This window comes from Crinia signifera, chromosome 11 (genome assembly GCF_055691185.1).
Source record: "Crinia signifera chromosome 11, ASM5569118v1, whole genome shotgun sequence".
Taxonomy (NCBI): Eukaryota; Metazoa; Chordata; class Amphibia; order Anura; family Myobatrachidae; genus Crinia; species Crinia signifera.
Genome location: NC_139227.1, coordinates 69,484,828 through 69,544,043, shown reverse-complemented (window position 1 = coordinate 69,544,043; position 59,216 = coordinate 69,484,828). Strand labels below are relative to the sequence as shown.

The window sequence follows — 59,216 nt, the reverse complement described above, 5'->3', positions numbered from 1 at the left end:
TGTTACCCAACCCTGACTTATTCTGTGCTGGTTACAATAGGAAAGCAAGGCTAACACAGGTAAATATTTTACAAAATAATGAACACTATAGTGCTGGTCTTCTTTTTACAAGTGTCATAAAATTCCTATACACACACACATTGTTTTAGGACCACCTCTCTGAATTTCATGCATCCATAATCCACACCCACCATTCATGCGCCCACTATTCATATGCATCCTGACCCAACCAACAGTCATACGCGTCATGACCCGCCATTCATACGCATCATGACCCTCCCACCCGCCATTCAAACGCATCATGACCCTCCCACCCACCATTCATAGGCATCATGACCCTCCCACCCACCATTTATACGCATCATGACCCTCCCACCCGCCATTCATACGCATCAGGACCCTCCCACCCGCCATTCATACGCATCATGACCCTCCCACCATCCATTCATAGGCATCATGACCCTCCCACCCGCCATTCATACGCATCATGACCCTCCCACCCGCCATTCATACGCATCAGGACCCTCCCACCCGCCATTCATACGCATCATGACCCTCCCACCATCCATTCATAGGCATCATGACCCTCCCACCCGCCATTCATACGCATCATGACCCTCCCACCCGCCATTCATACGTATCAGGCCCCCCCCACCCGCCATTCATACGTATCAGGACCCTCCCACCCACCATTCATACGCATCAGGACCCTCCCACCCACCATTCATACGCATCAGGACCCTCCCACCCACCATTCATACGCATCAGGACCCTCCCACCCACCATTCATACGCATCAGGACCCTCCCACCCGCCATTCATACACAACATAATCCAATGGCAACCCACTAAATTAATATACAGTATATCACTCCTCCCCCAATTCAATATTCTAATCCCCATTCATACACACACACTTACAAAATGTTGATCCAAATGTAATTTATTTGGAAGGCCATGGACAGCATATACGCCCCTTCTATCCACCCAGTACAGATAACCTATTTACCGAACCCTGTCTTATGTCCATGCACACACATACATATAAAGGATAAAGGTAGGACTTCAAACTTTCTAAATCTTTCAATCTTTTCTTAAAGAAACAGAAAACACTAAGAAAAAGAAACTACTTAGGCTAATTAAAACTTGCTCAGGTATAATAATAATAATAATAAAAAAAAAGTTAAAGCAAAACCAGGTCATAAATGCCAACACATTCTTGGATGAACGTTTCATTAAGACCAGGTCCAATGCATTAGAATGTTAATAAATTCATCCAGAGACACATAATTTAAAAGTTTTTTTCTTGCAAATCTATAGACTGAAAGGTTTTATTTTGAAATATGTATATGTAGAATATTTATACAAAATGAAAATATGAAAAACTAGAATCCTTGACAAATGAATCTGGAAAAACAATCATTAAAATAACCCTCTATGTTCTGGAAATTGGCAAGTGTACCGTCAGCACTATTCCTGGTATCACTGCACAAATATACATATATGAACAAATGATATTTCCATGTCCGGTTATGAATACTAGTTAAGCCATAGGTAATCCCTGTTATGGGACGCTGGCTAAATTTGTTTTTAAAACGAATAGCCCAGTGCTTCTTCTGGGGGAAATACACAACTGCTTTATTAGACCAGTGAGAGATGCTGAACGTACAGTATACGAAGAGTTTTATTTCAGCCCATCTCCATTTTCCTATGTTTTGTCAAAACAATTTTGGACAATCCAAGGGAGCGGAATGTCGCTTTTATAACTTGATAATGAAGGAATATGGTCTTACAGAAACAATATTTAGCAAAGCAGAAAGAGTGCTAGCTGGGAAGAGGCCGTGTTTAAGCCTCCACATTGAAGAAATATCCCTGTGTTGCTGATTGTTGCAAACAAAAATCCAATGCTATCCGATCATCATTATCATCGTCATCATCGTGTGACAAATAAATAAGGCAGAGAGAGGGTGCACTATCCATAGGTTTTCCCAAGCTTTGATTGTATACAGTGAGCTGTGATGTAATTATGCAACCGGGGCTGAAATGCCCAGTGCAATGGGAAATAAACAAGCAGGACCCTGCATCTATAGATTTCAGTCTTTAGTGTGTTATTGAGACTATAAAAAGTTAACAAACATGGTGGAAAGTCACTTGATGAAGGCAACACTTGGAATTTTCCCCTCCGCCTGCAAATAAAAAAATAAATAAATTATGGAATTATGTAAATGGCAAAGTGTCAGCAGAACAAATAGACGTAAGTACAGTTCTATACAGAAACACTTACCTTTAGCGTCATAAAGATCTGTGCTGACTGCTCAAAATCCCAACCATTGTCTTGGAGACACCTGCGCAGAAAAATACAGAGGCCAGATTCAGAAAGTGGTTCTATTATTATGCTCTCCTCACCACTCATCACTTCTGCCTTTAAGATCTTATACAGATTGTCAGAATAGTGAGGTCAATGCTGAGGATTAACCTTGGAATGCCCAGGGACTTAAAGTTGGTACATCAATTTTTGAACATGGAAAGCTCTGCTGTCATCACCCGGTCACAACTTCACTAGGGAAGTAGCCTCTTGAGTATAAGAAAAAGCAAACAACTGTGCTAAAATAGAAATCTAATTTACTTTAGATCAAGAAAAGCGTAAAAAATAACTTCATACGCAAATAAAAACACAAAGGGTAAAAACAACTTCAATTGGAAGCAACAATGGCCGGCATTCTAATTCAGTTTCAATCTGTCACCCCAATGACTGTTTAAAAACATACTAACGGACCATCATTCACCTATTCTTCCATAAACTAACCCATTGGGACTCATTTCATGCATGAACCAACTAATCAAGTACGTCTATAAAAAGGACTCTATCATTATAGCGGAGTATGCTTTGATTGGACTATTACTACTACTAATAATATATACTATTGCCGGCCATTGTAGCTTCCAATTGAATTCATTTTTATCCTTTGTGTATGAAGTTATTTTATGCTTTATCTTTATTTACATTAAGTTTGATTTCTATTTTAGTGCAGTCTTTTCTTATATTCATTTTTAATGTGGTTTACTCCAAGTAGCCTCTTGATTTCCCTCTTTTTGCTTTATTTCAGGGTGCAGTTATATCACATCTACAACCTGCTGGTTTAGCCTCTACCCTACTTCACTAATTTATACCCATACTAGATTGAAGTTGGCTCTCACTAAACTACAGGGATGGCCAAATGAGACACACCTTTATGGTGACCAATTTAAAATTGGTTATCAAATGGTGTCAATCTAACACCATTTGATAACAACAACTAGATTGCCCCCTCCACAGAAATGCGTTACAGATTACTACACTGGGTTTACTTTATTCCTAAACTGTATCTTATTACCAGAGCTTGCAATAATTCTGAATCTTTTAAATTCTGTAATATGGATGCACATCTCATATGTGGACATGTCCAGTGGTACAGTCCATCTGGACAAATGTCCCAACCTACATCAATATCGTTCTTGGTGTAACTTTCAGGATCCCCATGTGACCTGGGCCATTTGGATTAAACATGCAGTTTACATATTCTCAAATATAAAAGAAAAAAAAAAAAAGTGTAGAAAAATAAATGTTACCGCAAATAAAAGAGCAGAGGGAAAAAAAATATATAAAAATCAGCAGAAAACAAGGCAAAAAAAAAGGGACTTACTTCTGAGACCACTCAGCATTCATGCCAGAAAACAGAGTGAATGCTTGCACCATTTCCTGGGGTACTTGAGCCAAAACGGGAACAGGGCTGCTGGAAGGAGTAGGAGCTGGTGTGGCAAAGGCTTTACGAATCTCTTCTGTGCTGGCGTTCCTTATGAACTGTTCATCATTTACCAAAAGGAGCCTAGCGGTAAAAAGAAGATTTCCATTACTATAAGGTGATCACTGTTTTAGTTACTTTTGATCAATTATTGAACAGACAAAGCCACAGAGCCCAACATAACCCTATACCAAACCCAGACAGAAAAACACTTCCAAGGATAAAGAATATACTCACAAAAAGTCTCCCTAATGTATAGTTTACTATATACTTATGCATGACTATGGTCAAGGAGTTTACACTACATAGTTTAATTTTAAATCCCATCAACCTCAAGTGGTTATTGTACCCTCAGAGAGCATGCAGACAAGGGTTTTTGCAATACACATGCAAGTCTGTCAACATTATATACATGTATTAGAGAGAAGACTCAGACTTACCCTCCATCAACTCCTGGCACAGCAATAAACACCCGACTGAAAGCACGTACTGGGTCATTTGATTGTCCCTCCACTGAAAAAAATGAGAAAATGTTAACATGATTGATTCCTCTCTCAGAATCAATTACCGTATATACTCGAGTACAAGTCAACCCGAATATAAGCCAAGGCACCTAATTTTACAACAAAAAACTGGGAAAACTTATTGACTAGTGGGACCCTCACTCAAGTATAAGCCGAGGGGGGCTTTTTCAGCATAAAAACTGTTCTGAAAAAGTAGGCTTATACTCGAGTATATATGGTATCTTCATAAACGGAGCCCATTAAGCGCACTTCTTATAAAACACTTGTTTACGGTCTTACCACTTAGGTTAAGGGGGAAAAAGGAGCAAAACAGAAAAGGCACTGCAGGGAATGGTTCTGTAGTGTCACCTCACAGCAAATGAGGTAGTCTTTAAATGGTATCCCCTGATTTAGCTAAAATAAAAAAATAAAAAAGGCACCTGGTTCTATGGGCAAGGAGTCAACAAGATTTAAATGCTCTGAGCAACACAATATACAGAATATGGGGGAAAAAAAGAAGTATTTATAAAGAGGAACCCTAAACCGAGGAAAAATTGTAAATAAAGACAAAAGCAAACCATTCCTCACCTTTAAATACTCCATTGACTACAAAACACAGTAGGGTGTTCTGTAAAAGAAAAACAAAAATATCTTAATGAGTGTCTCTGCATCAATAAATAGGAGGACAAAGAGAACGACAAGTCAGAATAATAGATGGGACTAGATAGAGTAAACGAATAAACAGCTTATAGGAAAAAAGCAAAAACCTGGATACTTACAGACTGAGCATTAATATCCACCACAAAAGAATTAAGATCATGCTGGGTCCTTGGAAGCTCGTTTAAGAAGCTTACGACGTTCAGACGTTTGTGCTTGAGAAGTTTAAAGCGATGTGCTAAGTAAACCGAAGAGAGAGCTAATCAGAAACGGCAGTGCATGATGTAGTCACTACATACTGTTCACAAAGCACACACACATCTCATGCAGGCCTCTAACCCTGACAGAACTTACTTGGATCCCGTAGCCTTTTTATATTTCTGCTGTTGCTGAAATACTCTGCAAGACTGCTCCTGTGAAAAGAGAACCGTTACATTAGAGACAGAAAACCAAACTGTAATAGGAGGAAGGGAGTATAGAGAGTTGTACAAACCTGGCAGGATTCTGCCCAGGAATACTTTGAATGCTCAGGGAACAGGATGCTTCATCATGATATACATTAAGCAGGCCTTGGCGATCTTCATTATCATAGCAGGCATAATACCTGAAGAGGAGAATATTCAGTGTACAGAAAACTAGACAATACAAAAAAATAGATTTAGATTGATAGATATATATATATATATATATATATATATATATATATATATATATATATATATATATATATATATATATATATATATATATATATATATATATATATATATATATATATATCTATCAATCACACACATACATACAAACACAGATGTACCACCGCCCTCGCCATTTACACTTCCCAGGTTGGGGTGCAGTGACCACATACTCGAGTAAATACAAACACAGGGGGCCCAGCACTCACTATAATAAACTAACTCACCTTAACATACAAATAATCAATAATTAAATAATGGGGTTTAGTCCAGGAATCAGGAATCTGGAACCTGGCAACTATTGACACATCATAGCTGAAATGAACATGTGTTTTTTTCTTGGTTTAAAGCTCACCTGCCAAGTACCTTATGGGTTTTAACCACTTAAGTGGTATGCCCGGAAATTTTCTGGGCTCAGCTGCGTTGCCGCATCGGGCTGTCCCAGAAAATTTCCAGGCACACCACTAATATCAAGGTGTGCACCACTGGGGCATCACCTGTCCAGGCACCCCCACCGAGTCTCCCGCTGCTGCCCCTTAACTCTCTGCTCCGGCGATCATACGCTGGAGCTCCCCTGCTGCCATTACTTGCGGGGAGCATGTGGCAGATCGGGGATGTTCAGGAAATCAGACAACCGGGTCCTCCCGACCGCTCCGAACATCCCCAAGCCTGCCGTCCGCGGTCACTGCAGTGATTGACAGCTGGGGTAGCGGCAGAGGAGATCCGGCGTACAAACACCGGAGCGGAGGTGATGGGGGTGCCCGGGCAAGTTGGTGGGAGGGATCCTATGCTCTGCGGTGGGTTTTGCTGGGGCAGGACAAACCTGCCCTGGTAATGCTATGCTAACCATTTTATACACACACACACACACACACACACACACACACACACATACACTGAAATACAATAGTTTTGACTGTTTTAGAGCACAAAATAGGAGATTTAGCACAAAATGAAAAGGGGGCGGGAGGGTGGTACATTGTATTCTTCTACACACCATAACATATCTACTTCTAGCATCCATCTGAATCTTTCCAAAGCAAGCCACAAAGTGAAGAGGGGGGGGGGGGGGGGGGGGGGGGGGGGGGGGAGTGCGGTTACAGCCCCATGAGGGTTACCGGATGCCTGGAACCATCTAAGTCGGTAGTTCTCAACTTCGGTCCTCAGGGATCCCCAACGGTACACGTTTTCCAGGTCACTTCACGAATACACAGGTGCACTCCTTATTCACTGGCACATTTTAAAAGATCACTAATTATTTCACCTGTGATTCTGTGTGGAGACCTGGAAAACGTGCACTGTTGGGGGACCCGAGGACCAAGGTTGAGAACCACCAAAGCACTAGCCAGAGATACCCTTTGCGGTGTAAACACAGATTTGAACACACATTCTTCCTATCCATGTGGGCCCTAAGGCCCCATACACACTGGGTGACTTTCATGTGAAAGCTGCTCAGCATGAAAGTCGCCCAGTGTGTACGGGGCATCTGCTGGTATTACCAGCAGATGAGCGAAAGAGTGGATGGCTTTCCATAGCCTCCTGCCATGGAAACCCGTCCACCCCTGGAGAAAATGGTTACTATGTACTGGGCGTTTTTCAGCCAAGCTATTTTCCCCATCATCGTGCACAATACATGATGGGCATGATCACCCAGTGTGTTAGCTTCAGCTAACCTGGCAATAGGTGCCCTAAGGTCTGTTGTCTTTAGATGCTAAAGAGGAAAGGTATTTAAAACTTCTTTTTGGACCTGAAATTTTGTGTCTGCCATGAGCCTTGGCCTACTTTAATATAGGAAAATTGGGCGGCTAAAACAGGACATGCGTCGGGTTTACAATTAAGGAAGAGCACAGCTGGCGTCAGAAACCGTAACATCTTACAGCTCTAGTGACAAACTATCAATTAAACGGATATCAGGCTAGGCTGGGTCTTCCCCTCCCAGCCAGAAGTATCCTTCAAGTTAGGCTCTACCTCCGATTCTACCTGAGTGGAGGGAACAGAATTCGAAACACGCCCAGGAAAGTTAACAAGGGGTTGGAACTGCTCATTGGTAGTCATGGCTCCAGCAGATATTACTAGTTTATTTATAGATGCACACATCAGAAGTCCCCTGGCACATGGAGCGAACTTCTCCAGCTGGGAATTGGGTCTGCAGAAACGCACAAGAATTTGGTATTTAAAAATAAATCCCTTTCTATGAATCTACGGGGGACACTGGAGTTACACCGGGTTATAGACGGGTGAAGTCTGGCACTTGTTTGCTCATCTATACCTCTCCAGCCTCAGTCAAGATTAACCCAGAGTTCCAGAACATTGCTTGACAGAAGAAATTTCTGGCGAGAACATCAACCCTGAAACGGAGCCTGTGGCAGGATGCTGCCTACCCAGCCCCTAGGATTATATCGAAATTGCAGCCACAATATGAAAGGCCAGCCATGCCACACTGGGCATATTGGAAGCAGTCACCGATGAACTGTGCAAGCAGTCAAGTCTTAGCAGGCTACCGATAAGCTCAAATAACCTTGTCGCAGGCAAGTTGTGTACCAAGTAATATCAGTATAGCAATGCCTGTGGAAGGAGGCCGCAGCAGCAGAGACAAACCTAGTTGAGCTTTAATAGGAGTGCATGCTGAAGCACTGGTGGGCTTACTACGGGCTGGGGTACCCCTAACAAATAGGCGCCACTAGCAGGAGCTCATTGTCATTCCATCTGGATCCCCCTTATGTAAGTTTTAGAAATACCAGCAAATAACTTAATAGAAAAAAAAAAGAAAAAGAAAAAAAAGGTTTGAAAACCAAACAACATGAAAGCGGTAAGCAGAAATGATTTAAGCACAAATAGCAAAAAGAGGAAAGGATTGCACATATAGAAAGAGTGGCGTGTAGGCAGATGTGTGTGTATTGAGTGCAGAACGAACAAGGTCTACTCACTGTTGAAGAAACCGCAGCACCAGTGCTTTGACATCATCTGTAGACAGGTAACTGCCCTAAAATAAGAAATGGACGATAATTTGTGATATAACACCACATGCTGGCTGCACTCGCTCTAGTAGTAGCAGAAATGAACTCGCCTTGCACGGAGGAAGTGTTGTGGGAGTTTCTAAGTCGAATGTGATCGGTGGAGGAAGTTCATTTCCATCCTATGAAGGTATGATAAATATGAATTGCAAAAGGTAGAGCAAGTTGAAGGATAAAAGGAAAAAGGATGTGACAGTGAGCAGAGGAGAAAGTTATTTTGGTAAAAGCAGAGTCATAGCACATGGAATATATGAGACAAATGGACACAAACAAAAAAAACATTGAGGTCTCACCAGCCGCAGTAGTTTAGGAAAACGTTCTCGCATGACACTATCATCCAGGGCGGGTGAAATCCGCAGGTCGACAGACAAACAAAGACACAAAAAACGTCAGTGCCAGTAAGTAGCAACCCCCAACCCACACTCTGTGCACCACGTTCCCATCACCACCATACCATATTCTTGTCCTGAGGACTGGTGAAACATCTCTGCAGGGGAAATGTGCACGTGCAGCCTTGCGGTCTGCCTCTATTTATGCAGGGCAACGGTTTTTAAGCACTAGGGAATGATGTCTGTGTGTATTTCTATTACACCTGTCTGTCCACCTTGTAACTAACAAGCCAGTTATTTCTATTGTTTCCTGACTTCATAGTGCTAGGAGGAAGGCTCTGGTAACAGCAAGTGCTAGGAGGAAGGCTCTGGTAACAGCAAGTGCTAGGAGGAAGGCTCTGGTAACAGCAAGTGCTAGGAGGAAGGCTCTGGTAACAGCAAAAAGGATTTCACACGTATTTCATGTCCGCTGACATCCGGACTCCCATTACCTTTACCCCAAATGTTCCTACCAATGACTTTATATGCTGCAGCCATTACATCTAACAAGGTCAGCAGCTCCGATCTAAACTTATCTTAGTTCGCTGACCTATGACTTCATCCCAGCTGGGTCATACCATAAGTACCATGCAGGGGAGAAACACATGGGCTAGTGGGTTGTACATATTATACTGGTTAGTATGGTGCATTACACCAATGGATAGAAAGTCATTAATGGCCTCAATGCCATGTCTTCATAAGCTTTATTTAAAGGAGCTTTTTACACAATGACAGATATGGCATTATAGATTTGGGATAGTAATACAAGGAGAACATAGTGAAGTTATATTCACCTGAAACTGAATAATGAGATGAGGAGAGGGTAGAGAAGAGAAGAATGTATAGGAGAGAAGTCAAAAGAAAATGATGGATATGATTATAGCATGTCAATGGATGTTGGGAGAGGACAAGTGGAGGAGAAGGAAATACTTGTTGCAGGATGGTGTAAGGAGAAGGATGATGTGGAGGGAAGAGACAACAGGTACAGCCACCGTCAACACTAGAAATGTCTATGCCATAACCAGCACCTTAAACTAATCCAACTTCCAGCTCCTCTACATTCATTTTGGGCCAGCTTTACAAAACGAGGTTCCATGCCGAGCAACCCATATTACACTTAGAGCTCATCTCCATGGGTGCCCCACTGTGTAAGGACAGGAGTGCAATTTTTCCAGCGTTCCTTAGGGCTTGCAGCCCACACTCCTGGCAGGGAGAGAACAGATCACTTGAGTGTTTGAGATAGGGGGGGCAGAGTTTAGACTTTGTATTTTAGCCGCCTCCTGCAATCTTCATCTTCTGGTGGCTGTTCTCAGGTCTGCCTTAGGTTGCTCCCGCTTGGGGAAACTTACCCGTCATAGACCTAACAGCCACACTGCTGTGCAACAGGAGGGGTTGGTAAGTGCGTATGCTGTGTGAAAGGGCATTCAAAGGGATAACAAAAGGATTACATATTTCTTCTGCTCGGCTGGGCCACAGTATGGAGTGCAGGGCACGAGATGAACTCATCGCCACAAGGAGAGGAGCAAGAAGTTGGTAAGGTTAGCACCAGTTGGGGACAATTATCTGTTGTACGGATGTAGGCTGCACCATATGGAATAGGTAAAGAATGAAATGCATAATGACAAAATATGGGAAAACAAATGTGGGAGAGGAGAAGAAAATCATGAAAAATGGTGGAGAATGTGAAAGAAAATGAAAGCAGAAAAGCAGACACAGGTGGTATTGTGGAGGTGTGTTATGGATAGAGTGTGAGAATGAGAAAGTACAAGACAAAGGATAAGAAAAAGGGAGGTACATAATCTGGATATGCAGGTGATTAACATTAGAGGATAGCACCTTTCCATTTACTACAGGTACAATAAGTTCCTCTTAGAGCCAATTAATGGGGGGGGGGGTGACTATTAAAGTTCCCAGCAAAGCAGGGACAAAGCAAAGGGCAATGCCACTTCTCAGATAATGTGCCAGCCTCTGCATGGATCCCTGGTGACAGCCTCAGCATGGGAAGAAGCAGCAAGTGGTGTGTAATTTAGCTAGCCGGCATAACAGAAATCAGGGCCAGCTCATACATTCCATGTGTATAAATACAGTATTGCAAAATACACAGATGTCATTGGAAAATCTTAATGGAATGCCATAATTAACTAATTGTATATTGGATTCTATAAATGCATGGTGAGAACATATTTCAATTAAATTCTGCTCACCACACTGTATGTGGACCCTAAATAAATATTCTTGTTTCATTCCTCAATAACACCTCTACATATGTGGATTCAATGGTTGCCATACCCATCTTGGATGTTGGTCTTCCCATCTCTCTGCAAGTGTGTATCACCAGTATAACAGCATGGAAACTGCATTTAGAGCTCCATTTTTATAGACAATACAGTGGCTTTTTGCCAAAATGTGCACTCCCGTTTTATTACCTATATTATTTCAAGTTGGTGAAACCGAAATTAACGTGATCATTCTTACATTGTAAAAAAGGTGAAAAGTATAGGGGGAAAAAAAATGGACAAATCAGTCTGTACCCCCCAAAATGCTTAATTGACTTTGGATAAGAGTACACAAGTGTGTAAGAGGTCATTTTACATTTTTGGGACGTGAATGCAGTCAGATGGCTGTTATATGCATTTTTTCCTAAAATCTGAAAAGCTTTTCACGCAAAACTAGAGGTGCACTAAACCTGAGCACGCCCACTTACAATCTTAAAAAAAGCACCCCAATATACCGGTCCCATACCTCGAACACTATTTTTACAACATTTTCTATTTTTTTCCTCCAAATAATGTAAATTGGCCAATTAAAAATAGTGACAACTTTAAAGTGCCTAATTAGGCATGGGGGGGGGGGGGGGGGGGGGGGTTGTGTGTGGGGATCCCCATTTTTATTCTTAAAATAGGGTTTTTTCACTACTTATCACATATTCAGTGTAAGTGAAATTAAATTTGTGAAAAAGTCCATGGAGCATTATCAATGTTAAAACATTGCTGCTAATTTATGTCCCCATGCTGAAAGCATCCTTTGCTATGAGACACAGGTAGGACTGCAGCAAAGTGCTAGATCATCAGTCACATTTCATCTAGGAGAAGGTTCGAACAGCTAGACTGACCTGATGTATACTCTCTGGTCTTTGAAATTGTTGCACAGTGGGTTCCCTTCCAGCCACAGCATTTCCAGCTTCAGACCTTTGATCTTGTCTAGCTCCTTTTCAGACTTTAACTGCACAAATGGGAGAAAATGAAGACATCACATGCTAAGGAAATTCTTTGCCAAATGCATCTGTACATTGGTGTGCAGGTTGCTCTGAGCCGAACGCATTTGCTTTTTTTTTCAGGCAGAAACTTGATGGGACCAACAACATGTTCTTACCTGTCAAATCATCCTCTTGGAATCCATAGGAGACAGTGTGGAAAATGTGTTAAGCCTGGAGAAGAGATAAACTGGAGATAAAGTGAAAGGAGATAAAGCACCAGCTAATGAACTGTGTTTGAAATCAACAGTTGGAAGGCGATTGGCTGGTGCTTTATCTCATTTCACTTTATCACCACTTTACCGCAAGTTTTCTCTTCTCCAGGCTTCATACATCTGCCCCAGTGTCCCTTATGGAGTCCAAAAAAAATATTTTACAGGTACAAAAAAATATTTGCTCTTTCATCCATAGGGGAAACAGACATTACATTGGTAAATCCCAAGGGGGAGATGCTCTTGAGCTGTGATGAGAACTCTTCATTGTTGCTGTATACGCATAAAATGGGATAAATGAACGTATGGGCAGAGGACCATGGGGTTGCTTTACAAAGCTGATCTGCAGAGGTGCCATGTCTAGCTGCCCAAGAAGTTCTCAATGAATTGGAGGAATTAGTCAGCACCATATCAAGAGAAGGTAGGTCTGCCATAGTCAAATGGAGCAGTCTGGGCAATGGGTACACTTAGTAGACATACAGGACAAAGAATCTGTTTTACAGAATTCCCTTAATTGATGATTGACCTGAGAAACTGGAGCCACGTGTATCACGGTGCTGCCCGACAACTTTTATTTGCGGAGGACCCATGGAATTGATAAGATTGGAGGGAATATATACACATGAATAGAAAGGGCCATCGGACCGCTAGGGCTTCACCAGCAAATTGCCAGGATCACTGGTGTGTCAGCATTTGATGTCTATGTTGAGATGTCTGGCAGGCCCCAGTGGAGAACCAGGGGCTCAAAGAAGTCTGGGTGTAGGGCCCACTCTCGTAAGTAAAACCCTGGCGGCTTAGAAATTCCACTTCCCAGAGGAGCTCCCTAAAATGTCTGAGCTCCTCTAAGCACCTTTCACACCTTTCACAGTGCTTTCACACTGTAACACAGGTATGCTGTCTACATTCACAATGTCAGTTAAAATGTTGACATATTAAATGTGATTGCCTAGAAAATGTACAAATATAACATTCTTTCCATGGCAATATTAAGAATATCAACTTAATATTCTGAACCCCACTTTACCCCATGATTTTACTGTGTACCCCAATGGATGAAACCGAAAAGAATGTGCAATAAGATGATGCAACACTGAGGGTTTAATTCTCCAAAGGATCAGGCTGTGGAAAAGATGATCAGTAAAACATTGGGATATGGGATATATTCACTAAGACAATCTATGATTCTTGCCGTAGAAATTAAAATTAGAATATAGGAAACTACTATTGCCATCTTAAACCCTCCAAAGGCCCAGTTTAGTAAATATACCCGTAATCTTGGTGGTTTATTAATTTATCTTGTATTACATTTCATTTCATATGCCTCACTTTATGGTTCACTCAAACATTTTTCTTAAATAAAATGTCTTGGCTTCCCCAAAAACTACTACAGAACAGAAAAAAAGTTTACTACCCTTAAAAAAAAAAAAAAAAAAAAAAAAGATAGGCGAAGGACTGTCTGTCATTAGACACGTTCTAGAATGATTCGAGAAGACACTCCACATGGGTAGACCATTAGGGATGGAATAGAAGACTTACCAAGTTTTCCGACAATTTGAGAATCTTCAGATTAGGGGCTTTGAGGTGAATCTCCGACATATAGTCCAATTTATAGATTTTGTTGTTACTGAGATCCAAGGACAGCAGCTGAATAAATGGTAAACACGCAACACAACAGTCAGATATAACACCCGAGAATACACAAACAATTGTATCATCACAACAATGGAATGGTCAAAATGAATTCTTCCTAAAAATCGTTCTGTAGAAGTGATTACATACATAAAAGTAAAAGAAAATGCATATACCAACCTCTGGTACATTTTCTTCAATGATTTGTAGCATACTTAGCATACAAGACTTCCTGTTCAAAACCAGATACATTTGGTTTGCAATCAGATCTATGATGGAAACACAAGGATAAGTAACAGAAAATATAGGGCAGTTGTTTAATGGGGAAAAAGGTTTGTGTAAGTACCTGGATCTGTACGCAATGAGCTCATGTCCATAGACTGCTGAGCTCCATCATATCGCTTCTGCATGCAATTCTGTGGGGTGGAAGGGACAGTCACACAGGGCAGCCATGGTTTTGAGGACACAAAGTAATCAACGTTGATAGACATACATAAAGAAGAGTCAAAACACATCTTACACACCTTAAAATGTTCAATTTCCTCGTCAGTCATATCCTTTGGAATGACTGGAGGTGGGCACGGACGAGTCAAAATAGTAATCTGGAAATCAGACAGTATGGCTTAAAATATATAGAACTAATGGTCAGAATACAATTCAGTTATTAATTTCAGAAACTCTATAGATAAACAGAAGCTGCTGAGCTACCACAGGACTACGAGTACTAGGAGAATCATTCATTTGGATCACTTCTGCTCCAAAGGGGAGGGGAAATGACTTCATACCTTAAAGTTTTCTCTGTCTGTCAAAGTCCGTGAAATGTTTTTGAAAGCTTTAGCCACAGCAGAGTCGTCCACATAGAAATGGGCCCGAGAATGATCACAATGGTACTATGTGCAGGAACATATAAAAACCACATCAGATAATGCAAACACAAAATAAAAGCCATAAAGAAAAAAAACTGGATTAAAAAGAATGGAAACAGGTGCAGAACTGGAGTGTTTAATATTGTTTGTCTACGAATATATATATATTAAAACAAAATAAACTCACCCCTACAGGAGTAAATGGTAAGGTGCAGGTGGTTTTTAAGAGGGTTATCAGCCACTCCTGAGTATACTTTTTCCCGTGAGGAATCTGATTGTGGAACACAACAAAACAAACAAAATTAATGCAAATAAAACTAATTGTAAATAATTGCACTAATCAAGAACAGGAACAGCGCTTTACAGAGAATATTAGAACATTCACATCAGTCCCTGCACCAGTGGAGCTTACACTCTATATTCCCTACCACATGTAAACACACAGACATTCTAGGGTTAATTTGGTTGGGAGCCAATTCTCCTACCAGTATATTTTTGGATTGTGGGAGGAAACCGGAATACCCGGAGGAAACCCACGCAAGTACGGGGAGAATATACAAACTCCGCACAGTTAGGGCCATGGTGGGAATCGAACCCATGACCTCAGTGCTGTGAGGCACTAATGCTAACCATTACACCATCCCTACTGCCCCAATGTAAATATATTTGTTTACTTTTAGAAACAATAACCTGTATGTAGATACGGAGCCTCTGCTATAATTGGTACTTATGGGTTCCTGTGACTTGTATCTGAGCATTGAAGAAAATAAAAAAGACCAATGAGAACAGCCACTGCCACACTCTCATGCATCTCACTTACCGTTACTTTGAACCAGTCACTTTTTTCCTCTCTAGCATCTGGTCTATCATGGTGAAAACTGCCCCTGGGTGCACTCCCATGAGAGCCCCCTCTGTCTCTTCCTGGTCTGTCATCCCTTCTCCTCCCTCCGCGGCCATAAGGCGTGCTGCAGAAGAAAGTTTGAAATACTGACAAAATATACATACAGCAATACAATTAGCATCGCACTGCCATTCTTAGGCACAATGTAATATTCCATAGTTTCTGGTGCACAGGTAGACAAAGTGATTCTAATTGGGGTCACTAGCAAGTGTCTGCATCACTACTATACAGGTAATGTCCCACTTTTCTACTATTTATTAACAGTTTCTTCTATAGCGCATACATATTCCATTGCGCTTTACATAGGAGACAGTGATACAACAAACTGGGTATTTACAGACAGTCAAAATGTAGGAGGGCCCTGCTCGCAAGCTTTCAATCTACTACTGCTCTGTTTGGTGGTTAAAGACAAGCGCCCTAACCATTGGAGAAATAAAATCTGCCCAATCAGCAGCATTTGCTGCATAGGAAATGCTATGTTGCACTGAAAACAGTAATGAAGATGCAGCTGCAGTTTTACATTGAATATAGCTGCAGTCTTGCACTAATTGAAGTCTTGAATGAAGTCTTGCACATGACGCATAATTTTAATCAGCTGAAGCGAATTGTGCATCATATTCACTCTGCTTTGCGAATAAGAAGGTATTTAACAAACAAAAAAAGTTGCAATAAAGACACCCAATGCTACAGTCACACAGAGCACACTCGTTATGTATAACGTGACTTGTATCGCATGGATGATAGATGTATGTGGACACGTCTATACATCAGATCTGCCAAATCCTTCCGTTTGAACTCCTGACAGGAAGTAGGGTAAAAACTTCCACTCTACAAAGAATAAATTGTGCTATGTATTACCCAAGGTTCCAATAATCAAAACATATTTTAGGCAAAAAATGGTCTGAAACTTTATGCAGGACTGATGTATGCTGTATTTGCACCTTTGAAGACACAGATCTGATAGAATTCATGAACTATGATAAATCCATGAACTATGATAAATCCTTAATAAGTGCTGAGTTTTAAAAAAATAAAAAAAGTGGCAGATTCAATTGTGGTGTGCACCACCTGCTGGCCATCTAAAGGAATGTGTTTATACTGGAGCTATTATTAGTTTTTTCCTCTGGTAGACACCCATTTGACGTGTCAATCACATTTCTTCTTGCGGCCTCAAGAGGTATCAGAAAAAAAGTGATTAAAAGTCCATAGTTTAGGTGCCTGACTCTTGAGAAGCTCAAGTTCTTAAGGAGTTTAGCTTGCGCAGCTAAAGCCGGCATTGTAAGACACCGTAAGTGTTAACAGGCCTCAGGTCAGAGCAACAATTAAATAGCTCCAATAGACGCCCATTGCTATAGATGCCCAGCAGAGGGCACAGGAAAAAAATTGGCCACATAGACTTCAACTGGAAGAACTTGAGCCAGAAAAGACACAATACTACACAATACTAATGCTCTGGCTGCACTCACAATCTTAAACGGACAGAATCATGTGCATCACTCATTGGCACATCTCCATCTTCATCGTCCAATCGGGAGCGAGGATTAGGTGGGTAACTTCCACGGTTACGATATTTCTGAGGACCTTCACTATACATTTTAGCCCGGAAGGGACCACGGCCCTTTCGCTTCTTTACGAAATATCCTGCACCAGAACGATCATCATGGTCTGAAAACAGAAAGGTTGGATAAGGTAAGAAAAAGCCTTAAATAACATGGCACCTAACTTCTTTGATATAATCAGATCACAGAAGAGACTCATGGTGTCTGTTTTTCAGCATGTGTTCTATACTATAAACAAGGTTGTTGTCAAGATTTTCTGTTTATACGGTTTTAGTCCAATAGTTTGTTTTACTTGCACAGGCCGGCCATGTAGCATACTACTTACTATGCTTGCATTTGCCTGCCATACTACCTCCTATACTTCTTATTCCTCTTCTTTCTTCACCATCCCTGTGACCCACTTCCTTCTTACCCCAAATTTAACCTACACTTCATTGTTTCTTCCCTGGCTGGAAAAAATTCACCTCTTAAGAAACCTGCATTCAAGCCCTGGATGGCAGGTAATGCAGGTTTCTTAAGAGACTAAACAGTACCTGAATGGCTGATGGACCATGTGGACCATGTGGCTCACTACACACGGCTCACTATTATATTCTCCCCTATGCCAGTATTAAAAAAAATAAAAATACCCGAAAAACTCATCGACCTTGTCATGTGTCTACATTTTTCATGTTGACCCTATCGAAATTAGGCACGTCAACCTTTTGTTGTAGACCTATTTACTGTTCAATAAATATTCAAGGGCCGTGCTTCAGAAAGAGGGGCGTGGCCACTCAAATGGGGAGGGGAGGTTTGAGTTAGTGTACCACACCATATACCCCTTATACAAGTTATGCAACACAATAGTAGATAGTAGGCCAATATGCAGGGAAAATGTATGAACGTTCCACACTGCCACTATCTGCTTCACCAGCAGCAGGCTAGTGAAGCCCTCTCTCAACAGCAGGGGCAGCGATGTCCCTGCTGCAGGCTCTGGGCTGTGCTGGAGATCTCGCGTGAGTAGCGAGATCCCATGCATGTCCAGTCCAGCCAGCTGGGGGAAAGGAGACATCGCCGGAGGGGTGAGTCTGTGCTCCCCGCTTCAGCAGACAAGATGTTAATACATCTGGTTGATGTCACTTCCCGATTTGCCTCATTAATGAGGCAAAGTAAGAAGTTTTATAGTGGCGTGCCACAGTTTGAACCAATATTCACATTATGCCACACAGTATGAGCCAAAATTCACAGGATATAAACCAGCAAAAAAATATATAAAAGCTGAAAAACAGCCTCTAGTATCATGCCGTTATCAATCATATTTGCAGTTCCTCTCTCTCCCTGGGCACAGATACCAAAGCTCCCCTCCCTCCTCTTCCCTTGGAACCAGAAAACAGCTCCTACAAAGCTCACCCCCTCCTGGACCCAGATAGAAGCTTCAACTCCCCTCTCCCCTGAACACAGCAGCTTCTACAACCCACAGACCCTTGCCCCCATGGCAGCTTGCAGCATTTCCTTCCTTATAGTCATAGTTTTTACTCCTCCCTGGGCACAGCCAGCAGCAGGCATACAGGGCACACCAGCTAACACCCACCAGTCTGGTGCGCTAGCATCAGTCCTGTACCATTACCGTTGTTCCTTGGCTAGGCACTGCTTATTTCAAATTAGCGCCACTGAGGAAACCTAGTTCCCATCACTGGGGCAGCCGGCCGGGAATTCTTTTTTGACATCAGACGCTAGGCGGCACCAAAGCGAGCGTGTAATTTGAGTGGTGTGCCGCCGTTATACACTCTTGTGCTGTAGCTCCGCTCCCGATGCCACTCAGCATCTGTCGTCACAAAGAAAATGCCACCCAGCCACCCCGTGACAAGAATAAGGTTTCCTCAGCTGCACCGCATGCTGTAGCGCAATGACAAACAGAGTCGGGCCGTTTGTCATTGCTATCTGGTGGGTGGCAGCGGGCCAGACCGGATCAGTTACACGGGCCGTATGTTGACTACCCCTAATCTAGAAACTGTAGATCTATCAACCGAACCAGACCTTGGTTAGCCTCAAAATGGTTCTTCTCCAATAACCTACCAGTTACAGTGTGCAGTATGGAGGTATTTTGTTATTGAGTATTCTGTCTTTTGTATATGTGATCCACTAAACCGTATTGTAATAAAAAAAAAAATAATAATAATTAAATCAGATTTAAAATAAAAAATTATTTAGTCTGACATTATAATTCCTATTTTTAGACTGCAATATAAGTTTATTCTCCCAGGATAGGTGTGTGTGTGTGTGTGTGTGTGTGTGTGTGTGTGTGTGTGTGTGTGTGTAGGATATAGCTTACCAATCAATAAGTTTTATTACTTCCGACACCAAACTAGGTAGACCTGTAAAAGCCAGATATGCTTTGTGTACATGACTTTATAAACTCTAGAGGAAATGCAATTGGTAACCGGTTGTAACTGGCCGGTTGCTGCTCACAGGTGCAGCAGAAATGTGTGAAAGTTCAAGTATTTGGGCGCGATAACAGGACTTTGCACAGGTTTAGCTGATTTACTCGTCCAGCGACAAGCATGATAAGTAATAGTTACGCCCCAATATGCACAATAAACTGGGAAGACTTAGTGGGGCCCCAAAAAAAACAATGAAATCCCTCCCTGTGAATGATACCTTATTTCATAAGGAACAAATTGAAAAGTGTGTAGAATACTTTATTAAAACAATTAACCTTCCAGTTTCAGAATTGTGATCTTTTAAACAAAGCAATGCCAAAAAAGATTCCGTATGTATCACACAGGATTGAGAAGCACCGAACCGCAGCCACTATATGATGGAAGTATTCAGTAAGCTTGAAAACAAACCAAAGCCATTTAACGGTCAGCACCGCTAGACTGCCAAATCCAAATTCTGTTTTGGTTCAACAAAGAGTACCTTGGACCACACAGATAGTGAATAATAGAAGGGACATACATTTTTAATACAGATTATTATAAACTCCACCTCACTGAATTAAGATAATTATGGTTTATACGTCATATAATCAGTGCCACAAAGCACAAATCATGAGGCCATGTATTTACACTAACTTTCTGCCCTCTCATTACCTTATGCACCACATTTTACCACCATGTGCAGCACATGCACAATATACCAGCCAGATGTCCTGCAGTATACTAGTACTATGACAATTGTTTTGTGGGCGCCCATCAAAGGAATGAAATTCTTTATGCCCCCTCCCAATATATCTCTGCAGCCTCAAGCCCCCGATTTTTAAAACGTTTTGGCAGTGTGAAAGCGGTATTAAAAGAGTGAGATATTTACAACTGTGCCTATTGAGAAAGTACTGGTGTAGCAAGGTCTATCCATTTTGTCTTGATACTAGTAGAACTGAGAAATGAACCTTGTCATATGGTTTCCTGTTACCTATTACCTGGTATTACAAGACGGCAAGTTCACAGGCTTGTATCCCTGTGCTGTGTGGGTAACAAAAAGTGAGTCACAGGCATATATCTTTGTGCAGGGAAGAAAATTGATCTCTCCTTGTCTGTATGTAATGAAAAAGCTAGTAACCTTTCTTACTGACATTATAATGCATTATGGAGTAAAAAACAAACAAAAAACCCTTAATGCTAAAAAGGTCAACGTTAAAAGTAGCAATTTTTAAGAAAGTGACTATTTACAGGCAAACAAGTGTAGAGGAAAATATTATCTGGAAGCAGGCATGCTTGATATATTTGAAAGTTTCTATAATGTCCCCCCTTTCCCTTCTCTGCTCTAAAGTATACATATTAAGATATTTTAGTCTTTCCTGGTACGTTTTGTGATGTAGGCCATGCACCATTTTAGTTGCCCTTCTTAGTTGTCTCTAATGTATTTATATCCTTCTGGAGATATGGCCTCCAGAACTGAACACAATACTCTAGGTGAGGTCATACCAATGACCTATACAGTGGCATTATTACTTCTTTCTTTCTACTGCTGATACCTCTCCCTATGCAACCAAGCATCTGACTTGCCTTCTTCATTGCTTTGTTACATTGCATCCCTGCCTTTAAGTCCCCTGAAATAGTCACACCTAGATCCCTCTCTTCCTCAGTAGTTTCCATTATAGTGCCATTTAAACTAGATTTAGTCTTTGGATTTTTGTGACCCAGGTGCATGATTTTGCATTTTTTGGCATTAAACTGTAGTTGCCATGCTCTTGACCATTCCTCTGGTCCAAGTACAGATCCCTGGGGTACTCCACTTGTTACCTTTTCCTCCTTTGACAGTTCTCAGTTTACTACAACTCTGTGTTCTGTCCTGCAAACCAAGATCTTATTCATTCAACTATCTTATTTTTTTTTTTTTTTAATATATTCTTTATTGAAAAATTTTCGACATGATACATACAGCCAATACAGGACAAGACATACTAACAAAAAAAAAAAAAAAAAAAAAAAACAACCACCCCCAGGTACATCCAAGACTAACTTATCCATGATTATTTAAAAAAAAAATATATACATAAAACCAGAAACATAGCATGCCAAAATTACATTTCTATGTTTGAGTGTTCTATCCAGTCTGGAGGATACCATCAGCTCGTATAAATTAGTTCAAATAATAAAGAACAAAAAAAAGAACTTTAGATTGTAATAGTGATATTTCTATGGTGCATGTTTTATAAATCATACGTGGTAAAGTCTACTAAGTAGCCGTGCGAAGTTGTTTATTCCTATTTATGTGCCCTTTTATCATTTCCAAATTTCCAATATGTTCAATTGTTTTTCCTCTTCTTTCCCCTTTTTTTCTTTTCTTTTTACTTCTCTATGTGTTTATATAATTATAATTATTTATTAAATCCCGTCTGTGTCTCCTTACTTACTAAGTATACCGAGTGAAATATATATATAAAAAAAAAACAAAAAAACAAATTTCTTCGAATATGTGAATATTTATTTATTAAAATCCGTCTGTGTCTCCTCGCTTCTTAAATATACCAAGTGAAGTATATAAAAAGAACAAATTTCTTCGAATATGTGTATCACATCAATCATTATATTTTAGTACCCACTGATACCATCCCTCCCAAACTGCATAGAACTTCTCAACTGCATTCTTTTTCATAGCTATATACTTTTCATGCTCAGCAGTAATATTAACTAGGTTGACCCAGTTCTTGAATTCCGGACCTGTTTTTTCCATCCAAGTTCGCGCTATAACTAGTTTAGCTAAGGCACACAAATTATTTGCCAGCACGTAACTTGTCGGAGTAGCAGGCCAGGTTCCAAGTATACAATTTACAGCTTGAATATGTACAGACGGAATGTCAATAGCAATCAACACTTCTCTGACTTTTTGCCAGAATTGAACCAGAGCATTGCACTGCCATAGCAGATGGAATAGTGTTGCGTGGTCTTCCTTACATTTGGGGCATTTGTCCGGCGTGTCTGCCGAAAATGTATTCAATAATACAGGAGTTATATAAGTACGATGTAATATATTTATTTGTGCCTGCTGAACTCTCAATGAATTTGTGGCCCGAGTAGGCGCCACCAGAGCTTTGGACCACAGGTCTTCTCCAGTGATTAATTCTGGAAGATCTTTACTCCATTTATCTCTTAGTTCGTGTAGCTCATCTAATTGAGTAAAGTTCAACAGGTACCTATATAATTTAGAGACTCGTTTCTCCGATGATATTTTATTTATGTAGCTCTTAATAGGAGTATTGCTAATTTGCATTTCACCATGCTTATATTGTTGGGATAGAGCACTTCTCAGCTGCAAGTATCTATAGAACATATCTCGAGGCAGATAGAATTCCCTTTGCAGCTGGTCGAATGATTTTAGAACATTGTCGCAGAACAAATGCCCCAGGTTATAAATGCCGAACCTACGCCACAGATTGTGTCCCCCTTCGTTCCTCAACCACTTCAATGATTCTAAGGAGAACAAATATATTTCTGGATCTTCTCCCTCAAATCCACTTATTTTATTGGTTTGTTTCCAAACCTTAATAGCTTGTATAATAATTGGTGTTGAGCTCTGTGTGGGTTTTTTATTCAGAATCACATGTAGAGGGGTAAGGCCCGGGGCCACAAAACTAATCATGTCTTTTAATTCCTGCGAACCCTCTTTTTCTCTAATCCACGTGTATAAATGTGCTAACTGCGTGGCCAAATAATACACCTTAATGTTGGGCATTGATAGTCCTCCCTGGTCACGATCTCTATTCATCACTGTCAATTTAATTCTAGGTCGCTTATTACGCCAGATAAATGAACTAATTATGCTATTGATTTTTCTAAGTATTTTGTCATTTATATAGATCGGTGACTGTTGGAATAAATATAGTAATTTAGGCAGAATGGCCATTTTAATCAGGTTAATTCTCCCTAATATAGTCAAAGGCAATTTTAACCAGCAGTTACACCTTAATTGGATTTCTTTTATCAATGGGTCTAGATTATATTTAATGAATTCCTTAGAGTCAATCGAGATAATTACACCAAGATATTTAAAGGTATTGGTGACTGGAATGGGTACATTCCCCCCAATACCCCTCAGATCCCCTCGTCCAACAGTCATTAGGTGCGACTTGCTCCAGTTTACGGTTAATCCTGAATATTGACCAAAACTATTTATAATCTCAAAAACTTTAGGGATATCCGTTTCCCAGTCTGAAATACCTACGAGCAAGTCGTCCGCATACAGCGACACCATATTTCGCTTTTTGGGGTTAATATCTTCTTTCTCTACTGATAGAGCACTCCTTAGTTGACAGGCAAGTGGCTCCATCGCCAATGCAAAAAGCATTGGCGATAGAGGACACCCCTGTCTTGTCCCTCTTGATAGCCCAAAGGAGTCCGATATATTCCCATTAATATTTATCCTTGCCGTGGGATCTTGATAGATTAAACACACCCAATTAATAAATCTTGGGCCAAAGCCGAAGGCTCTCAGCACAAGACGTAAATATAGCCATTCTATGGAATCGAACGCCTTATTGGCGTCGAAAGAGGCGATAGCCGCCGTCTCACCCAAATATCTCTTGACTTGCAAATATGTATAAACCCTTCTTAGGTTGATTGAGGTGGCTTTGCCCTTCATAAAACCCGTTTGATCTGGGTGTACCACCTCCCCAATCACCCTATCCAGCCTATCTGCCAAAATTTTTGAATAAATCTTGGCGTCTGAATTTATCAAGGAGATTGGGCGGTACGAGTTTACATCTAATGGATCTTTTCCACTTTTATGAATTACTGTGATTACGGCCTCCGTCATTGAACCAGCCAGTCTCCCTTCCAACTCCATTGCATTGAAATAGGATAGAAGCCGGGGGGCCAGCGTCTTCTCCATTTTTTTATAAAGTTCTCCTGGCAAGCCATCCATACCTGGGGCCTTTCCAGGAGAAATTTTCCTGATTGCGGTAACTACTTCCTCTAATTTTATAGGTGAGTCTAGGAATTCAATGGATTCAGGACAGAGACTGGGTAGTGCAATAGACTCAAGGAATTTCCCTATATCCATCTCTCCCTTGTCTAATTTAGTGCGGTATACCTCCCTAAAATGATTGACAAATTCCCCCATAATATTCATGGAGTTTGTTAGTATTTCTCCTTTTTTATCTCTAATCTTTGTGATTACGATTGGGGGGTTATCCAATCTGGTGAGAAAAGCCATGTATTTTCCCGCCTTATCCATATTTGAATATACTTCATGGGATCTTCTCACCAGATTGCATTGAACCATCTTTTGTATATAAACCACCCAATCCCTCTGGGCATCGATCCATTCTGATCTCAACTCGTTAGTTTTTTCCTGAAGGAATTTTTGTTCTTTCTTGGCCATCTGTACTTCCAATCTATTTGCCTCCTCTTGGGCAGACTTTTTAATTTCAGAGATTTTTTTAATCATGTAGCCTCTCAGGTAGGACTTAAAAGCATCCCAGACCCAGTGCCCAGCGGCAGATGAGGCATTCCAATCAAAAAAAGACTCAATCTCTGAAGATAGATTATTTAAGTTAGTAAAATGCGATAACCAGCTTGGATGTAGTTTCCAATACTGAAAACCTCTTTTCCCCTCTACATTCCATTTCATTAGTAACGGTGAATGGTCGGACACCCCTCTGGATTTATATTCTATTACAGATATATCATTTAGCATATTTCTGGGGACAAAAATCAAATCAATTCTCGAGAAGGAATCATGACAGGGAGAGTAATATGAGAATTCCTTGCGGTCAGGGTGTCGATCTCGCCATACTTCATGCCACCCAAGTTCGTTGACAAATGGTGCCAATTTAGAGCTGGAGCTAACAACATTTCCCCTGGTATTCCATCTATCTTTAAGCGGGCACATAATATTATTGAAGTCACCTAGACATACAAACTTACAGTCTTCTCTAGACACCATAAAGTCAACCGCTTTTTTTATAATATCAAGGGTGAACGGGGGAGGAATATAGACAGCAAGAATGCACATTCTGATTGCTTTTATCAAACAATCCAGAAAGACGTACCTGCCCCCAGTATCTATTTTTACCTCAATACATTCAAACGGTACTGCTTTTTTAATTAAGATAGACACTCCTCGAGAAGCAGAGGTAAAGGGCGCATGGAATGACCACCCAATCCAGGGTCTTTTTAAGGCTTCTAATCTCCCCTCAGCTAAGTGTGTCTCTTGTAGGCACATAACATCCGCCTCGTATTTTTGGCATTGTCGCAACACTAATGCTCTCTTCACCTTATCATTTAATCCCCTGACATTCCATGTCAGGAAATTAATTACATTCTTATTTGCCATTTATTTCTTTCCATGTCATACTTTCAACGTTATTACATATATCAAGTTCAGCCTGGATCATATATCTATATTGCTGCAACACCCCTGGCTTTCCTAATTCTTGGACGTACCTCAACAGACAAACACATAACATGTACCCCCCGTTCCCCTTAGCCCCCTCCCCCCACCCTGTATACCACCCACCAAGCGATATACCTACTCCCATACTCCCCCCAATCCCGTGGGGACTTCTAGCAATTATAGAGCCACCAAAGCACGGTGAGCTCCCTGGACCAACGTTCAAAAAAACATAAATATAATCAGTATATTCTATCGGGTCAGTCCTCCGCTAATTGCCGTTGACCTGGAATCCACTTATCAATCCACTTTGCCGCTTCTTTTGGGGAGTGAAAAAAGATTATCTCTCCATTGGCGATCACTCTTAATTTTGCAGGGTACATCATGGAGTATTTTATCTCCTTCTGGCGCAGTCTAGTTTTAACCTCTGCAAACTTAGCCCTCTCTCGTTGTATATCCAGTGGGAAATCTGGGAATACAGATATTTTTACTCCATTAAATTCAATCAGACCTTTGTTCCTGGCGAGTCGGAGTAATTTATCTCTATCCTGAAAGTTCAACATCTTGATGATAAAGGTTCGTGGTGGGGCACCTGGGGGTAAAGGTCTAGTTGGCACCCGATGTGCTCTCTCTATAACTAGGTGTTGTGAGAATGCTTCTCTCCCGAACATATCACATATCCAAGTTTCAATAAATTTCACCGGATCTGCCCCCTCTGAATGTTCAGGGAAACCAACGAACCTAACATTACTTCTCCGAAGTCGCCCCTCAATGTCCGTAATTTTACCCTGCATTTCTCGCACATGGGAGGTTAAAGTGTCGACTTTAGAGGTTAAGACCCGATTACCATCCTCAATTGTGGATATTCGAGTCTCAGTCTCCTTTACCTGGGTTTTTAAGTTCCTAATCTCTGCGCCCAAGAGGCTGACCTCTGCCTGGGTTTCTGATATTTTATCGGACAATCGTTGCTCACACCCTTTAATAGCTTCAAGGACCTGGTGTAAGGTTATATCAGGAGTTTTTGGAGCACTTGCACCTTTAACTGGTGTCGTTACTGGAGTAGTTGCCGCTGATGTAGATGTATTTACATTCGTGGTTGACCTTGCATATTTTTCCAGCCTTGCGGCCGCAGTCGCATTACTGGACTTCCCCATAATGACTGGAAGCCGATTTTACTTTTGCCCCGTATCTACAGCGGGGTTAGTTTGCAGGATATAATGTCCACCTTAATGTTTATCAAGGTCCAAACAAGGGTACACAGGTCTCCACCAGTTATTCAAATAACACAGTGAGCTAATCCTGAGAGGACAGTCATATACACTTTTACACTCAATAAAACTGCAGCCCAGTTTATCCACTTCACCTCAGGAGAGCACAAAAGTCATGTAATCAAATAAACATATAGTCAATATGAGTGATGCCCCTTGGAGCAGATATATCCAATGTGCCAGCAATATAATAGTATAGCCAGTCGTAGTACTTGCCTTTCTTCCGCCTAGTGATCTCAAGCAGGACTCGGTCTGTGGGAAGTAGCTCTGTGTAAATCTCGTACAGCCGCCGCAACAAATGCCCCTAGATAGTCACGGAGTAAGGACCAGTCAGCTGGGTTCTCTTCCACCACTCCAACTTCCCGCGGATATATGAGATCATTCAGCCAGGCACATAACTGAGGTAGGGAATGCACAAATAGCTCTCGATCCTGACAGGGCCTCTCTGGCTTCGGTGCAGGTGTTATGCTGCCGGTCGTTCTTCCTCCGCACTCTCACTGCCGGGGAGCCCGATCAAACGGCCGACCGTAGCCAGTCCTACCCTGTAGTTTTCTCCAGCCCTTAGTGTAACGATCGTCTCGGAAATCCAGCCCTCTCACTTGCCGGGGTTACCCGCAGACACCGTTCGCAGGGATCAGCTATCAGCGTCCTCGTGCATGCGTCCTCGAACCGTGTCTCCAGTGGATGACGTATCTTTAGAGTGCGACGGCTAACCACGCATCTACAGCTCCGGTTCCCAGCCTCTATTGCGGCGTCCGGATTTCCACGGCACAGGTTAGAGAGCCAGTATCAAGTAGCTATGCGGCAAATACTAACATGGCTCACGTAGGTTTTACGGATATAGTTCTAAATCTCAGGTAGGACCATATCTCCGATCTCTTGGAGAGTCCAGGGAGCTCCCTTCTCCTACTCACTCCCGCGCTGCCGTGGCTCCGCCCCCCTCGGGCCTCCTCATTCAACCATCTTAGAATCCAATCCCAAGCATGTGGGTTTATATTAAAGGAGAATGCCAATAAGCCCTTCTATAGGTTGTACGTCCATTAAACATTTTTATAAAATGAATCTAGAACTTTGTAATATGGGCTGGGGTTGTGGCCAGGGGTGGGAACATTTTGCACACCTTGTGGAGTTGGCTTGTGCTTTCCACCCTTTTTGCGACATGAAACCCTGATTATCTCTGTACTGGGCCTACTCGTACCCATTATTCCTAAATACTTCATCCTGCAATTGACCGCCAACAACACCATCAAACTATAGACTGGTATATATATATATATATATATATATATATATATATATATATATATATATATATATATATATATATATATATATATATATATATATATATATATATATATATATATATATATATATATATATATATATATATATATATATATATATATATATATATATATATAAAAAAAAAAGCATTCCTTCAGAGGTCACACGATACAAAATAGTATGTTATATCTTCAATACCTGCATCGCACGTCTATGTATTGCTCCATTTATGATGGATACATGTTTATAATATGCTTGAATTTTCAAATGGCCATCAAATGATCGAGCTTAGCTAACCTTTCCTCATAGCCCATCCAATAACTAAGCTAGACATGTTAAGGTTAGAAAAGAGTCGTTTAAGAGGGGATAGGATTATATGTATATAAAATTTTATTTAAGGGTCAATAAAGAGAACGATCAAGGTGATCATTTTACCATGAGGTCTGTACATAGGACACGTGGTCATCCCTTAAGGTTAGAGGCGATAGTTTCCTACCAAGCGAAGTTAGAGTTTCTTTACAGTAAGGGCAGCTAAGTTATGGAATACTCTGTCTGAGAAGGTTGTGATGTCAGAGTCAATGAATACATTTAAATCAGGTTTCAGCCCCCATACACTATGTGATTTGGCTCCAATTTTACCCGATTCCAGGAAAATTCTGAGAAATCGGGCGAAATGAGCCCAAAAAGCAATAGTCCAATCCAATGCACGGTCCAGTGTGATGCACATAGGATATCAGTGTCAGACTCCCTACCGGCAGCAGGGAGCGAGATCGCATGTGATCCTGCTGCCTATGAGGGTCCCGGGCGGCTCAAGGGGAAACAGATGCGACTTCTTTTTCCGTAGGAGAAGTCGAACAGTGTTTGGGCACCTAAGACAAGTTTCTAGCAGAACGAAAGTATACAGGGTTAAAACCTTAATTCACAAGGAACTATATTGTAAGCAGCAGTTAATAGGATAACCATTTTGAGTTGTCGGTGATCCTGGTTTATTATAGATAGGAAATAACCGAAACACTGCCATTTGCTGCATACATACAGAAACACAGAGGCAATCACAAGGTAGCAGACTAGCTTTCGAAGCTTTTGCGTTGAGCGAACTTAGCTAGTAAAATATATTCTTATAAAGAAAAATAAAAAAAACACAATCTTACATGGATAAGCAACTTTATCCCAAGTGGCTTACTGATTTCCCAGGAGCTAGTGTACACCAAGTGCACCACCATAGCAACTGAACGCAATGGAGCATATGCACCTGCAGCAAAAACATTACATAGAAAAGAGACAGCCTGAGGGACTTTTCTAGCTTACAAAACACTCCATGAAGTGTACCGTCACCTACACACAGCGGAGCACAAATATAAATGAGAAAGTGGACTAGTTGCGAGTTAAAGGAGATTAACTTTTTTTTTAGGACCCACAAACTTGCTAAAAGAATCATAAAAGTTACAGATACCAATTAGTAGCGGTTCCAAAGTTTAGTTACTTCTAGAAACAGGTTTCTAGCCAAATTAAGTAGTAAATGTACTAAAATGTGAGTTCTATTGAATAGGTTATATTGCCCATAGCAACCAGATTACACTACTTAGCACCTTCTATAAAAGAGATGGAATCTGATTGGTTGCTATGGCAACATCCCATCTTCAACTGAACTACCAGATTAGTAAAATGTACCCCTAATACTGCTTTCAAATCACAAGATCTTGATCCTGGGTCCGGCCCCATCACATTAATCCTGTGTATACACAGAACCACCCAGGTTTAACCCTTATTAGGTTTGGTGCTTTCACACTTCACCTCGACCCAGCAATAACCTGGGTTTAAGGTGAAGTCTGAAAGGGGTATATGTTATAAAAAGTAAATCTGTTGGATTTTCACACCTTGCTTGAGCAACAAGGAGCTGCGCCTAATAAAATAAAAAAAGTAATTCAATGTGGAGTGTTGGGCAGATTGGGATTACCTGTATGTAAATGACTGGTTGCCTGATAGCTGACTATACAACAAGTAAGGGTGATTCCTTACCCCCTGCACACTAAGTTAGTACTATTTATTTTAAAACTTATTTTAATGTCCATTTTTTATTATGGAATTTGCTTAATTTTTTTGTAATTAAACATATTTTATTAATATACATTTTCCTTGTCGCAAAGTCCACTATTTTTATCTGCTTTTACTTCGTAGGTACGATATATGTCCTCCTTTTTATTGTCCTTTTCAATACCTTAGACGCTGGACCCCTAATTCTACATTTTACATTGAGTTATCTGGATTAATGAACTGTTACTTTTTAATCAATGCCTAGTGCCCTTCCGAGTTACCTGGACATTTCCATGTTCCAGGGTGGCGACACTTGATTTAAATGAATAAAAGAATAGTCTCAGTAATGTAATCAATGTTTCAGAGCTATTACCCACGTGAACAACACTGTGGTCCTGCTGTGGGCAAGGGTGCTATGGCATCACAATGCAATTGCTCTCCCATCACCATGGTAACACCACAAGAAGACTATGGAGGGTTAGAAGGAACAAAATGGTAAAGACGGTATTTTACAGGCATGCAAAAACAGCATAGTATATCTGGTTGCTAACATGCTGAAGTAATAAACTTTGGGAGAAGCATGGATAAAGCATACGGACATTCTTAATTATAACCTAGCTATGACTGTAGTAAATGTCTTAAAGGAATAATTAAACTAAGATAAGATGCAGGAGAAGCAACCTATAAAAATTATGTGGCAGGGCTCAATGATGTTCAATAATGTGTATGAGGCATCCCAGATCTACAGAAGACAATGTAGGCAAATGGCTCATTAAGCCCCCTTGACACTAGTTTTCCGAGGCAGTAGACCCAAACGTGACTTTCGTAAGAGTCTGTGTCCTCTGTCTCTGCGTCTTTGGAACGGTGGTACTGCACCAGTATTTCGATACCTTATGGATGCCCAGTTGTGTTGAAAGCTGAGAAAATGTTAGTTGATCAGCAGCGCCTTTTTCTGCAGACGAGTGAATGGCATTTCTATGAAGCGTCATGCGCTCTTTAAACATTGAGTTTTTCCAATGTAGCACTTGCCGTGGGAGGGCAAGTGATCATATCAACAACGGATTCTGAGCTGCAAGATAGTCTGTCTTACGGTGTGTACACTCTGTGAGATTTGCTATGCAACTTAAGATTCGAGTGCTATACAATCTTTGCTATCTCTGTACTTTTAACATACAATCAGCATTACATTTGCACTATATAGTTATTGCTGCCCTGTCTATCTGAGTTTCGATTTGTGCTGTCACGGGAGGGCGCATCGGGATCGAAAGGTAAAAAACCTGTACGATCTGCATGCGATTTCGACTATATAGTCAAAATTGAATGTCAAATCTCACCGTGTGTACACAGCACTATAAAGATTTTCTTGCCGGTCAGGGAATGTGACTAATGAACGCCACGTTATGCAGTTCGCACACCTGAAGCACCCCATTTTTGTTAAAGCGTACTCCTGGCTTAATGGGTTCCAACACATTGGTTTTGACCAACGGGCCTCTTAAATTGTGTCCTCGTTTGTGGTAATCCATGATATAATGATTCTTTAAGATTGGTAAATCATGATCAGAACTGATAATTGGCCACAGCTGCCGTGCCTGTTATTTTGTGCGGTCACTACCTGTGCTGTTCCGTGGGATGCAGTCTTTTTCGTGGGCAATAGCTTTTTTGGATGTGTTTAATGGTTTCTCTTGGCTGCTTACTGGCTTTTAAGCACTGTTGTTCTAGTTTAGTTTGATTATAGCCCTTAGTTAGACATTTTACACATTATTTGTTGAAGCTGTTTTACTCTTAACAGTGTCACTGTTTATGCAACAAAACCGTAAAAACTAAGAATACAGTAGACTGTATTTCAATGACTGTGTGTGGAAACTGGATGCTAACAGCATGTTATTTCTATCAGTAGTTTTTATATACATGCTGGTTACTAGTTTTGTCTCATTTTTAATAATGAGGACATCAAGGTAATGTATCTGAGTGTCGCTACAGTCGCATGCGAGTTTAACTGGGTGAGGGAGATCTATTGTGGGTATCTAATACTACTTTAACCCCGTGAGTGGTGGGTTTTACTGGGGCAGGTTTGTCCTACCCCAGCAAAACCCACCACAGATCGTAGGAAGCCACCAGCCCCCCTCACCTTCGCTCTAGTGTTAGTATGCCGGATCTCCCCTACCGCCTGTCAGTGATCACACAGGCGACAGGCTCGGGGATGTTTCGCTCCGAACATCCGCAAGCCTGCCAATTACTAGTACTAATGGCGGTGGGGGCAGGGGAGCTCCGGCGTACAATCGCCAGAGCTGAGGGGACAGCAGAGCGGCCACTGGGGGGGTGGACGCACAGGTGATACACACCTGGACACCACTGGCACACACCTTCATTTTAGTGGTATGCCTGGAAATTTACCGGGACAACCCGCTGCGGCAGCGCTGCTGAGCCCGGAAAATTTCCGGGCATACCACTTAAGTGATTGATGCATAGCAATGGCCCTGCCGACAGGATGAGTGTCTGAGAAAAATACATCTTTCTCTATTGCAAACATAACTATTAGCCAGCGAGGATGCCAAGGCAGAACATGGCACAACCCGCTGAATAAAAAGATACAGTGTGCCATATGGTCTCTGAGCAATAATAAGCCAAAATCGCCCGGCGAACCATATTGCACCATATGTACACACTATTAGTTGAATTATTCCTTCCGGATTTAAGACATTTAGTACATTCATAGCTAGGTTATAATGAAGAATGCCAATATGCATTTTCCATGCTTCTCCCAAAACGTATTATTTCAGCACGTTAGCAACCAGATATACTATATGGTTTATACATGGCTGCGAAATGCTTTTTTTTTTTTTACCATTTTGTTCCTTCTAGCCTTCTGTAGTCTTGTTGTTTTGTCTTACCATGGTGATGGGCGAGCACTTGCACCCATGCCTGTAGCCGGACCACAGCGTTGTTCACATGGGTGATCTACAGTATATAGGTAAGATGCTTTATACTCTTTTGTATCCTTATGAATGATAATATCTGAAACATTTTTAACTTTACTGAGACCAAGTAGTCATTTAAATCATCCGTGAGCACCGCCACGCTGGAAGACACACACTAATGCCCATGTGCTTGTCTCAAGGGGAGAGCATCCCTGAATGGGTATACTGTAAAATAAAAAGACGTCACTCCAGGCCTTGTATTAAAGTATGATTTATGGCTGCACTCGAACAAGTAAAGAAAAACCAGTAGACTGGAAATGTGTCCCAACGTTTTAAAGCCCTTGTGGCTTTTTTATCAAGGTGCAGAAGAATCCAGAATATATAAAAAAAAAAAATATATATATATATATATATATATATATATATATATATATATATATATATATATATATATATATATATATATATATATATATATATTTATTTTTTTTTTTTTTTTTTTCAAACAGAAAAGAGGAACTGCACAGTTTTTAAAGATGCTAGAGTGAACCCTATGATCCGATTCAACAGTTTCTGTTACAAGTGGCAAATTACATTGATGTTCTGTATAGGGCAAAATAAACACGTTTTTACTCAGTGCCTCAGGAGGTGTGCAGAAATGTGCAAAGAGCCGGAGGTTTGGGCGCACTACCTAAAGGCTCGTATACACGACTAGACGATGCGTTCAGTGAAAGAAATTGCTGAAGAATTTCCCTTGAACTTTCCAGTGTTCTGGGAAAACAATATCTTGCATACACACTGAACAATATGATTAAAGATCTAGCTAGGGTCTAGTAATATGCAGATTTTTGTGAATGACTTAGCTTGAGCTGCATGTACAGAAACTCATTAATGAGCTGCAGCAGCGCGCTTCGTTCATCGCAAACACACTGGCCGATATTTTGAATTATATCATTCAGGAGGGCCAAAATTAAAGAAATTGTTTTAAAAAATTGGCCAGTGTGTACGCACCTATAGAATTTAGACATTTACCATGGATCAACATGATTATTTTAGGCACAAGTGCGATATTTAGCACCTACAATTTGTATGCGCTAACCAAATATTCTGGCAGGAAAAATATGAATCCACATACTTTTAGAAGGCAGCGTGTATAAAAAGCTGAAACTGCACTACAGTAAAAAGACACTTCACACATCCTTCTGTGTTAAACAAGTTGTAGACACCTTGTGGTACTACACATGCCAGCATGCCCAGACAATTTTTTAGCACAAAGGCCATAGGTGTGTGTAAATTTGACTCGCACTCATAACATCCCTACATTGTGCTTTTTTCTGAAACAAACATTGGTAGGTAAGTTGGACTAGAATTAATATTTGTAATTCTTAAGGCCCATACATATTAGGCGATTTTCAGCTTAAAGTAGCTCAGTTTTGGCGTTTTGAGCTACTTTCAGCTCAAAATCCGCCATTGTGTATGTCCGGACAATGAGCGTTGATGTGTACTGCCGCATCGTCGTCGACTGCTGCCATTCATCTGGCTGCTTTACCAGCCGAGTGAACCACTTTCCAGTCTCCTACTGTAGAAAGTAGTTCACCCCCCTGTGAAAATCGCTGGGCCGGGCTAAAATCACCCATTGTGCATGCACTGAATGATTTTCACATAATAGCTCTGCATACACTCTAGGTAAAAACACACCTTTAGACTGTAGTAGAGCAGGAAGTATTGTGTATTAGTGAGGGGTGTATTGGATTTTTTCTACTCACCTTTCGCTCTGGGTGGGGCTATCAATTAAGGCCCAGACACAGGTCTGCTTCATCTCCTATCTTACCTGTATGTGGGCAGAATCGGGACATCTGTCAGAATGAACTTAGGTCTACAGTCGACCTAGTGGGTCGACCCCACTAGGTCGACTGGCAGGAAGGTCGACCTGACTTAAGGTCGACATGGGCCAAGGTCGACATGACTTAAGGTCGAATTTGCATAAAGGTCGACATGAGGAAGGTCGACTGGTCATAAGGTCGACATGGGTTTTTCACTGTTTTTTTATCCGAATGTCGACATAGTCGACATGGACACAGTTGGCAATGAGAATCGGACGCTCGCAATGCTTCGGGCACGGTGCCTCGCTGCGCTCGGCACACTATTTTATTCTCCCACCACGCCCTAGTGGATGGTAGGGCATGAAATACCGCCTGTCGGCACATGTCGGCTCAAAAAACAGTGAAAAACCCATGTCGACCTTATGACCAGTCGACCTTCATCATGTCGACCTTTATGCAAATTCGACCTTAAGTCATGTCGACCTTGGCCCATGTCGACCTTAAGTCAGGTCGACCTAATGACTGTAGACCTAAGTTCATTCTAATAGATGACCGCATCCCATGTGGGCAGCTGTGTACTGCTGATGTGTGTGGCTGCGAAATGGCTTAGTGTAAAGTGTGACAAAATATTTAATAAGAATTTCGTCCTTACACCAGAAATGACCGGAGGACAACATCTAACTTCTAAACTCCCCCAAACAGACTGCAATCAACATTGAGTTAATAAATTCACCACCTCCAACACCTTAATTTACAGCCTGGAAACCCCTCACTAAGCTCCCTGCCTGCATGTTTCACCAAAACCTGTATTTTCCTCCTCTGACGCCACCTCCCATTTACTCGCTCTGTCAGGCCGGATGACCACCAAGGTGGTGGATCGGGTATCCTCCTCTCCCCTAACTACACCTTTCATGTCATCCCACTCCAAGGGCGGTATTCAATGCCCTCGACAAGTGGTGGTGAGGGAGGTTTGTATGGTAAGGATGGATGTTTTTTTTTTATTTCAGCAAGGATGCAAATGCAGAGTGCCCACTACATATAGAGGTGAACCTCGTCGTTTGGACGGCTGCACTCGCTAATTCCACCGCAATGAAAAGACCCAACAAGGTAGAAATGGCGAGTGAAGGGGGGTCCGTTGAATACTGACCTGCAAGCTATGACGACGAGCTATTGGCACTGCTTGCCATCATAGCATTGAGTACATCCCTTTGCCTCCCTTACCATTGTGGTCCACTCTATCCGCCTCATCTACCCCATTCAGCACCATTGTTCCCTCACCAACTGCTCCTTCTCAGTGTCTGCCTGTGGCTCCACCTGACCCCCTTCCATTCTTCCTGTCTGTGTCCCCAAGGGTTCTGTCCTAGACCCCTTCTCTTCTCACTGTACACCTCTTCCCTGGGTGCACTCAAACTCATCTGGCCTTCAAGATCAGCGCTATGCCAATGACAAACAACTATACTTCCCCTCCCCCCTCTGGAGTGTCTAGTTGCCTCTCTAACATCACCTCCTGGATGTCTAAGCACTCTCTGAAGCTCAACATTGACAGAACCAAACTCAATCCTTCCTCAATCCAGCATTGTGCCCCCCCCCCCCCCCCACTCCATATCTCCATCACTGTGGACAACAACATCATCTCCCCCATTCCCCAACTCCTTCTGAACAAATACTTATTTACAATTGCGTACAAATGCAATTGTTTTTTTGTAGTTGCCCTAATTTTGGAGCAATTCAATTGTTGTGCCATTTGGACTCAGATGCAGCACCACACATTTCAGCACACATCCTCCTTGGGTGGTGAACTGAAATATGCATAAAGTTGGCTGTTTGGGCAGCCAAGCAGCACATTTTTGTATAGTGTCTATTTGTTCAGATGGGTTCAGGCACTTTATGCAGCCAAACACTGGCAGTGTGTACAAAAAGACACCAAACACTTGAATATTGCCCCACAATGTCCTGTCACTTTATACGGGAGATCAGACACAAACTAAACAATTGAATTGCCTTCCCAGTGACCTAAATGTTGTGGTAGATAGATTGAAGAGGAGTTATTATAACAACAAAAAAAGCCTCGCTGACGTTACAAGTGAATATAGGTTACATCTGATTGATGAATCACTAAACTCATTTATGACTGATGTGAAATCTGTAGACCAGGCAGAACAAGTTAGACCAAGTAGTGTGTTGTGTACACTGGCTCAGGGAGTAAAGTAGGCTGTGTTACATAAAAGATTTAAGGAAACTTTAAATGCGTCTAGCAGCTTATTCTCACGAGGAATGACGGATGGCATACCGAAATCATTAATCTACCTAGCAGCAAGTTTACCCAAATCCTCCACTACAATATGACTAGATCATTGGTGTCAAACTCGTGGCCCTACATCTGTTGTGGAACTACACATCACAGCATGCCCTGCCACAGTTTTAGCAATCCTTTATATAACATATGTGGCAGGGCATGCCGGGATGTGTAGTTCCAAAACAGATGGAGGGCCATGAGTTTGACACCACTGGTCTAGATGCATCCACACTAACACAAGTCTCCTCCCTAATAAACAGAAATTATTAGCATAGTCTGTTATCTGTTACAGGAAGCCACACAGCACTATACGCACAGCACTATACACAAGGAGAGGAATTAAATAATTTTCTCCTGTGGCTGCCATTGAATGGCGGTTGATGGAGGAATTAAAGTGATGCTACATTCTGGTGCAACCAGAAATGAGGGAACCCATTTCAGCTTGCATGCTCCTGAGAAGGTGAGCTATGTGCGAAAAGTCCAGATAATACTTTTCAGGTCGCACCCAATTACTTTATGTAGGTTAAGCGGTTTTATGTGTAAAAAACAGTCGGTTTGGACACAACATATAAGAGGAAGAACAATTTTTTTTTTTAAATACTGCCGCACAATCGCCTGTCACTTAAGACCAGGGATGGGAAACCTTTGGCCCTCCAGCTGTTGTTGAACTGCACATCCAAGCATGCCCAGTAAAATATTTAGCATGGCCAATGAGGTAAACTGTAGAAGATCAGATGTAAATTTAACCACCCGCTAAACATTTCTTGCTGCTTTCACACCACAAAACCTGCTTAGACCCGTATTTAAAATGTTTCTTAAAAACAGGTAAAAGCAGGGTTCATGCCCCTTTCAGACCACACATTTACCCGGTCTTATACCAGGTCTAAACAGGTTTTTGTGTCTGAAAGCAAATAAAGGCATTTCCAACTCCGCCCCCCCTTCTTATGCATCCTCTCTCCTCCCCCCCCCCCCCCCCCCCACTGAGGCATCCTATCATTTCTTCCCCCCCTACCTGGGCAAGGCAGGGAAGGAATCCGGGTAGCAGGGTCAGGTTGGCAGTGCTGGCGGGCAAGGGGGACCCTGCGGCTGATGGGAACTAGTAGTACCCATCGCCGCAGGGACCCCCTGCCCACCAGCGCTGCCGACCTGACCCTGCTACCCGGATCGCTTCCCCTGCATTGCCCAGGTAGAAGAAGATTCCTAAGGGGGGCTAAAGCCACAAAGTACCACAGGGATATACGCTGTGGTTACCCACCGTGACAGCCACCATAACATCAATTATATTTCGCCATAATTTTTAATTACACGGTCACATAATAATTAATTCTTGATTATTGTATCTAACACTTTTTGATTTATCTTCACACTTTGTTGTCACATAAAACATAAAATATCAGCCTGGCTATTATAATGCCTCATGGGAGAACATCCCCACATTGAGACCACGTCTGACCAAGGCTGACACACATTATTATTATTATTGTTATGTTCATTAATCTACGAACCTCATTTTATAAATTTATTTATTATTAATTCTATCTCACTCACTATTAAAATTCCGCTTCACTATATTGCATGCAAAAGGACATACGCATGCGACCCTGCCACCCAGGAGCAAGCAAGCGTTTCATGGGAAATCCTTTGCAACTTCTCCCTCAGAGAAATCGCATAGGTGTATGGCCAGCTTTAGAGTTTGGTGAACATTCTAGCACCCCACACCTTACAAAACCCATGCAGTTCCTTCTCCCTGCCTGGGGTGTCACTGTCTGCTTTTAGTGTTTCTGATACAGGCCACAATGTGATAAGACACCCAGGCAGGGAAGAGGAACTGCAATGGTTTTAAAAGCTGGCGGGTGATAAAATGAACTTTGTAAAGGATATCAGTATGCCTATCCCAAGCATGTTTAAATTGCTCTTCTGTCTTAGCGTCTACCACCTCTGATGGGAGGCTATTCCACTTGTCCACTTCCCCTTCTGTGAAGTCATTTTTACTCAAATTTCACCTGGAACTTCCTCCATATAGTGCAGGGCTCGACAAACCCCGGTCGCCACGGAGACCAGATTCTGGCCGGGTGGGCTTGTGGTGCAGTGCCGGTCGTCAACCCCTCCTCCGCTACCACCGGCTGTATAGGAGCCAGAGCGAGGCAAGAGCAGGTCCGTCGCGGTGAGCGGGTCGGGAGCCAATCAGGAGCGGCAGTGGTAGCTTGGCTCCTGATTGGCTCCGATCTGGCGCAAGTTTTAAGATAGCCTGATACGGGGGACGGGGGTTTTTGCCTGCCCTGGCCTCCAGCAGCAGCTCGGATCTTACACTCATGTGCCCGTTATCCCTGCTCTCCCGCTCCCTTCACTGGGTTTTCCGCACTACTAGCCGCGGTCTATGCGGAGCGCTGCGGTCGCTGTGTAGGAGCCGGCTGTCATCTCGCACCCCCTGGCCATTGCGGCCACCACCACCTGGCAGTCCAGCCGGCACAGCAGCATGAGCACCCTGCTCAGCCCGACCCGCATCTCCCGCCTGCAGGAGAAAGAGGCAATGCAACATCTCACTGAGTGACCGCCTGCCATCTACATAGTCACGGTGCAGGTCAACAAGCGGGTGCATGTTAACCCCCATAGTGGCAGACCATGGTAACCCCATAGTGGCAGACCATGGTAACCCCTGGCAGACAAGAGATTGATTAATAAAATGGAGAACCTAGGATTGGGTGAAAATATCTGCAGATGGGTAGGGAATTGGCTATGTAATAGAGAACAAAGAGTGGTTGTGAATGGTGCCAAATCAGATACGATACCAGTACTAAGTGGAGTGCCCCAGGGTTCGGTTTTGGGGCCCATTTTGTTTAACATTTTTATTAACGATATTGGGATAGGGTTACTCAGCAATGTATCCATCTTTGCGGACGATACAAAACTTAGCAAAGTCATCAAATCATCAGAAGACATCACCATGCTTCAAAATGATCTTGCAATTCTAGATGAGTGGGCAAAAAAATGGAAGATTAGGTTCAATGTAGATAAATGTAAGGTTATGCACCTTGGGAGACACAACCAGTGTGCAAGTTACAACCTTAGCGATGAGGAACTTGGTAATTCCATACTTGAAAAGGACCTAGGAGTCCAAATAGACAGCAAACTGGGATGTAGTGCCCATTGTAATGTAGCTACAAAAAAGGCCAACAAAATTCTGGCATGTATTGAGAGGGGAATGGAAACTAGGGACTCAAGGGTAATTATGCCACTGTATAAAGCATTGGTGAGACCTCACCTCGAGTACGGAGTGCAGTTCTGGGCCCCACACTATAAAAAGGACATCATAGAATTAGAAAAAGTCCAAAGGCAAGCAACAAGCTTATTAGGGGAATGGAGAATTTAAGCTACGGGGAGAGATTAAGCAATTTGGGACTATTTACATTGGAAAAGAGACGTTTAAGGGGGGACATGCTCAACATGTACAAGTATATCAAGGGCCAATATAAGGAACTGTCACACACCCTCTTTTCTACTACAAAGGAATCTAGGACACGAGGGCATGAGTATAGATTAGATGAAAAAAGATTTCATTCAGCTAGTAGAAAGAATTTCTTTACGGTCAGAACAGTCAAACTCTGGAACTCTCTTCCCAGAGAGGTGGTAACGGCTGGCTCATTAAATGTGTTCAAGGCAAAGTTGGACAAACATTTACTGGAGAAAAACATCCATGGGTACAAATAAGAAATATAATTTGTCTGTAAAATACCAGAACCTACCAAATCAGCAATGGATATCTATACCAGGTTGAACTAGATGGACGCAAGTCTTTTTTCAGCCTTACCTACTATGTAACCATGGTAACCACATTGCAACAAGCATTTACCCCTGGCAGACCATGGTAACCCCATATTACCAAGCATTTACCCCTGGCAGACCATGGTAACCCCATAGCAACAGCATATTAACCCCTGGCATCAAGCAAGAAACCCATAGCAACGAGCATGTAGGTAAGTGGAACTTATGTGGCATAATATGTAATTACGGCCTGTGGTATTATATGTAATGAACATTACGATGTTTGGTATAATGTGTAATGGACATTACGGTGTGTGGTATATGTAAATGGGCATTATGGCGTGTGTACATTTTTGGGGCATGCCTTTGGCGCGCACTGTCCCTATTAGTTTATCTGGCTCCTAAATTGTCATCCTGGCTCCTAGATTTTAAAGAAATTCGTCGAGCCCTGCTCTAGTGTCAGTGCATGTTCTGTTGCTCCTCTTCCTGTGAAGTGTGTCTCCCACCTGTACCTTGATATATTTGAAAGTTTTTATCACCCCCCCCTTCTCTCTTTTCCCAGAACAAGCTTACATTAATATCTAAAAGGTGGCCATACACTTCTACGACATCTTGTTGCAATGTAGATCCATCTAATACCACTGGAGTCACCTGGCAAGATCGCATGCGATATATTGCATGTGATATATATCGCATGCAATCCCAGAGTCTGCCTGATCCAACAGATCCTACGTGCAGCACTTGCAATTCAGGGGCTCCAATCAGATGTGCACGGTATCAGGACTATTGCCCAGTTTACCAGATTTCTCGGCCTGGTCCATCAAAATAGGGCCATATCACACTAGTGCTACCTGAACAGTATTGAGTCCATAAATAAGCTTATACCCAAATCATCTATATATGTCTGATTGTGTCTCTGAAACACTGCTATCTGTTGGCAGCAGACTAGCTTTCTAAGTATTTGCTTCGAGCGGGCTTACTAGTTAATAGATATGTATCAAAGAGCATATGCTTGAAGTAGAAACAACGATAAAAAAATATTTCACAACACTTTATAGGCTTGAAAGTGATATCTAGTGTCGAGTAATAGATACGGTTTGGAAAATATGTCTGTGGGTTATGGGTTACCGCTGTATAATATTTGCTAATGCAAGCATTGAATACTTATTGAGTGCATTTGTGTTCTGCAGGAGAATGGCATTTATTTTTATACCTGTACACACTGGTAACCACGTAACATCAATAGGGATATTCTTAAACATAACATAGAAGGTGAATAACTGCTTATCTATGATAACTATTGGTGAGAACAGATCTATGCTGTATTTTGTGTTACAGGTTTGTTTATTTTACAAATATTGAAAACAAGGATTTTAGGAAAAGCTTTCATTTTCTTTAGTGTTTACTTATACGTGGGGAACACCACCTGCTGATCTACATTCAGCTGTACATTCTCCAGTAACAGAACTTATTTTCCTTAACAGAAGCAAACCGATATGGGAAAAGCAGCTAAAGATCAGAAAATGCACCCATAAAGTAGGAGGATCAGTAGGGGTGCTCCTTTAAGGTATACCGCAGAATTCCATAAATATCCAAATTCCTGGTTGTTCACCAAAGAGGGCATGTACCATTCATACATAGTAAAGATTGTAAGCTTCCAGCAGGGCTCTCCTACCTCCAAGTCTGTCTGTTGTTACCCAGTTTATGTTATCACTGTCTACTATTGTAAAGCCCAACGGAATCTGCTGCGCTATATAATAAACTGTAAATAATAGTAAAGAATTTTTTTCCCAGTAATATACCATAATCCAATAATAACCCCAAAGGGTCTTTGCCAAGACAGGCAACAGTAGCATAACAATTTGGGGTGTAGATAGGAAGTACACACCAAATTGTTATACTTCTGTTGTGTGACAAAGACCCCATTGGAATATGTTATACTACTGAATAAACAGATTTCTAACCTCAATGAATGGTTTGTGCCCTCTCTGGTGAACAGCAAGGAATTTCGATGGCTAGAGAAATGTGTGTGTGTAAAATATATTATATATATATATATATATATATACATACATATATACACATACATTATAATAGTTTACATAATAATTAGTGACATAGTGTACAAATCATCGAGTAGGGGACACACGCACACTTCCATATGATCTGGTGAGTAGGTTCCAGCCGCGCCACCATATCCATCTCCCGCCTACAATGCCCCCCACCGCCAGCACGACGGTGACTACGCTGCAGAACTACACGTCCCAGCATGCCCCGCCATTCTCATGAGGGAAGCCGCCGCGATGTACACTTGCTGCCTCTCTCCCATCGCAACCTTTACACGCAACATTACAGGCCTGCATTAAGCACGGCGCTAATGACATCCTGCCCGCGTCCCTCAGACATTCCTTACCGATATAAGACCGTCCACCTTCCGCCATTTCTAACTCGTTCGAAATGCAGCTCTCTGCCCAACGTCACTTCCGCAGGAGAAAGAGAGTAACGCCCAGGACTTCCCACTAATTACCATGGCGACTCGACGAGTTCTCACCGGCCATGACGCAGATGCCTGTGTCTGCAGACACTAGAGAAAAAACAGGGGCAGCTGCCACGGGGTAGAAGGCGAAACAATGCATTCCACATGCGTCACGTGATGTAGAACGGCCATGTCGCAGAGAGAACGATACCGAGCGGCATCTGAGGCGTGTGGCTTCATTAATATGTCTCCCTTAGGAGGGACAAAGATGTGTATGTGAAAGTTGCAAATGGGTAAGGGCGAAAGAACAGCACATCATATAAGCACAACTACTCTCTTCCTGATCAACATCCAAATGTATTAAACTTGGGGGAATCAGGGATTGCTTTATTCATTTAATCCAGGTCACTGAATGGAAGTTGGCATGTGATGTTACATACATACATTACAGCCTGGGCAGGCAGTGTAGTGATTGAAGTGCTGCGATACCCAGAGCCCTGGTATATAACGTGAATATAGTCTTGGAAATGTCACTTGATTCATTATTTTCACTTCTTTGTAAAATAATTAAAGGAAAAGCGGAAACCGTATCGGAGACTTGTGAAGACCTATCTGGCAGATGCACCATGTGCGTGCACAGAGGGGGGTGGGTTTGGAGTTCTCACCTATTTTATTTAACTTGTCCGTTCCCATGCTGCAGCTATTATATATGGATGTTTTGAGGCCTGTTCTTTTTTTGAGTGAATATAGGTTGTGGTACTGGAAAAGGCCTCCCTAGGTATCTGCTGAACTACATAAGTTTATGCATGGTGCCCTATGATCTGAATCTAGATAACACCTGGAGTCATCATGCATTTATGATATAAATGTGACCAGGGTGATGATTTAGGGAAAGAAGATTAAGGCGACAATTTTTAAAATCAGTGATCGCGTATATTTACTGATTTTCACAGAAACAAAATATACATATTCAACTCATTGTAATGTGGTATAAATGAACTGGAGGGCATTGTAATGCTACATAATATTAACTGGGGCACTGCAGTGTAGCACAACATGGAGTGGGGACACTATGGTGTGGCATAATATGAACTGTGGGCAGCTCTGTAATGTGACGTAATATGAAGTGAGGACACAATGTCATAATTGCCCGTATTCAGTGCCGTTGCCGTGGCTGGTGAGGGGGTTAGACAGTGAGGATTGCAGAAAACCAGCGATCCTCGCTCTTTAACCTCCTCGCCAGCCGATAACCCTATTCAACTTTCCAGAGGGAGGATTCCTTCTAACAGCGAAACCCTCAGAGAATCAGCTGCATTTCACCACAGGTTTCGCTGCTTCAGCATCAAAATACACAGATTCCTCTGGCTGCAAAAATGGAGCCAGGGGGAATCGCCGTATTAGGGGGGTCAGTTGAATACTGTGAGGGCGAGCGGTGGCAGGCAGCCCTGCACGCTGTCACCACTTGCCCCCGGCAATGAATACAGGCCAATGTGAATTGGGGTACCGTGTTGCATAATGTGTACTGAAGCCATTTCGTGTGAACTAAGGCACTACTATTATTCATAAAATAACCTATTACACTATTATGGTTTATAAAACAACTAGGTTGCTACTATGGGACGTACCGTTACCTGTCCTCACTGCACAGCAAATAACTGGGTCAAGCATTTCGACCTGGTAATTTGTCTTTCTTTCAACATGGATCTTTTTCCAGTGTGATCTGGATAAACCAGGTAGACATTCCCTGGTCTTCAAGACTTCTCTATTACTGATCATAGAAAAAGAACCATGTTGAAAGGCAAATTACCGGGTCAAAATGCTTAACCCAGTAATTTACTATACAGGGAAAATGGGGGGGATGGGGTGGTTGGCATTCAAATAGGTAGTTCAGACTTTTCAATCCGAGCAAAGTAAAAGGCACTCCTATGGTTCATGAAATAAACTAGGGCACTATTATTGGGCATAAAATAACAATTGCTGAGGATTAGTGTCTTTGTACAGTGGCGGTATATGGTCATTAGGTCAACATTCATTGGGTTGACATGGCTTAGTACGACACATGAAAACCTTGTCCCAGTCCCCAAGGAGATGGCATTATCGTCCGGGAGGTGAATGGATGCCGCACACAGGCATCCATTCACCTCCGCTGCCGCCGCTGCTGTCTGCAGTGTATAGCATGTCCCATTTACACCGCAGCTGACCCAAGACTGACCCGCTATCAGCAGCTGTTGATTGTGCACCACACACCATCCATTGACTCGCCGAAGACCCGGCTCCTGAGGAAGCCGGAATTTTACTGATCTGGGGAAACGTGTTGAGCATCACACTGGACCCTTTCGCTCTCACTGATGGTCATCCTTGATCCCTGAAAATAATAGAGCACCACCGCCAAATTCTGGATTTAAAGTTTCAAACAGAGCTGCTGGGACACCAAGCCAGGTCCCTAAGAGACTTTCCAGTTCAAAGAGTGGTTGCCATCAGGATTCTACCAAGCTCTTTGCATACAAGAGCCATCATTGCTACAATCATCTACCCGTCTACAACTGGAGGGTACACACCTACAATCCCTCATCCAATTTCATCAGTGGAGCGATTTCCCAGTCAGTAATATAAGTTCCTATCATGGATGTTTTATGACATTTGACTTTTAAATCCTGCTACATACCGCTATATGTCACCATTGTGACAATTCCCCCATCCTTTATTTTCATTTTTATGTATTTTGTTGTACATTGTCTAAGTTAGGTTTTATTGTGTTTTACATTTGCTATTATTAGAGTTAAATAAATTAATTTTATTTGGATTACCGTCTGAACAATTATTCAGCCAGAGCTGGCACTTTGTATATATTTCTGGGCCATATATATGCCTTTATTCATTGCAGCCGCAGAGTAAGTCCCCTGCCACTAACGAATGGTTTTGGACATTTTCACTTGGCTGAGAATTCTTCGCTGGCCGTAGACATCTATTGTACAGCATGCACATTACTTCACAAGGCGGGATTTTACTATAGTGGGGCACATCCCAGCATGCCTTGCATCAGTTTCAGCATGGCCACATAGCAAAACAAATGCAAAGCATCCTGGGATATGTAGTTCATTAACATCTGGAGGGCCGGTGTTGCCCAGCCCTGGTCTACCTGATCGCTGTATGTGGCTAATTCACTCAGAAGTGACCCGGTCTGATTTAAGCCCTGTGTACAGTCAGTCGGTGGTGTTTCCTGCCTTAAAAGGAAAAAGACTCAGTGGTAAATGTACTAATGAAGGAGTTATATTGCAAATGGGATGTTGCCCATAGCAACAATCAGATTCATTTTTTTATTTTTGCTCCTTCTAGAAGATAATATCTGATTGGTTGCTCTGGGAAACATCCCATCTTCAATAGAACTACCATTTTAGTAAATTTTCCTCTCTGAATGAACCTTGTGGTGATGGTTCTACCAGATGAATAATCAATAACAGTTCTTTAAAACCAGTTTCTGAGCTTATTATACATTTGTTACAGATGGAGATAATTAGTAATCCTATTTCATCTTTAATAGAAGACTATAATATACATTGTGGGGGTCAAATTTCACAGCTTTTCAAGCCAACTAAACGCTGCATGAATGCCACAAGAACGCCCGCTCCCCCCTCAAACAGTGAATATCCCCGCATGCATGCGAATGGATGTTTTGAATAAACATCCATTCACAGTCTTGAATGATGGTCGAAGTCATTCGATGGTCGCCAACCATGAAATGATTTCTTAAGCATTTGGGAATCTAGGTCACTTTCTGGTGACTCGGATTTGCAATGCCCACCTATGTGAACCGGATTGGGCAGCTGACATCCGGTGATGTCAGCTGCCCGCACCCGCATCACTGTGCCATTAGCATGGGAACTGGGCGTTCCCATGGGCATGACCCATGCCTGCCGCCCCCCGCCCGCACAGCCCTGTGCGAATGTGGATGTTGTGACATACAGTTCAATGTATTTGATGGTCTTCTGTCTTTTATTGATGAGATTAGTTAACTGATAAACTGCATCTGTAAAAAATGTCCAATTAACAATTTGACATTAATTTGACCTTATGGAAGAGAGTGGGGGGTATTTACAAAGATCAAATATGTACAAATGCACAATCCACATTTAGCCACCATTCGGAAAAATGTACAAAAGGCTGAATTGTCCTTTTTTATGAATGGCAAGCTCAGCTGAAGTCTGCATTATGAATGAATAGACCATCGATAGAACTGCAAATGGCCTTAGAGTTCTAACAGATTATCTCATTTACAATCATTCGTATGGCTGAATTCCTCCATGCTTCTTCTGTGAAAAAATAGAAAAAATAATAATTCATAAAAAAAAAAGGCATGGTATTCCCCCATTCTGTATTTCAGAAACCAGAACCGGGCTCTTATGCTGGGTACACACCAGGACGACTAGGGCCCGATCCCCACAATCTAGATCCAATTCCGATCAATTGGATGTAGATTGTGTGCTGATTGGGCCCTTTTCTGACCTGCTGTGGACCGATACCGATCCGATGCGCGGTCCCGCGGGTCGGTTGGTCGTTATTGAGATCCTACCTGCTGCAGGTAGGATCTCAATGATGACCATACAGCCGGGTGCGGGTCGCCATCGGATCGGACCCGCTCACGGTGCACATCGTGAGCGGGTCGTGCACCCCCGCGTCACCGTGAGCGGGTCGGACGAGACACTGACGACCCGCTCACGATGTGCATCGTGAGCGGGTCGTCCTGGTGTGTACCCTACATTAGATCCGTTCTAGTTCCAAAAATACAGGGGGGGGAAGCAGTAGGGGTCCTCTGTATTTTTGGAACAAGCACCGTGCTCCAACAGTCATCAGGTAATGCCACAGCTGGGGGACACTTCTTATATAAGGTCCCATGGCCAAAGTATAGCTGCCAAGTTCTCAGGCTGAAAATGCAGCTGAAGCTGTTTGTACTCAATCGTACAGTGGCTCTACCATAATCAGCGGCCTTAGTACATTTTGGCCTGTGTTTTATGCATGAAGTGAGACACCCAGTGTTCAGAGACAGTATTGTGTTTATGGCTTCATTTTGTAGTCTCATTTATTTTCTAATAGTAATCATGTTCATTCATCTTCCATTTTTACTATAGTCTAATACAGCGGTCAGGAAACTTTTTTACCTTTTACCCCAAAATATATTTAGATACGCCGACATTACCCCCTTCATTTGAAAGGAAGGAAATCATATAATTGTAAAACACACTGTAACCCCAGAAATTGATGATATATCCTGCTAGTACGGTATACAGCCTAGCAGCCAGTGATGATGAAATTTGTACCACACACGCAGACATACATGGTAATCATCATCATCATCAATGGCTGCCAGGCTGTGTGTGGTATAGCCATTGATTATGTGATGTCCAGGCAACTATTAGTGTCAGTATTTCAAGATAATAATAGGGTACTTATGTAGTACCCGGGCGCCCACTAAGCACTTTGCTTAGTGGGCTATTCTGTGTAAGAAGATCGCATTACATCGCATTGCATGACCCATTTTAGTGCCATGCAATGCGATGCGATCTTACTAGTAATTTACTCACTGCTCTTTTGTACCTCATGCAAAATCGCATGCGATTGCATGCGATTTTTTTAGGGTGCAATGGTATTAACTATACTACAATTTTTAGCCACCCCCCTACTATCCACACCACCCCAAAGCATTGAGAGCACAGTGAGACCCCACTATCCACGCCACCCCGAAGCGTGGCAATCGGCAGTGGAACACGTCCTCCCGACATTTTCATACCCCCACTATACACGTCAGCGTGGAGTTGATTTTATATAGTGTGGCGAGTGCAGCGAGCCACCGAGCCCGAAGCGTGGTGAGCGCAGCGTGCCCCGCGAGGGGAGGCGGAAAACATGTAAAGTAATCCGCGTCCCCTCGCAGGGCTCGCCACACTATATAAAGTCAACTCCACGCCGACGTGGATAGTGAGGGTATGAAAAGGTCGGGAGGACGCATTCCACCCCCACTCGCCACGCTTCGGGGTGGCGTGGATAGTGGAGGGGCTTTAGGAACACATTCATACCAGCCATACACTACATCTGCCACAGTAATGTGGACATGTGTTAACGTTAAACTGTGATTTTACTAGTAATGATTCATCAATGAAAGACAATAATTAATAACATATATGAACAATAATAAAGATAATTAACAATAATATGAACAATAATAAAGATAATGAACAATAATATGAACAATAATAAAGATAATGAACAATAATAAGGATAATTAAGAAAGAAAGAAGGGAAAAAAACAGTCACTGTGAAGGCAGTGAATTAGCCTTTGGCAGGAGTGTGAGAGCGTGGAGAATTCTGCCAAAGGGATTGGCAGCACCCAAACTCTTCCTCCACATGAATTCTTGGAGGTATAACTGCAAGTGGTGCCTTGAGGTTCCTCTGTGACGTTTATTCCTCCATTTGCAGGCCCCCCACAAGCGCTCTATGGTTTAGGTGTGGACCCCTGTCTCAGGGTCAACAAAATTGTACCTATGATTTACCCTGGCAAGTTATTACCTTGCCTGAAGAAGTTGGTCGGTATTATATGCCCTCCAGCAATCAGAGTATATCACAGATCCAGGAGAGAAATGAGTGTTCATAGCAGCCATCAGGGTAGTGGCGTCTCTCCTTTCCACAGCGGTAAGAAAGCAGGCCCCTGTCTCCCTGCAGATTCCACCAAAAACCCATTGCTGGGGCAGCACCCTCCCAACATGGTATTTCCGCTTGACAAAGAGGCTCTCGTCAACCTCCACCACCATGCCAGGGCCTCCAATTTGCCTCTGCGGCTGGGAAAGCAGATCCATAACACACGCCTCCGTGCAGCTCCCTCTCGCAGTACAGTACACTGGTCATCTCCTGTGCCCATGAATAGATGAAAAGGACCAGGGTCCGAAGGATAACCGGCACCCCGGGAATCAATGAGCCGCTCGAACACTGACCTTCCTACATGATTTTATGTGGCAGTGCCACGTCCCTTCCTTCAGAGACAGCCTCATTGGATGGCCGTTCATGCAATTCTGCATAACGGGCAGCAAGTGGTGTTGCTGCCAAAACGCCACAGCCTCCTCCCCAGATGTAGGCAAGGTGAATATGGTCAGTTGTTTACCTGCCACGCCGGTCACTTCTGTCACACTGGGCCTTATTCTGATCTGAGCTCAGTACAAATTTGTTCTTAAAATGGGCAAAACCATGAGCACTGCAGGTGGGGCAGATGTAACCTGTGCAAAGAGAATTAAATTTGGGTGGGGTGTGCTGAAACTGAAAACTAAATTGCAGTGTAAAAATAATGCAGCCAGCATTTACCCTGCACAGAAACAAAATAACTCACACAAACCTAACTCTCTCTATACATGTTACATCTGCCCCACCTGTAGTGCACATGGTTTTGCCCATTTTAAGAACAAATTTGTACTGAGCTCAGATCAGAATAAGGCCCACTGTGAGAACTCGGTGAAGCATACATCACTGTCAGCTAATCACCTCAGAATGAGTGCCCGGGAGCACTTACGCAAGTTCTGACTGACTATGCTATTTCCGTAGCTTAAGCATATTCAGAAAGCATAGCTACGGTAACTGACAAACGTCTATCAGAACTATATACATATACACCACTGAGATAGCATTGCATCGCATGGATTGCATGGCACTAAAACAGGACATGCAATGAGATTTCTTTGCGCAAGCATACGTATGTTAATTGGGCACACAGGTACTACATAAGTACCTAATATAGTGACAGTCTGTGGAATTTTTCCCTAGACTAGAGATGGGTATACCTTGACAGGAGCCTATAACCAGGCAAAGAAATGGCGCCACAGTGGTAGTACAGACTGCTCACTGCCGAGATGGCGCAGCACCTAGTCAACTCTACTGAAGAAGCGGACGGACTTGGAGGCGGGGCCCAGGGCATCACGCAGGGAAGAGTGTTATACACAAGGGCCTGATGCACTGCACTGCATCAGGTCCTTGTACACTACAGTACTGTAACACACACAGCCGGGCATGTATATAGCGTCTATATGCAATGAAATTAAATTCCTGGGGGTAATAGACGGTCGCTCTGCCGAGACACTGCCGGGCAGGCATATAGATTCATATGCATGCCCGGCTGTGTCTCGGCAGCGTGACCATACATTACCCCCAGGAATTACATTTTTACCCCATTTGGGGTAATTTACCCATGTTCAAATTTAAGCTATGAAGATATGACATTACTCTCCAGCCTTCTGTTAGTAGGGTATCTGATATATATATATACCTGTGAAGCGCAGCAGAGGTGGATGGTGTCATCAGCGGGAGACCAGGACCCTGGAGGACGGCGGGTCCCAATGAGGGAGGTCATCGGCGCTGCAGCATGGATGGGGACAAGGGAGGAGAGGTCTGGGCTCCCAGGTAGAACATTTAAGTGTGGGGTATTGTTTTATGCACTGAGGACGGGCGTGAAGGGCCGAAACATGTCGGGTGTGTGAATATTAAATCACAGGTTTTTTGCACAAAAAATCCACGAGTGCCGCCTCATCCATACAGCATATATATATGCCTGTGTGTAACTGAAACACTGCCATCTGCTGGCAGGGAGTAAAACTATATCTCTTTCTCTTTTACACATACAGGAACACAGAGGCAATCACACATACATAAACACAGAGGCAATCAGGACTAGCTTTCCAAGCATTTGCTTCGAGCAGGCTTAGCTAGTATATGGATATAATTGCGCCTGAATTGAATAGAAATCCACAGGGAACAGAGGACGTAGTCCTCTCTACGTGCTCGTCTCAAGACCCCTAAACTCCATTATGTTAACATTCAAAGGCAACAAATGTAAAAAGTGAATAATTTATAGGGCTATCCTAACCCCTAAGATACCGAAAATCGGGTCACAGGTAACCACGCAGTGGCAATCAGCTATTCCTTGTTGTTTACGCATGATATTTTGTTTAACCATTAACCATTCTTTTGCTCTCTCCGCTTCGCTTCTTTGCAGGAAGTTCATATAAAACTACTGTATTGAGCCCACATATCTGAGTCAGAAAAGCCACTTTGTCTTGGTGGACATGGGTAGATGCCCAAAATGTGGATACCATTCTGCTACCCTTTTCCATAATTTTTGATCCTGTGGACATATTAAAAGGTTCTGGTATAAAATCATTAGTTATCTCAGTACTTCCTTCCACATCAATGTATCTCTGCACCCCATTCCTCTTCTCTTTGCCAACTTTGTCAAATGAAATCTCTCTGGCTCTGAGAGACTCCTTATCCCATTTCATACTATATTGGTTACAGCTGCAAAAATACTGGTCCTCAAATCCCGAGCACGCTCGGACACAGTAGGCGTAATTTGGGCGTATCATAGGGCGCAGCATCAAAACTGGGCAGTAACTGGGGCATACATATGGGTGGTGACAACAAGTGCTGGGCGTCGGCCTCGCTCATGTCACTGAGCAATCGGCCGTTACACATGAGAAACATTCGCTCGGACAATCAACACACAGATTAGCTAAATTACTTTCAGCTGCACGCAATACACACCCATGCAGCATATATGTTTCTCTCATAACTAACTACATGGCAGCAACACAGGAAGCACACTTTAACCATTTATACTTCTCTGCGTTCATATCTCTTATATTTCATTGCTTTTACACACAAATGCAGCAGTATTCTTAACTGCTATTAGTGTAGTGTAATTGGGGAAGGCAATTAGTTAATTGAATTCAATAGACAACATACACTTTGGGTAATTGGGTAATGGTTTGAGCATTACTTCCGTGCGGATTGGTGCTGTGGCGTGTTAAACACCAGCAGAGCCTGTTTGCTCAGCTGTCCGCCTGTCCACACGCTGGAAGTCCGAGCGGACATGGTAAGATCCGTATGCACATGGTAGCGTACGTGCATTAGCACGCCACTCCCCTTTGTGTGTTGATCCGAACAAACGGCTTGGGTGGCCTTATAGGTGTGCTTTCGCTCCCCGTGTGTGTGCGGTCCATTCGCTCGGCTGCGAGCGAATGTGTAACCAAACGAATCAACCAGAATAAAGGGCCATTGTCGGCTTCTACACTGTAACAGGAGCCAGGTGCTGCATGTAATGTTATAGTGCAGCACCCGGCTCCTGTTAATTGGCAGGAGTCTGCATTTTGGTGACACCCCCTCACTGGGTGGCAGGCAGGTATGGCCAGCAACCTCCTTATGATCCTTATTGATAGATCAGATAAAAGGCTAATTCAGATTGTAAACATGTTGACCATATACCGTATTTGTTTACTGGTGATATATAATGCAGCACTACACATGCTACTGTATTTAAATGTTTGCTTGCTTTGTTTAGAATTTCTGTATTGGCAAAGTATATTTTAAGCATATGAAGTCATTTTTCAGCCTTGTTAACCTGCATGTTTATCTTTGATGTTCTCCTACCAACTAGACTTGTTCCATCTAATAAATAAGAGCAGAGAGAACTGCCCTCCCTTTGACTCTAACTGGTTTACTAGAGGGGATTATATGCCTTAATCACAGTGATAATAGCAAAGCCATGCCTTAATATCACTTCATTAGCAATGTAATACGGGTTATGCTAGAGCTCTAAGGTCATGTCCAGAGAACAGACCAGACCAGACTATTCCCATTTGCTGTAGCTTTGCTGTATCTTTACCTTTTCTGTTGTAAATGACGATGTCTAAATGTTCTGTTTTATGTAACTACAAGGCAGTAAACTAAAGGCTGCCATACACTGAGCCGATTTGGTCCAATTTCGGCCAATTGCGACAAAATGGCCTGCTAAATCTGACCTCGTGCGCATTGGACCCTAGCAGGTGGACGGGCCAGCTGCCTGTCCGACCACCCATTCTAAGACCTTCCTCCTGGCGGCGAGGTGGGTGGGGAGTAGGGACGCATGCAATCCGTCACAACAAATTGTGATGGATCGCATGCGTCCCTGCTGCCGGGAAGGTCTCAGTAGTTACACAAAATCTTGGGTACTTGTGTATTATCACGGCGCCCATCGCATCGCATACGACTAATTAAGGTATGCGATGGCATGCGATGGACCCGATTTCAGCCTTTTCCCGGGCTGAGTATAAAAGGTACTTGTTTCCTAGCACGGCCACACCGATTTACATCGGGGTGGTCGTGTCGGAAAAATCGGGTCGATCGCATCGCATGCGATTTGGTCGCATGCGATGCGATCGACGCGACCGACCGATTTTCGACCCAATTTTTTGATTGAATGAAATGTAAATCGGGTCCCTGGGACCCGATTTTACATTGGATTCAATGTAAAATATTCCCAACCCCCCCAAATTTAACGGCGTAAACCCCACCCCACGATAGACGCCAACCCGAAGCGTGGCGAGCGCAGCGAGCCCGCGAGGGGCGGCGGTGCGCGTCCTCCGACCTTTTCATTCCCCTACTATCCACGTCGGCGTGGAGTTGAGAATAGAATAGTGTGGCGAGCGCAGCGAGCCCGAAGCGTGGCGAGCGGACGCGTATACCTGTGAAGTTATACACGTCCCCTCGCGGGGCTCGCTGTGCTCGCCACGCTTCGGGCTCGGTGGCTCGCTGCGCTCGCCACACTATTCTATTCTCAACTCCACGCCGACGTGGATAGTAGGGGAATGAAAAGGTCGGAGGACGCGCACCGCCGCCCCTCGCGGGCTCGCTGCGCTCGCCACGCTTCGGGTTGGCGTCTATCGTGGGGTGACGACGTGGACATCTATAATGTGAAATGGGTCATATTGGCCCATTTCACATTTTTCACATTTTCTCACGATTTCAATGTTAAAAAATATTTTAACATTGAAGCCTATGGAAAAATCGGGGGCATCGCGTCGGGACCAATGTTAATGGTCCCGACCGACGCGATGCCCCCGATATTTTACCTTTCCCGACACGATTTCAATGTTAAAATATTTTTTAACATTGAAGCCTATGGAAATATCGGGGGCATCGCGTCGGTCGCGTCGGGACCAATGTTAATGGTCCCGACCGACGCGATGCCCCCGATATTGTGTCCTAGCCGGCAAAATGGACCTGATTTCAAAGGAAATCGGGTCCATCGTGTGGATCGTGTACCTTAACTTAAAGGTACACGATCCATAAGATTGTGGCCGTGCTAGGAAACAAGTACCGTATAAAATTTAAAAATCGCGTCACATCGCATGCCATTACAATTTCATGCGATGCGACGAGATTTCCCATTGAGTCCCATGTTAAATGGCACCCCCAGACCCGATTTTTCATTGTATACCCACCCTAATGGGTAATGAATATGTTAAATGGCCCCACATTGTTAACGACCCCCCACTATTAACGCCAACCCGAAGCGTGGCGATCGCAGCAACCTTTTCATACCCCCACTATCCACGTCGGCGTGGAGTTGATGTTATAAAGTGTGGCGAGCGTAGCGAGCCACCGAGCCCGAAGCGTGGCGAGGGGACGCGCATTACTTCACAGGTATACGCGTCCCCTCGCAGGGCTCGCTGCGCTCACCATGCCTCGGGCTCGGTGGCTCGCCACACTTTATAACATCAACTCCACGCCGACGTGGATAGTGGGGGTATGAAAAGTTTGGAGGTACCGCCGCCCCTCGCGGGTTCGCTGCACTCGCCACGCTTCGGGTTGTCGTTCATAGTGGGGTGGCGTTAACAATGGGGGGTATTTCACATACTCATGACCCATGAGGGTGGGTATACAATTAAAAATCGTGTGTGGTGGGGCATTTAACATGGTAATAAGGCATCTGGGTGCCTGTACAATTAGAAATCGGGTGAAATCGCGTCCCATCGCATCGCATGCAATCATATCGCATGCGATGCAACGCGATTTTTCTTCGTACAATGCCCTGCGATGGAAATCGTGGGCGCCGTGATAATACACAAGTACCAAATCTTGTAATGCAATTTGTGTTTCCGGAGGGGTAAGTCCATCCCAGTCACCTGGAGACAAGTTGGAGATTGGTGCCTCCTTTAAAAAAAAATGGGAAACAAATACGGTGTGTGTAGGTAGGTCAGACTCAGCTATACATGAAGGGGCCCATTCAGGGCTTGGAGCCGGGGGTAAGCACTCCATTGGGTCTGGGAATTAAGCCCCTGTGTTTTTTTTACTAGGATGCATTGGGGGAAATTTACTAAAGGAAATTTGTAAAAAATAGGTGTATTTGTATCCAGAAATACACTTATTTTTGACATTTACTATCCCGAAAATATGGCAATTCGTATTCGTATTGATGTGCTATCCGTATTTTCGGGATAGTAAATGTCAAAAATAACTGTATTTCTGGATAAAAATACAACAATTTTTTACAAATTCCCTTTAGTAAATTTCCCCCATTATGTACATGTTCTAACATATTTAAAATCTAACATATACAGTAGATGTCATTATCCACGGATCTTGGAGATTGTGTGGCAGAGAGTAGAAAATGCTCATAATGGGGCAGATGTATTAAGCCTTAACAAGAGATAAATGCAAGGATAATAAAGAGAGATAAACGTCCAGCCAATCACATCCTAACTGCTATGTTACAGGCTGTGTTTGAAAAAAGTAAGAAAGGAGCTGATTGGCTGGACATTTATCTCTTTATGACTCTTGCATTTATCTCTTGTTAAGGCTTAATACATCTGCCCCATAGATTGCCATATATCATACTCATACTCTCCAACTGTCCTGAATTGTGACAGACATCCAAAAAGGCAGAATTACACCCAAAAAGGGGCGGGGCATATCTGGTTAGATCGGGGTGGAGTTTATTTTGATCTAATTTTGTGCGTCTAAATCCTCAGGTATGTTATTTTTCCAGTGTTAAAATGAAATTGTAGTTATTTATTTATTTTATTAACAGTTATTTATATAGCGCAGCATATTCCATTGTGCTTTACAAAAGGACAGTTATACAACAAACAGGGTATTTACAGACAGTCAAAAGGTAGGAGGGCCCTGCTCGCAAGCTTACAATCTATAGGGAAATAGGCATTGATACATAAGAATAGATACTGTATTCTTTATTGCATCGATTCTACCAGAATGCAAGTGTCACGTTTCGTGAAGCACCAGCTGGAGTGTAACGGAGGCTGGGTGCTTTAATATAAGGTTGTTGCATTAACAACAGAAGGGAATGAAGCAATGAGATAAAGTAAAACCTTGTTTAATGAAGATACTGCGGTACAGGTTGTAATAATGGCACAATAATAATACTGTAGTTTCTGGTATAATAAAAGTCAATGATATGCAATACTTTATTGAAGAAGTTGAAGATGCTTGGTAATTGAAAGAAGTATGGAAGAATGGTTGAAGAATTGGATGATTAAATGAAGACTTGAATGATTGGATGAAGATTGGATGATTGTAATAATATTTGCATGGTTGAATGAAGATTGGATGATTGGAAGAATAATTGGATGGTTGGATGAAGATTGGATGATTGGAAGAATAATTGGATGATTGGATGAAGATTGGATGATTGGAAGAATAATTGGATGATTGGATGAAGATTGGTTGATTGGAAGAATAATTGGATGTTTGGATAAAGAATTGAAGGATTGAACAAGGAAATAATGATGAAGTCCAAATGACCTTGCTGAATAGGATCGTGGCTGCAGAACCAGGAGTAACCGTGGAGAATAACCATCAGGAGTGAGGAGAAAGATAATACCCCTTTGGGGGGCTAACCTTATCCAGTCCGTTTAGGTGGCAGCAGGTTCCGTGGTACACAGGTATAGCAGTGAGACGATCAGTAGGTGTAGAGGATGACTTCACCAGAGGCGCAGGAACTGTAGGGAATGCTACAGACAGTCAGGAGTGAGCAATGATGCATAGGGTTGGACATCATTGTACGGCCGGTCTTGCCTGGCAAGTCAGTACTTGAAGGGTGAGCTGTGTGGCGATTGGATGGCTGTTTGACAGCACTAGGTGGAGCCGCGCAGTATAGGCTGATGGATCCCAAAACATGGCCGCCGCCAGCGGAGGCGACGGAAACCAGCCGGCGGGGATTGTGTGCACATGCGCTGCTGCCGGCAATTCCAGCCAGAGACCAAACCAAACACAGACCTGTCATGGCGGCTCATATCTC

At 42.7% G+C, this 59,216-nt stretch overlaps 1 protein-coding gene across 1 annotated transcript; it reads right to left on the bottom strand.

Annotated features, from left to right (window-relative positions):
* Positions 1-1,289: 1,289 nt before the first annotated feature.
* On the bottom strand, positions 1,290-44,207 carry NXF1 (nuclear RNA export factor 1). The gene is made up of 21 exons (XM_083165580.1): positions 44,051-44,207; positions 17,346-17,544; positions 15,799-15,943; positions 15,166-15,249; positions 14,898-15,002; positions 14,637-14,714; positions 14,459-14,528; positions 14,293-14,381; positions 14,020-14,127; positions 12,131-12,240; positions 8,944-8,980; positions 8,704-8,772; positions 8,564-8,619; positions 5,435-5,545; positions 5,296-5,354; positions 5,064-5,179; positions 4,873-4,912; positions 4,222-4,294; positions 3,683-3,865; positions 2,284-2,344; positions 1,290-2,185 (listed from the first exon to the last, which is right to left on the bottom strand). The coding sequence occupies exons 1-21, from the start codon at positions 44,076-44,078 to the stop codon at positions 2,147-2,149; spliced, it is 1,860 nt and encodes a 619-aa protein (XP_083021706.1). The 5' UTR covers positions 44,079-44,207; the 3' UTR covers positions 1,290-2,146.
* Between the last annotated feature and the right edge of the window lie 15,009 nt (positions 44,208-59,216).

Bases quoted from the DNA above. Each gene is read 5' to 3' on its own strand.
- NXF1 (XM_083165580.1), bottom strand. From the start codon at position 44,078: ATGGCGGAAGGTGGACGGTCTTATATCG. The intron at 14,529-14,636 runs GTGTGTAAGATG...TCCACCCCACAG, and splicing joins AGGAAATTGAACATTTTAAG to AATTGCATGCAGAAGCGATA. The intron at 8,773-8,943 runs GTGAGACCTCAA...ATACCTTCATAG, and splicing joins TTCCTAAACTACTGCGGCTG to GATGGAAATGAACTTCCTCC.